Source organism: Sciurus vulgaris, assembly GCF_902686455.1.
Source record: "Sciurus vulgaris genome assembly, chromosome: 17".
Taxonomy (NCBI): Eukaryota; Metazoa; Chordata; class Mammalia; order Rodentia; family Sciuridae; genus Sciurus; species Sciurus vulgaris.
In genome coordinates this window covers 43,941,638-44,002,585 of record NC_136478.1, presented here as the reverse complement: position 1 = coordinate 44,002,585, position 60,948 = coordinate 43,941,638, and the positions used below count along the sequence as shown (strand labels likewise).

The 60,948-nt window shown below is 43.5% G+C and overlaps 1 protein-coding gene and 2 long non-coding RNA genes across 6 annotated transcripts; 1 reads left to right on the top strand and 2 right to left on the bottom strand.

The window, feature by feature from the left end:
- Positions 1 to 2,373: 2,373 nt before the first annotated feature.
- On the bottom strand, positions 2,374 to 12,262 carry HAUS5 (HAUS augmin like complex subunit 5). 3 transcript variants are annotated; one of them, XM_079119917.1, is made up of 20 exons: positions 12,108 to 12,262; positions 11,690 to 12,004; positions 11,121 to 11,183; positions 11,004 to 11,036; positions 10,844 to 10,868; positions 10,140 to 10,245; positions 9,906 to 10,065; positions 8,817 to 8,886; positions 8,648 to 8,730; positions 8,104 to 8,161; positions 7,827 to 7,951; positions 7,577 to 7,640; positions 7,363 to 7,493; positions 6,989 to 7,151; positions 6,747 to 6,827; positions 6,500 to 6,645; positions 6,047 to 6,158; positions 5,836 to 5,968; positions 3,296 to 3,428; positions 2,375 to 3,166 (listed from the first exon to the last, which is right to left on the bottom strand). In XM_079119917.1, exons 2-20 carry the CDS (start codon positions 11,785 to 11,787, stop codon positions 3,049 to 3,051), a joined length of 1,902 nt encoding a protein of 633 aa, XP_078976043.1. In that variant the 5' UTR covers positions 11,788 to 12,004; positions 12,108 to 12,262; the 3' UTR covers positions 2,375 to 3,048. The 3 variants fall into 3 exon arrangements, with proteins under 3 accessions (XP_078976044.1, XP_078976043.1, XP_078976045.1); XM_079119918.1 differs by lacking the exons at positions 10,140 to 10,245; positions 10,844 to 10,868; positions 12,108 to 12,262 and adding an exon at positions 11,441 to 11,494 and having other exon boundaries at positions 2,374 to 3,166; positions 11,690 to 11,797; XM_079119919.1 differs by lacking the exons at positions 10,140 to 10,245; positions 10,844 to 10,868; positions 12,108 to 12,262 and having other exon boundaries at positions 11,690 to 11,808.
- Positions 12,263 to 16,591: 4,329 nt separating this feature from the next.
- LOC306648010 lies at positions 16,592 to 20,699 on the bottom strand. The gene is made up of 3 exons (XR_013760246.1): positions 20,548 to 20,699; positions 20,147 to 20,374; positions 16,592 to 19,003 (listed from the first exon to the last, which is right to left on the bottom strand). It is a non-coding gene; the product is annotated as an uncharacterized lncRNA (long non-coding RNA).
- A 70-nt stretch (positions 20,700 to 20,769) lies between these two features.
- Positions 20,770 to 30,049, top strand: LOC306648011. 2 transcript variants are annotated; one of them, XR_013760247.1, is made up of 3 exons: positions 20,770 to 21,066; positions 27,554 to 27,683; positions 28,223 to 30,049. It is a non-coding gene; the product is annotated as an uncharacterized lncRNA (long non-coding RNA). The 2 variants fall into 2 exon arrangements; XR_013760248.1 differs by having other exon boundaries at positions 20,776 to 20,975.
- The last annotated feature ends 30,899 nt before the right edge of the window (positions 30,050 to 60,948 follow it).

Sequence of the window (60,948 nt, the reverse complement as noted above, 5' to 3'; positions counted from 1 at the left end):
ATTTGACCCAGCTATCCCACTCCTCAGTTTGTACCCAAAGGACTTAAAATCAGCATACTACAGTAATGCAGCCACATCAATGTTCATAGCAGCTCAATTCACCATAGCTAAACTATGGAACCAACCTAGATGCTCTTCAGATGAATGGATAAAGAAAATGTGGTGTGTGTATATATATATATATACACATACACAATGTATGTAAATATGTATATATATACACATACATACACAATGGACTATTACACAGGTAAAAGAGGAATGAAATTATGGCATTTCCTGATAAAATAGAACTGGAGACTACCATATTCAGCGAAATAAGCCAATTCCAAAGAAATAAACACTGAATGCTCTCTCTGATATGTGGATGCTACCTCACAATAAGGGAGGGGAGAGGGAGGAAAAGAAGTTCATTAGATTAGACAAAGGGGAATGAAGGGGAAGGAGCAGGGATGGTAATAGGAAAACAGTAGACAATCGGACATAACTTTCCTATGTTCATATATGAATATACAACCAGTGTAACTTCACATCATGTACAAGAATGGGAAGGGGCGAGGGATATAGCTTGGTTGGTAGAGTGCTTGCCTTGCAAGCACAAGGCCTTGGATTCAATACCCAGCACAGCAAAAAAAAAAAAAAAAAAAAAAGGAAGTTATACTCCATGTATGTACAATATGTCAAAATACATTTTATTCTCATGTATAACTAACAAGAATAAATAACAAATTTTAAAAAATTGGGGTTGTCTTTTTGCTAACTTGGTTTCAATTTGCTTTTCCCTTATTACAAATGACTTTAGATATCTTCCGAGAAATATTCATTCATATATTTCGTCCATTTTTCTACAGACTTGGAATTTTCCTCCCTAGTCTGATACCACACACACGTTTATGGTGTAAGTCACAAATATTTTTGTCCAAATTGCCTTTTCTTTATTTTGCTCTTTTTTTTTTTCTTGCCATGGAAAAGTTTATTATTTATTTTTTTTTGGGGGGGGTACAGGAAATTGAACCCAGGACACTCTGTCCCTGAACTACATCCCCAGTCCTTTTTATTTTTGAGACGGGCTACCCAAGTTGCCCAGGCTAGCCTTGAACTTGCAATTCTCCTGTCTCAGCTTCCCAAGTCTCTGGGACTACAGGTGTGCACCATTGTACCTAGTGCAAGTTTATTTTTATGCAATCGATTTTGTTAATATTTTCCTTGATGGTGTATGGATTTTAAGTCATAGTTAGGAAAGTTTTGTCAACTTCTAGTTTATACCTTCATGGAGCTCACATTTCTATCTGAGGGAAAAAATTACATTGTATATTAGAAGATGTACTATGGAAAAAAATTAAGTAGGTTGAGTGAATAAAGACGCTAGTGTTTAGAGTTCATTAGGGAGGTGGGGGTTGGGAACTGTGATTAGGAAGGTGTGGGCCAAGACCCAGTAGTGGAAGGGATATATTAAGGATTGTGCTTAGGAAAGCAAATGTGCAATGACCAGGAAACAGCTATGAAAAGGAGGAAAGTTGGGACAGGGGGCTCTGGAGAGGATTTGTGAGGAAGAAGGTGAGTAGCAAGGTTCAAGATCATAAAGATGTCAAATCTCCCTAATTTGTAAAATTAGAGTGCACCACCAATGAAACTACCATTTGTATTTGTTTTCCTTCTGGAACCAGGCATGTTAAGTATAAAGCTTGTTTTATTTGGAAGAAAAAATTAGCAAGAAGAGACAGGGAAACCTAGAAAAATAAAAGCCCAAGAGGACAACTTCTTGTTTCAGAGGCTAAAATGTATTACAAAGCCTTCATAATGAAAACCCTGTAGCAGTGGCACAAGAGGGGTTAGATCACAGTAGGTCTGGAAAGGACCCAGTCACAATTTGACTAAGTATGGGAGTTTAGGGTATGGAAAGGTTTCAGACCAGTGGCAAGAGTTTTACTTTATAAATGGAAGAATAATTCACACAGTGAAATGCACAGGCTTTAAGAGTATAGATGACAGATCTCCACTTGTGTGGCTCCCATTGCTTTTGATATATGAGAGCACCCATCCTGTTACCCTGGGAAATTTCCTCATCTCCTCATTTGATCCCTGCCATCCACCCCTTCTTCAGAGGCACCTGCTGCTCTGACTGGGATTTTTTATTAAGTGATATTGGGATACCTGCAAAATAAGACACTATTGAATCTGTTTGCCAGGATAAATTCCAAATGGCTCAGATTCCAATGTGAAACAAACAAACAAACTCCCAACAAAACCCAAAACTATAAACACTTAGAGGGCTGGGGTTGTGGCTCAGTGGCAGGGCACCTGCCTAGCACGTGTAAGGCACTGGGTTCCATCCTCAGCACCACATAAAAATAAACAAAAGTATTGGGTTCATCTAGAACTACAAAAAAATTTTTTTTAAATTAAAAATAAAAACTTTACACAATCTTATCTCCTGACCCCACTCCCCACTCCCACTGCACTGGGTTCCTCAGCAGCTTCCACACCAGCACATTCCAGTGCACACTGCAGCCTCCACCTGGGGACCCCACCTGGGGACCCTTCCTGAGGCCCATGTGACTTTTGCATACTAGTGTAGCTCTCCATTAAAAAAACACACCTCCTAACCACTTTGTTTTTCTCTGTAGTGCTTATTTTCCAACGTATTATATGTTTTTATTTACTTATCTTGTCAATTGTCTGTCACCCTACCCTAATATGTCAACTCCTGAAGGCAGGGACTTTGGCCCATTTTATTCAGTCTTGTATCCCCAGCACCTAGAGAAGGTGCTCAGTTACATTTGCTGAGGTGAAAGTGGTGGAGGGACTTGAAAGGGTACCTGGAGTGTGCTCCAGAGTGTGCGTTTTCCTTAGCTTTGGTGGGATGAAAGGGCAGGGATAAGGGAATTGGGAGGAGCAGCAGAACAGCTTGAGGGGGATGACAGGCGTGGCTAGAGACAGGGGCTACAGGTTCTCCTTTCAATGCTTTCCTTTCAATGTTTTATTGGGGGAGGTGAGGTGTTGGGGTGAACAGATGTGAAATTCTTGACTCTGGTTTGAGGCCCCTCTTCATCTGCACAACTGCTGCAAAGCTCCCTGGGCCTGAACCCAGCGCAGCTGCCACTGGGGCAGGGACAGACCCTGGCAGAGCTCCCCGGAGAGGGTGGCTTGGCCTGGCTGCTCCCACCTGGGAAACAGCATGGTGTCAGGAGGAAGGCTCAGCCTTCTGGACCCACACTGGCCTTCTATCACCATGACCTGAGTCTTCACTTTCCACCCAGCCCGGTTCCCTCCCTCTCCTGTGCCCGCCTCTCACCAGTCTACCACGACTCCCTGCAGTTCAGGGATTCGTTCCAATGCCTGTTTCAGCAAGTTCTCCAGCCTCTTCAGAGCCTGCCCCAGGTTCTCCTTCTGTTCCTTTTCCTGGGATGCCTGGATCTGTAGCAGCTCTGAAAATTAGAAACCCGGGAGGCAGCTTTGAGGCCTCTGGCTTGCTGAAGCCTTGCAGCCAATAGGTCACCAAGCCTCCAGTCACCTAGTCTTGACTTCGGCATTTCTCCCAAACCCATCCCTCCTCCTGGGTCCTCATGTCAAAGGCAATACCACTCACCTCCACCAGGTCTCATCTTGGATGACTTCTTCCCTAGCTCTGTCAGCTCATGGCCCACCCATTCAGCTTCCAAAGTTAGTTAATGTCTTCTTCTGTCTCGTTCCTTTCACATTTGTTTTTGTAGTACTGGGGATGGAACCTGGGGCCTTGTGCCTACTAGGCAAGTGCTCTGCCACTAAACTACAACCTCAGTCCCCGTTTTCTGAGTTTCTTTCTCTTGTTTCCCTTCTCCCCTCTCAGCCTCCCTCATATTCCAGGTCTCAGTCTCTTACTCTGGTCACACTTCAGAGCAGTGACCTGGCACCCACTACCTGGCAGTCAATAGCGATCTTTCTGAAGCCCAAACCTCATCTTCTCCTTGTTCTGCTTAGAACCAAGGTTTCCCCAGTGTGCCACCACCCCAACCCTGCCCCAGCCAAGACAGAGGCCAAATGTTCAGTCTGGTATTTGAGTATGTATTATGTGGCTCCTGCTCACTATTACTGGGAAAAAGTCTGACCTAATCTCAGGGCCCATGTGAGATACCATTTTTTTTTTAGGAAGCCCTTTCCAGCATCCCTCATTGCAAGGCTTTCTCCCCAGTCTTAACTTTTGTGGTATTTCTTCCTAGGACTATGACTGGACCTAGTCCCTCTTCATGTGCCCAGTTCAGAGCAGGTATATTTAGTAGCATGAGTAGATCCCTGGTGCCTGAATCCTGACTCCATCCCATCTTGCCCTGTGACCTTGATCATGACCTTTGTCCTTTCTTTAGCTATATCTGTTGGCAAGTGGACTTAACTGAGTGGTAGGCTAGTAGGGCAGGGAGCAGACTGAAGAACTCTGGAGATTGAACCCACAGGGTGTGACAGGTGTGAGAGCAGGTTGGGATCTGGGAGGAATTCAGGACAACAGCTGTGTTTCTAGCTGAAGCACCTGAATGAGGAGGCTTGGATAATATACTGAGGAGAGGAAACTGGGAAGAAGACAAACAAAATTGTTCTTTGGAGTAGAGGGAAGTTATAGATCCATTAAAGTTCAAGACGCCTATGCAGCTGGGCATGGTGGCGCGTGTCTGCAATTCCAGTGGCTTGGGAAGCTGAGGCAGGAGGATCACAAGTTCAAAGCCAGCCTCAGAAACTTAGCAAGGCCCTAAGCAATTTAATGAGACCCTGTCTCAAAAATAAAAAATAAAAAGGGGTGGTGATGTGGCTCAGTGGTAAAGCATCCTTGGATTAAATCCCTGGTATCCAAAACAAACAAACAAACAAAATCCCCCCAAAACAAAACAAAACAAAAAAAACCCCAAAACTAAAACAACAACAAAATGATGCTCATGAAGTAGGGGCATACTGTGATATGTCTTGGACTGTTCTTAATTTTCCTACACATTATTCCTTTTCCTTGGGGGTGAGATGGAAGGCAGGGAGCCCCAAACTCAAAGGTCTGAAAATGGTTTCTTCCTACCTGCCTGATGGTGTCCCCAATTCATCTCTCATCAATTCACCTCTTCCATTTATTCATCTTTTGATTTCTTGCTCTGTGCTTCTACCATAGGTTCCTTGGGGCTGGACAGCTGTCTCCTCACTCCTTATCAAACTACTTGGGCTGGCATCTTGTACATTTATGAGTTTCTGTTTCCTTATGTGCAAACTGAGGTTCTAAATAATCCCATCCCTCACAGTGAGGAGTCAAAGAGAACATGTGAATGCAGAGACAGTTACAATCACACTAGACACACAAAGTGCTTACTGCCTGCCATGTACTGTTCAATGCCCTATTTGGGTCAGCTGACTGAATCTTCCCAGCAACTCTGTATGATACTGTTACTTTGCTTACCCCACTGAGGAGGAAACTAAGGCATGGGGAGATCACATGGCAAGGAAGGGAAAGGGTTGAGAAGAGAATCCAGGTAGTTTAACTCCACAGCTTAGCTTTTAACCACTCAAGCACACTATTTGGGGGTCATGAGTGAGTACTTAGCAAGCGGATGGCAGTGTGGTCTAGTGGTTAGGAGCTCATGTCAGACTACCTAGGTTCAATCCCTACTCTACCATGTGGGCAAACTACTAAGCCCTGTACCTTAGTTTCCTTCTGTAAAATGTAGCACTTACTACACGGGCTTGCCATGCAGATCAAACAACTGGATATATTTCGAGCACACAGGAAGCACTGAGTGAGCAGTGGGTCTTGTTTGTCATTACTAAGGAGGCCGACAGTGCTGAGAATGCACAGGGATGCTGGATGTGGGAAGCAGCGCAGCCTACCCTGGGTGGATGGTCCCAGTGGCAGACTGGTCTTCATGTGGAGTAGATCCCCACAACGGAGACTCTGCTGGTCCTGGAAGAACAGAAGGTCCTGGCGAAGAGAGGCAGCCTTTGGGAGAAGCAGCTCTGGTGCCTGGAGAGAGGGGGAAGGACAGTCACCTTAGGGTGAAGATGGAGGAGGGCAGACAAGTCATAGAGGACAGGCACTTACCTTCCCTGTGGGCAGCCCCAGTATGTGGCTCAGTGCTATGAGGCTGGAGCCTCTTGGGGACGCAGGGTGCAGCTGGTGGATGGATGGTAGGGTTGTGGGCAGGGGCTTCAACCTGGTGTGGGGGAAAGTTCAGATTGGATAGAACACTGAGAGGAGGGTTTGAGTTCTAGAAGCTCTGGTGGACCAGATTGGCGCTGGTGACCTGAGGGTGAGGTCTGGCAGCCTGGAAACATTGCAGCTACATTTTTTTAAAAAATAATTTTTAGTTGTCAATGGACCTTTACTTAATTTATTTATATGCAGTGCTGAGAATCGAACCCAGTGCCTCACACATGCTAGGTAAGCACTCTGCCACTGAGCTATAACCCCAGCCCCTGGAGCTACAGTATTTGAGGAGGTGAAGGGAGTGACAGTCACCCATGGCAGGGAGATGGGGTCTGGCCCCAGTCTTACTCTTCAGGGCTATGCCGCAGCAGGGTGCCTAGCAGAATGTGGGGCAGGTGCTGGGCTTCCTCCTCCAGACAGCGAAGGAGCTCCTGGCTCTGTGGTGCCACTGCCTCAGAGGTGGGGACTATCTTTCGTTGAACCAGAGCCAGTACCTGTTGGGAGGGAGAAAGTGGGTGGCAGCCTGCCTCCACCCAGCCTCATCCCTAGCAGATTTAGTCCCCTGTTCCACACCTTACCCCAACACCCATCTCACCTCTCCAGGACTCCGGCACAGGCGTGTCTTGCTGGCTGAGTTTCCCTTGATGAGCAGGCGGATCTGTTCCTGAGTTTCCTCCTGGGGAACCAAGAAGCCACTGAGACTAGCTGCATGTCCTTTCCCTCCTCGTACCCTGTGCAAAGGGTCCTGCTTCCTCCCCACTGGAAGGCCCAGTTCCTGGTCACAAGGCTCTAATCCTCCACTCTGGTCCTCCGACAGCCTGAGGCCCTGCCTCTCACCACCAGCTGGCGCCAGTGCAGGATCCGCTGCTGCTTGGTCTGCAGCTCCCTTAGCAGAAGCTGCCTTTGCCCAGCTGCATCTTCTAGTTCCTGAATTTGGGCCCGCAGAGCCTTGAGTTCTGCCCACAGTCCACAGCACCGAAGTCCCAGCTTTAGTGCTTTCCTGGGGGGCAAGCAGAGACAGCAAAGGAGAGAAAAGGAAGTGAGACCCACACTGGGGAGGAAGAGATCTGCACAAGGAACCACAAACACTGGGAGACAAAGTGTGAGGAAAGGGAGGCAGAGAGGCAACCACAGAGGCAGGAAATATCCCAGGACTGGAGATGCCTGGGACAGAGATGGTCTAGAGGCCTCTGCTGAGGGAGCCCCCTTACCTCTCACTGGATCCCAGGGTACGTCTCTGTACTTCCTCCACCAGATGCTGGAGATGGCCAGTCAGTTTTTGACGCTCCTTCAGGAGAGCACCCCGCTGGGTGACTAGTGCACCTACAGCCTGCCAGCCCTCCTGGGGTGGGTACAAAGTTTCTGTGGGCATGACCCATGGGGATGAGGGGATTGAGTAGGTCTTGGGAAGGTGCCTGTGGTTACCTGGATGAGATGCCCCATGGATGGCAAGGCCTGGCTGGAATCTGACTGGTCCGGTGCCTGGGGCCTGGGGTAGGGGCAAAGCTACTGAGAGAACAGCTATATCCTTGCCTTGGTACTTGGAGGTAGCCAGTTATCACCCACCTGCCACAATGGCACTGGGATGTAATTCTACCCCATGCCTGTTCCTAACCCCGTCCCAACTCACCCACCCACCTGCCTGCCCTGAATGCAGGAACATTCCACTCCATACCTGGACAGCTCCGTATCTCTGAGACCATCTCCACTGCACAAGGATCGAATCTCTGCTTCCCGCTCTGCAGCCAGGTGCTCCAAGGCAGCCAGGATGTGGCCCGGAGGGTGGTTTGTCAGCAGTGTCTGGTGGGACATAAGGGTGAAGTCAGGGCCAGGTGGGGGCAGGGTTGCAGAATGGGACCCCGTGGGAATGAGGAAGGGAAGTCTATGAGCAGCCACTACAGTTTTCATGGGGCTGGAAGGTGTGGCCTTTCCTGACAGCCCTGCCTTCTCACCTCCACTGAGCCAAGCCACTGCTGGTATGAAGTTCCAAAGTGGTCATCAGAAGGGCTTCTATTGGGATGGGTAAGGGGATAAAGAATATTATAAGACAAATCAAATATCCCTGTAATTATAACCACTCCACACTAATGTGGGGATTGTCATTGTCCCCATTTTACACATGAGGAAACTGAGCCCATCTTGGCATGCTAGACTGGAGATCCTTACTCACATAGTTTACGAGGCTTAGGACCTTTACATGCACACTATACCTGGGATGCCCTCTTGACTCTAGCTAAGCCAGAAAATACTTCACCTCCCTGCTTCCTTAGTGGGAAAGGTCTCTTCTGGTTGAACTGAGCCTCCCAGGCTTCCCCAAGCCCAACAGATGTGAATATCACTTTCTATAATGGGTCACTGCTTGGGAACTGTGTCAGGGCAGGTCTGGCAGGACCTGATACAGCTCATTCTCAGCAACCAAAGAATTAATACACAAGTGACCTTCTGGCCTCAAAGTAAAAGTTCTCTGTAGAGTTCCTGGGTCTTGGGAACACTTACAGGATGCTGCCACCCCTGGCTTGGAGAATCAGGAGGTTCTGCAGGAACTGGGCCCGGAGGGTACAGGCTGTTCGGACATCACGCTTGGGAGAGAACAGGACATAATTGGGATCCAGATGTCAGTCTGAACCCAGTCGCCTTACCCCTTCCTCCATGGTCCAAGACTCACCAAGACCACAGGCTCCAGGGCCATAGCTGCTGATGTCAGGGGTCCAAAGGTCACATCCACTTTGGCCTTCCTGGAGGAAGACTGCATTGGGTCAGGTTGTACCTGGGAGGACAGATGTTTGGGCCCCATCCCCTCCCACTGCCAGACTGCCTAGTCACAGGTTTTGCTGAGCCTGGGTCTTAGGGCCACCTCCAAGATTAGGCCACTATTATCTTAATAGTGTTGCATTAGCTCCCTTCACTGGTCTCTCTGCTCTTCACCCCTGTAGTCTGTTCTCCACCCATTGGTCAGAAATCAGGTTTCGTACAACCTGGGAAGATCAAGTCACTGCTCAAAACCCTCCACAACAATGGGACATCTCCCTGACATGCTCAAAATAAAAACAGTGGATAACAGGCAGTCCTGATCACATATAACTATCATATCTAGCATAAGAGGGTTATATGAATATTACCCATTTCACAGATCTTAGAAATTGAAGTACAAAGAAGTTAAGGACCTTGCTCAAGCACAAATAGTTATAAATGACCAAGGCAGGTCATGAACTCCATCTACTAATAAAATCCCAATGCCTCTGGGGCCCTGGGTTCACTTCTTCAACTTCACCTCTTCACCTTGTCCCTCTTCCTTTCGAATGTTGAGCTGTACTGCCTCTTGGCTGTTCTTCTGGAAAATGAACTCTGGTGCTCTGGCTATTCCCCTCCACATGAATATTCGTGCCCCAACCCAAGTTACCTCCTCAGAGAGGTCTGTCCTGAGCACCCTAGCTAAGGTATCAAACACCTCTCCCTCTGTCACACAGCTTCTTCTTCATTGAACATATTTCTGCCCAAAAGGACAGGGTCTGTTTCCTAGTTTGCAGTCTGCCTTCTCTGTATCACAGCATAAGCTCCAGGAGGGCAGGGGCTTGTCCTATGTCTACTATTGTTACCCAAGAGATGGTGACAAAACTCACTGGCCAAATGGACTTTAAATCCTATGAGTGGGAGAATTCTGGAATCCAGTAGGGATCAGGGAAAATCCTAGCTCTCTAAGGCGAATGAGTAGCCAGCATGGTGAAGGGTGGTATCTTGGGAGGATGAGGCCCACCTCTCTGTGTCCTGTAGGTGCCTGACTTGATTCTGCAGCTGCTGTACTGGGACTCGAAGTCCATGCTGCTGTCTTCGCAGGGCTCCAGTTTGGGCCCGGAGGAGGAGAGCTCGACATTGGGTGTCCCATGTGCTGTGCAGCATCTGCTCCACGGCCATGTCTGTGGAAGAAACAGGGGTCAGTACTTTCTCCACCCAGCATTACAGTGCCCATCTTCATGGCCCCATGGGTCACCCTGAGCCTCAGTCTCTTGCTCCATCAGCTCTAGGCTCTGGTCTAACTCTTGGATCTCTGTCCGCAGGCGAGCCGCAGTTGCTTCCAGCTCCAACTTCCGACGGACCTGGCGGGATCAGGTATAGGGTCAGATGCTTGCTTTGACTGTGGCTTAGCCTGGCCTGACTACCTTTGGGGAGGCAACAGGCCCCTCAACTGCCAGGGAGTGATCAAGGAGTTTTCCTGTGCGATTTCCTTGTCTGACACAGAAGCACTGGAACACTCTCTGCCTCCCTCTTTTTTCCTAGAATTGTTTCATTCATTCTCCTAGCAGGTATTTTTGTCCAGGCTAGTGACACATTTCCGTCTCAGTGCTAATCTCGTCCCTGAGCCTCATATGGAGGAGTACTGAGGCCTCCTGGAAGCCTCCCCCTGGATGTCATCTGTGCTCCTTACACAAATGGATCCCACACTGGCCTCTGCATCTCTCCCAAACCTGTCCCATCCCCTTCTCCCCTCACCAGGTTTGATGGGGCATACCCCCAACTGTGCCATTGCACCAGTTGCGTTCTGGCTCCCCTGGACTGTAGGCCTAGTAATGCAGGCATCAGGGCTGTTTTGTGACCCCATGACCCCAGCATATCCAGCACCCAGCAGGGCCTAGAGCAGAAGATGTACAAGTTTTTTCCTGGGTGAAAGGGAATCTTACAGCATAAGCCTCTCACCTCTGGACTGTCCTGGTGGCCATACCTGAAGAAACCATGCCAGAGTTAGGATACATACAAGGCTTGCAAGGGGAAGGGCAGGAAGTGTGAAGCTGTGGGTGGGGACAAGACCAGGTGGGACTGGAGAAGATAGGATGGCATGGCAATGAGAAGCACTTACCAGAGCAAGTTTCCCCGGATTTTCTTGACATTGCTATAGTGGAGAGGTAGAAGAAGAGTTACTGTGAGCCTTCCCGGTGTCCTTCCCGGCACCCTCCCCTGACCCCACTTGGCTCACCTCTGACTATGCACATGCTGCAAGATGTAGGCCCAGATGTCAGCCCCCTGTCCCAGACACAGCCTGTGGGGACAGTGTGTAAGGTTATGTCGGGGGCGTCACACAGGTGAAGGATGCTCATTCCTAGGTGATGATGGTGGTGGGGAAAGTCTTTGCTAAGGAGTTCTCACTTCTCGGCGGAAGGAAGTCCCTTCTCAGTCACAGAGAGGATGAGTTTCTCACTAAGTACAGGGGCATCCTCCTTCCATGTGGGGTGCTCCTTTCTCCCGTTACTTCCAGAGGTGGGGTGAGAGGTGGTCTGCCCGGAAGTGCTCTCTTACCAGCAGACAGGGTCAACATTCCTACAGGTTCAGTCTCCACCGTGGTGGTAATTGCTAAGGGGCGGGGGTGGGGAGTGTGGGGGTCACTATCAGGGCTTGTCCCTCAAATCCAGGATGGTCTTCTTGAGGTTAATCGCGCCAAGGTGCGGAGGCGTCCGTAACGCGGGAGCGGCGGCCTCAGTGAGCTGTGGGGTCCTCTGTCGGCTACTCTCTACAGAACGGGGGGACCCTACTGCCCGCCCGGCTCACCTGCGCAGCGTGGCCTCCGGGGCCCGGGACCCCGCGGGCACCCGCATCTCTTCGGCCGCCCAGCAACCCAGTTCCCGCGCTTCCCGCCCTAGCTCCATGACCGCGTCCGCCGCGGCCGCGCCTCCCGCACCCTCTTTCAAGTGTGGCGCCTGTCTCTGACGTCACGAGCGCGCCAGAGGCGAGGCGACCGGTCCCCGGGCGGACTGCCAGAGCCCAGCCATTGGTCGGGGGCGGTTCTGCTGGGTCCTGCAGGGTCCTGCGGCGCTCACTGCTCCCGCGTGGGTCGCCTTCCGAGGTCCTCCCGCCCGCCACCAGCTGTGCGTGAAGAGGCAAAGCGTCCTTAATGCCGTCTTTATATTCTGGAGAATGGGGCGGCATCCTCAGAGGACCAGAACCCGGAGAGGAGACGCGCACTCACTGCTCGTAGGTTTCAGACACACGGTGTCCCATGTCTGAGCGGAGCTGGTGAGCAGAGAGCGTGACCCGAACATCTCCCTGCTACGCAGCCTCCCAGGTCTTCACTCTTGCTCCCCGTGTCATTAGAGTTCATGGAACTGAGCCTGTGCTCCGAGGTGTCCAAGGCCGCCCCGGACCCCAGCATCGGGAGCTCTCAGTTCCGTCGGAGGTGGACGCTTCACTAGGTCGGGATGGTAGAAACTAAGCACCAGGGCTGGGTCATTTGGGGACGGACAGAGCTCTGAGCGTTCTGGAGAGCTGAGAGGCTGGAGTAGATGAGGAAGTACTGTGGGAGTGGACTGAGGCCCAGAGTGGAGCGCAGCACAGCCTCAAACAGGATTCTGGGAAGTGGTAACATGTTAGGTGCCTCTCATCCAGTATGCTTACCTAGGTCACCACCGTGTGCTCAATGTCCAGGACGGAGGCTGCCTCTCTAGGTGTTGACTAAAGAAATCCCGGGAAGGTGGTGGCTTCAGACTAGAGCTGGGTACCCAGGTGGGAGGTTAAGGTAGGATGAGAGGTGTGGGACAGGATGAGAGGTGTTGGCGAGGGCAGGGCTGGAACAGAGTGGCACTGAGAGGCAGGGCAGAGGACACTGCCTGGATGGGTCATGAGGTTGCCCTGTGGTTGTGGGGCCATCAGGGAGAGGTTCAGAGGTTCAGGGGTCCTGGAGGGTGTGGACCTTGAAATGGAGACCTGAGAGCAAGAGCAGCTTTGGGTGAAGCAGGGGTCAATGTGGAACCCTGTGGGTTTTGGGAATCACAGAGACATCCAAGGGGAGGCTTGGGCCTCTTGCACCCAAGCACCTTGGTCACTACTGAGATAGATTTGGAGGAGAAGCCTAAGATTCCTTTAAACCCTTCTCAAAGAGGGAGAAGTAGAAAAGTGTCAAAGGTTGATGTAATTTGTTGGACTTCCAGGAGGAAAGATTGGCAGTATTGACTCCTCATGTCTCCCTTCTCAACAGCTGTCAATCCCCACTTCCATTGCCACCCTAAGACCTCTGTAGTGTCGACTACTTAAAATTCAATCAATTAGACCCCATGTCTGCCATGGGTTTATGAGCTTTTCTGTGGGCTTTGAAGATTATTAAAACCTTTTAAAAATGTATTGGCTGTTACACAATGAAAGGGCAAGTCACAGTCTTGGAAAAAATAGTTGCAAAACACATACCTGATAAAGGACTTATACAATGAATATGAAAGAACTTTAAAACTCAAAAATAAGAAAAGAAACAACCAATAAAACAACTGGGCAAAAGATATAAACAGATACCTCACCAAAGAACATATACTTTTGACTCTAAACATATGACAAAATTCTCAATATAATTTCATTGGGAAATTGTTAATTAAAACAATAATGGGATACCACTAGGTATCTACTAGAATAGCTGAAATCTAAAATGCTGACAACACTAAATGCTGGTGAGGTCTTAAGCACCTCAGCAACACCCTGTCTCTAACTAAAATGTAAAAAAGTGCTGGGGATGTAGCCCTGTGGTTAAGTAACCCTGGGTTCAACCCCTGATCAAAAAAAAAGTGCATGCATATATATACATACATACACATCTACATATATATCAAGACTTAGAAGAATGAAGTTATTTCTTAACTGAATTCCTGAAAGAAGTTTCAAGAATATTTATAGAAATGCATAGATTCCAGAACCCAACAATATGAAATTAACATTATTGTCAGCAGAGGTGGGGTTGTGGCTCAAGTGCCTAGCATGTGGAAGGTCCTGGGTTCAGTCCCCAGAACTGTTAAAAAAAAAAAATGATAAGGAAAATCAGTAAATTAAAACCGAGCCAGAATGTACATAGATGATAGAATTGGTAGGCAAAGATATTAAAATAACTATTATAATTCCATATGAAGTAAGTGCTAGAGGATATAAAACATTTAAGTATAGGCATGAAAGAAAAAATACATGTATCTCCACTTTAACTTCTGGCAATGAAAACAACATCTGAAATGAAAAGTGCATAGGAGTAATAACAGATTATTGCAGAAGAAAATGTTAATGAACTTGAAGACATATGCGTTATTCATCTTTTCATCCCTGAGATCAAAATACCTGATTAGAAAACTTGGAGGAGGAAATGTTTATTTTGTCTCCTGGTTTCAGAGGTCTCAGTCTATTGGCAGTTAGAACCATTCACCTGGGCCTGAGGTGAGGATGAACATCATGACACAAGGGCATAGCAAGGAGAGAGGGAGAGGGAGAGGGAGAAGGAGAGGGAGAGAGATGGAAGAGAGAGGGAGAGAGAGAGAAAAGGAACAAGTTGCACCAAGACAGGGGCACACCCCCAGTGACATACCTCCTCCAGTGATACCCACCTGTCTACAGTTATCACCCAGATTTCCACTGAAATTATGAATATACAAGTGTATTAACAAACGAGGAGTTTATAGCTCTCATAATTCTTTCACCACTGAATACTGAATTTTGCCTAACACATGAGTATTTCGGCAGATATTCCTAAATCCAAATTATAACAACACACAGAAGGAAAAACTACTGCAATTTAAACATTAAAAGATTGAAAAAGCCCAGGGCCTGGGGATATAGCTCAGTTAGTAGAGTGTTTGCCTAGCATGCACTAGGTCCTGGGTTCAATCCCCAGCACAACCAAAAAAAAAAAAAAAAAAGATTGAAAAAAGTGTCATTGAAGTGTGAGGGAACTTCCAACATATGAAGAACTATTCCAAGTAAGATGAAAATTATAAAATCCCAAGTCCAAGTTCCCAATGAATCCCATGCCCAAGAGAAATAGTCCACTATATGTGGTGATCAAATTCTCAAAATTAGTGATAATAAGAAAATCTTAAAAGCAGCAGAGGGAAAAGGCCCTTTACAAGAGACAATTCCAGCACATTTTTAATTGGAAGCAAGACAAATAAAACAGTGGAGCACATCTTCAAGGTACTGGAAGAACTAAAAAGTCAACTTGGCAAACATATCTTTCAGAAATGAGGAAAAAAAGAAAAGACACTTTCAAATATACAAACCCTGAAAGAATTCATTGTCAGCAGATCTGCATTACAAAAAAAAGTTTCAAAATCTCTCCAAGTAGCAGGATAAAGATGTCAGATTTGAATCTATGAAAGGGAATGAAGAGCACTGGAATGGGAATAAGTATATCCACATTTAAATTTATTACAATATCTTTAAAAAGATTCTCATTCAATTTAAAGCAGAAGATTGTGGTACGGCATGTAATATACATGGACAAAAATGTATGAAACGAAAGCACAAAGGTTGGGAGTGGAAAACGGAAATATATTCTCCAAGGTTCCTACACTGTTGGACAGGGCCATATGACAGGTTTCTGAGAAGCCTGGTTCTGATGCAGTCTCTCCCTTTCTAGCCTTTCATTCTCTGGAATAACTGTAGCATGTGTTGGGACTGCAGCATCCTAAGAGGACCACCTAACCAGAAGAGCCTGTGCTTCTGTCTAGGCCCAGGGAGCAGGATGTCCTTCAGTGCTTGGTCCCCTTGAGTCATGTGCCTCCTGGTATGAAACCTGGAGGGAGGGGCTTTCTGGGCTTCCTCTTCTGTGGTGCAATTGGGGCACACAGAGACAAGGCTGTGTCCACCCAGGCCAGCTCTCCTGAGCCCCGGGAGACTGGCAATGACTCCTAGGCTCCTCTTGTTCCTACTGTGAGCACTTCATGTAACCTGTGTGTGGCAGTGTTGTGTCTCATCAGACACAGACAAGTTTAACCAGTGCACGGTGAATGTGCCTTCCAACTCTACATGAAGTGTCTCAGTATTACTTGAAAGACAACTGATAATTTCAAGAGTTATAAACACTACAACAGCCTCAAAAATGATGAAACAAAGATGCACAGTCAATAAGCTAACAGAGGAGGAAGAAAATGAAATAAGATAATATTCAATTGAAAGGGAGATTGAAAAAAGGAAAGAGAACTAAAGATACACGCATTGAACAGAACAGAGGAAAATGGTATATTTGATTTGAACCATATCATTAATTGCATATGAGGCATGTGGCCTAAACACCCTAATTGAAAGATAAAAGTATTAAAAAAGTAAAGATTAAGAAGTAAAGCCCAAGTATATGCTATCCATAACCAATACATGTTAAATAATGGCCACATGTGGAGTTTAAAAATCAAAATGATGGGGCCAGATGTGATGGTCCATGCCCGTAATCCCGGTGATGTGGAAGGTTGAAAAAGTTTGAGGCTACTCAGAAATGCGGAGATGCCAAAGTAACTTAGTGAGACCCTGTCTCAAAATAAAAAGTAAAAAGGACTGAGGATGTAGCTCAGTGGATTCAATCCCTGATATGGAAAAAAATGAAAAAGGTTAACTATACCTTCGTTAGAAGAGAATTATATATGATCAAGCAATCCTACTTCTAAATATATAATTAAAAATAGGATGTCTAAGAGATATTTCCACATCCATGTTCATGTTTGTTGAAGCATTATTCATGGTAGCCAAAAGGTAGGAGGAACTACGTGTCTATTAATGCATGAATGGATAAACAAAATGTGATATATACATACAAGGGAATATTATCCAGTCTTAATAATAAGAAAATTCTGATATATGTCACAACATGGATGAATCTCCAGGACAGGATACTAAGTGAAAATAAGCCAGTCACAAAAAAGACAAATACTGTGTGTTTCCAATTTTATAAGGTACCAGGAGTAGTCAGATTCCTTAACACTGCAGGGGCAGCTGCCCAAACGTGCGTGAAAGACTTCACTGATTCTCAGTGAGGACACGTGTTTCCCATGACACAACCCAAGACCCTCCCTAACACCTGCAGTGACCTCTTGTTCCATCCACACAGCCTTGACTTGGACCATTGTTTACAAGTCTGCAATTACTTTTTTTATGCCTTTATTTCATTTATTCATATGTGGTGCTGACATCAAACTCAGGGCCTCACATGTGCTAGGCAAGCTATCATTGAGCTACACCTCCCACCCCCTAAGCAATTACTTTTGGACTGGTTCCTGTGGTTCTCCATACTGTCCTGGCCACCCAGGATACCCTCAGTGGTCCACTCTGACAACCCCAGCTGTTCCTATCTGGTCTGCACTTTACCTTAAAAAAGGTCACTGACAGCCCTTAGTGAATCATTTAACAGCCCATCTGCCCTGAGGTAGCCAATCTTTCCCAACATGGCTTTGTACTGATATGGCTCCTCTGTCTCAGTATGATCCCTTAACCCACTACAAGCTCACCATAATAAACCCCCAATGTTCTGGTATTCCCCATCACATCCTTCCTTGCCCTCCTCAGTGTGAGGCAATAAACTTTTCACGATGTTGTCAGAATGCCCGTCTGCTCTGGTTAAGTGTTATTCCTTCCCTTGTACTGTGGTTGTCCCAGAACTCTCTGATCAACAGAGCCAATTATCTCTGTACCCCCTTTACCCATGACTCCTGGTCTCTCCATTGTGCCCTCATCTCTATCCCTTTCTTTTTGACCAGTGATGGTACACAGCAGGGGATAAAACTCATCTCCCAAGGGAGCTCCTGTCCTCCCAACTCCTGGACCAGGTCTCCACCCAGTGTCCATATTAGTTGTACACTGCTGGGACACATGGCTCTTTACTGCAAAGCCTTAGCTTTAATCTTGGTCTCCATCATGAATATCCAGGGTCCAGGAAGAAGTGTGCTTTCCAAATAGTCAGATTTGAATTGAATTTAGGCACCCAATTATTGTGTTGGAGAATCAGCTGTCAGAATTGCTTGGTTGTTGTGTGGAGAAGCCTCTCCATATTTTCTGGTGTCAGACTGTTGTTTGAGTAGTGAGGAAAAGTAGGAAGAATGTATATATATATTTTTCTGATCTCAAATGATTTGCCTGTCCAGACACTGAGGAGCAGGTGTCCCATTCATGATAAATAGTAAATAGTATTCACTGCCAGGTCGTTATGGTATAGATAGATATGCGGAGTCTCCCCAAACTCACGTGAGGCAATGCAAGGGTGTTGAGAGGTGAAACGATCGGCTTATGAGAGCCTTGACCTATTCAGTGTGCTGCTCCACTGGAGTGGATTAAGTGGCTGGTAGGTGCAGGCAGGCAGGGTGTGTCTCCACGAGGTACATCTCTGGGGTCCCTGGTGAACAGAGCCCTCTCTCTGCTTCCTCCCTGCCACACATTCCTCTGTCATACTCTTCCATCTCACCATGAGCCCAGAGCAACAGATTTGGCCATCTATAGACTGAGACCTGTGAAACCACGGACCCCAGATAAACTTTTCCTCGTCTATGTTGTTCTTGTTGGGTCTTTAGCTCACAGTGACCAAAAAGCTGACTAAAACACAGGGTTTAGTTACATTGTTGCATGTATTTGATGGTTTGTTCATGTGGCAAGAAGGAGGTCACCTTATCATCAATGATATGAGGACTACAATGAGGACCGGCAACAGGGCCAAAATAATGCCTGTGATGGCCAAGCAGTAGGCTATATCAGAGGTCCTGGCTGCCTTGTCATATTGTTTGGCTTGATTGTAGCGTATCGTCTGAGTTTCAGGGGAGAGGAAACAGGAAAAGATGAGCATGAAATGAGTTCTCAAAGGGGGTGAGCTATGGGACTGTAAGGACCCAATGTGGGCATCTCAACCATAGCTCAGGCTCCCAGCACAAGAGGGAGGAAAAAAGCTGAGTCAGGGTCAGGGTCAAGAGGGAGAGGGAGGATGAGGATTGGCATCACGCAGGTTCCCACCCAGTAAGAACAGAGTATGGATGGAAGGCCTAGTGGGCAGCAGCATAAGAGGGCCACGAGTGCTATGACAAAGTGGTCGCTGGACGCATCATTTTCTGTGTCGTCATCACTGCTCTCATGAGTCATTTATTCAACCACCTGGGGGCAGAGAGCAGGTTAGGTGAGTGTGGCTGTGGACTGTGCCATTCCTTCCCACTCCCTCCCTGTTACCTGGAGCCCTTCTCCTTGGCTGCTGTAAAACCTTCACTGACTCCCGTTCAAATTGTCATGGACTCCTGTAACTCCCACTGTGTCCTCTCTACCCTCTATGCTTGTTTAAATCCCTCCAGTCCATTAGAGCGCCCCACCTTCTGGGCCTGTAATCTGTCTCTCTCCCTGTAACCTATTTCCCTGGGTCCTAACACTTTCTCCAAGTCCTCTACAAGCATTTTGAAGCTTCTCTCCATTGTTTCTATTTGGCGCCTTCTACTTACCCCCACCCCAAATCCCTGCCTCTGATGAGCCTTACTCCCCAAACCTCAACTGATCCCTTATAGCATTTTGTTCCTCTAATGCTGCCATTGTCCTCAAAGGAGCCTTTTCTTTTCCCTTATAAAATTATCACACTGTGAATAATATCCTCACATTATCACTTTTTATCTTACAAATCTTCATTGTAAATTGTTTCCTTCTAAACTTCTGCTATAATGCTCTCACTGACCCTTTTACAATCTCCCCCACTTTTCCATGTGAATCCTTCAGTGGTCCTGCTCTAACCCTTTACTGTTCATCCATAAACTACTTGTTTGCCCCATCCAAATAATCAGGTGGCTCCTCTAAGATTTTTTTGATTACCTGTAAACTGACCCCCAACCCTGGCTTCTTTATTTTTTTCCGTACTGGGAATCAAATCCAGGGGCAGTTACCTATGGAGTCGCCTCCCCAGTTGTTTATATTTTTCATTTTAAAAAAGGGTTTCACTAAGTTGCTTAATGCCTCACCTAAGTGGCTAAGGTTAGCTTTAAACTCGCCATCTTCCTGCCTCAACCTCCCAAGTCGCTGGGATTACAAGGAGCCCAGCTTCCCTTTTCTCAACAGATTTTCTTTGTTCCCTTACGAATTCGTACCATGTGTTCCTCTAACACCTCCTTCCTACCCCCACCAGCTTCCTGATCTTTTCTTCTCCAACTATTTAGAGCAGCTTCCTTGTTCTCCTAAACTGTGACTCTCCAAATACTTTTATATCCACTTGTAACGAACACCTGTTCCCTTCATCCTCCTTTCCTCCTCCCCTTTGCTCACCTTAAACATGACCAGTAGGGCAGCTGGATCTGGCATTACTAGGACTCCACAGAAGATCGCAGGCGTCACCAGGGATTGTTGTGAGGCCAGGCAGGCCCCACCTCCTATCCCGTTGTTCTACTCCTATTGGCTGCTTCGAGGCGCAAAGACACTCAAACATAGACGCTGATTGGTGTAATCGCGTTGTGCACTCATGTGATTGGTCAATTAAGGATTCTGGGCTTTCCTCTTCAAAACGAATAAATAGGCTTCATGTTCTTGACCTGAGCTAAACCTTCTCACCAGAGAACCCCTTCCCTACTTGCTTCCTTAGTGTAAGGGTTTCTTCTGGATGCTCAGAGCTTGTCTTCCCCAGACTCAATGGCCGTGACCACCTGGCTATCACTGTCTACAGTGCGTACCTGCTTGGGAGCCCTGTCATGGCAAGGCCTGGACCTCATGTAGCCCAGAATTCTTCATGCGAATAAGTAATAAACGAGTGAATTTTGCATCAAATTCAAATTTTTTTCAGGGCTCTTGGTTCTTGGGAACATTCACAGGTTGCTCCCTTCCCTGGTCCCGCCGCGGCCGAGCCTCCCGCACCCTCTTTCAAGTGTGGCGCCCGCCTCTGACGTCACGAGTGCGCCAGCGGCGAGGCGACCGGTCCCGGGTCCTGCAGGGTCCTGCGGCGCTCACTGCTCCCGCGTGGGTCGCCTTCCGAGGTCCTCCCGCCCACCACCAGCTGTGCGTGAAGAGGCAAAGCGTCCTTAATGCCGTCTTTATATTCTGGAGAATGGGGCGGCATCCTCAGAGGACCAGAACCCGGAGAGGAGACGCGCACTCACTGCTCGTAGGTTTCAGACACACGGTGTCCCATGTCTGAGCGGAGCTGGTGAGCAGAGAGCGTGACCCGAACATCTCCCTGCTACGCAGCCTCCCAGGTCTTCACTCTTGCTCCCCGTGTCATTAGAGTTCATGGAACTGAGCCTGTGCTCCGAGGTGTCCAAGGCCGCCCCGGACCCCAGCATCGGGAGCTCTCAGTTCCGTCGGAGGTGGACGCTTCACTAGGTCGGGATGGTAGAAACTAAGCACCAGGGCTGGGTCATTTGGGGACGGGCCAGAGCTCTGAGCGTTCTGGAGAGCTGAGAGGCTGGAGTAGATGAGGAAGTACTGTGGGAGTGGGCTGAGGCCCAGAGTGGAGCGCAGCACAGCCTCAAACAGGATTCTGGGAAGTGGTAACATGTTAGGTGCCTCACATCCAGTATGCTTACCTAGGTCACCACCGTGTGCTCAATGTCCAGGACGGAGGCTGCCTCTCTAGGTATTGACTAAAGAAATCCCGGGAAGGTGGTGGCTTCAGACTAGAGCTGGGTACCCAGGTGGGAGGTTAAGGTAGGATGAGAGGTGTGGGACAGGATGAGAGGTGTTGGCGAGGGCAGGGCTGGAACAGAGTGGCACTGAGAGGCAGGGCAGAGGACACTGCCTGGATGGGTCATGAGGTTGCCCTGTGGTTGTGGGGCCATCAGGGAGAGGTTCAGGGTTCAGGGGTCCTGGAGGGTGTGGACCTTGAAATGGAGACCTGAGAGCAAGAGCAGCTTTGGGTGAAACAGGGGTCAATGTGGGACCCTGTGGGTTTTAGGAGTCATGGGGACATCCAAGGGGAGGCTTGGGCCTGTTGGACCCAAGGTCTAGGGACCTTACTTACCACTAAGATACATGTTTGGAGAAGATGAAGATTCCTTCAAAACCCTTCTCAAAGAGGGAGCAGCACAAGAGAGTGCCAAAGGTTGATGTGATTTGTTTGGCTTCCAGGAGGAAAGATGGGCGGTGTGGACTCCTCCACGTCTGCTTTCTCCACGGCTGTCATTCCCCACTTCCATCGCCACCCTCAGTCCTGTGTGTGTTGACCACTTAAAAATCCATCAGTTAAATACCATATCTGCATGGGTTTATGAGCTTTTATGGGGGCTTTGAAGATGACTGAGACCTTTAAAATGTATTGGCCATTAAAGAATGAAAGACACAGATTTGGAAAAATATTTGCAAAACACATACTTGGTAAAGGCTTTGTATCTTGAATATCCAAGAATTCTTAATATTCAATAATAAGAAACAACCAATAAAACAAATGGGTAAAAGATATGAACAGATACCTCAGCAAAAATGACATATATGGCACATAAATATATGGCAAGATATCAATATAATTTCATCAGGGAGTTGTTAATTAAAACAATAATGGGATACCACTAGTTTTCTTTTAGAATAGCTGAAATCTAAAACACTGACAATTCCTGATGTAGAACAACAAATTCTCATGCAGTGTTAGTGGCATGCCAATTGACACAGCTACTTTGAATGAGGGTTTCAAAATTCATTCCAGAACTGAATAGTTTTACCACACAACCCAACACTTTACTCTTTATCCAATTAAGTACCTATTTGAAAAAAAAAAAAATTCAACTCTCCAAGCAAGCATTCTGCTTTCAAAGGCTATTAGTCACATACATTATGAACGGGCATACTTGTGTTCCCTTTTTGGTTCATTGCCCACATGTTAGTGAGCTTTGAAGAAGCATAACACCAATTTCTAGAGGAAACTTTTTTTTATTATTTATTCTTTTGTGAGGCTGGGAATTAAACCAGCATGCTAGGCAAGTGCTCACCACTTAGCTACACTCCAAGGTCAACAAAATATACATTTTTAACATTCTGGCTACATACATTGTATTTTATGTGTGATATGACTGCATGTTAAATATACCTGATGGTCAGAGAATGTGGTCGTGGTAGACTCTTGTTATTCTTGGGTGGCCTAGTATCTGACTTTACCCCCTATGCCTGAGAGGCCTTCATCTCCTAAGAGAAAACCCACCACATACTGTGAAAGGAGAATGTAGTTAGATGCTCTTTCAGGTTCCCATGTACCTAGGGCTATAGCCCAGCCTATCTACTCTAGCCTGGTTGTTCCTAAATCTGATTAATTTACATCTTTTTCTTATACTTGCACCCATTTTATAATAAGATCTTAGACGTCTCTTAAATTGTAAAAAGTATTGCAGAAAAGAGAATGATAAAAATTGTTTAATAAAAACCGATTAAAAATGTATGGCCACTTACACTTCTGCTTAAAATGGAATAATAGGGATCAAATACATGGTCTGAATGAGTTTGAAAAATGGGCTATAATGTATAAAACAGTCTTGAAAACTATGCATATCCAGCAAATAAGGATTGTGACCCTCTGTAGGCCATGCAGACCACATCTTTCTTAAATTGAGAAGCAGGAGTTAGGAGTACATAGAAGCCAGGCCAGTTTTGTAGTCCTGGAGAGGAAAGAACAGGACTGGAAGAAAACTTCACAGGTTCAGAGGGTTCCCCACCAGCATTCAGCAGAGTATGTAATGATATATGTATGTGTGGGAGGAAACAGCCTGAGTGTAGAGGAGGGGACATTTGAAAATAGTAAGGGGAACAGTCTTCAGAGCCCACAGATGGCCGAGGAACATGGATAATCCCACCTACCAACCTGGAAAACCTTATAATTCAGTGGGCATCAGAGGAGATTCTTACTTCAGTAACAAGGAGAGATTAACCCTAGACTAAATCTTTTTCTGAAACTGACTAAAAAAAGATTAAAAGCACCAGGTGTGGTGGTGCAGGCCTGTAATTCTAGAAGCTTGGGAGTATGAGGTCAGGGGATCAGAAACTTGGTGAGGTCTTAAGCACCTCAGCAACACCCTGTCTCTAACTAAAATGTAAAAAAGTGCTGGGGATGTAGCTGTGGTTAAGTCCTCCTGGGTTCAGTTCCCTGTACAAGAATATTGAAAAAATATATATATAGAGAGAGAAGGAAGAGAAAGAGATTGGAAGAATTAAGCTATTAGATGCGTTCAAGAAAGAATTTTCAAGAATATGTCTAGAAATGCATAGATTCCAGAACCCAAGAATATGAAATTAACATTATCTGTCAGCAGAGCTTGGGATGTGGTTCAGTATTGAAATACTTGCTTAGCGTGTGGGAAGTCCTGGGTTCAATCCCCAGCACTGTTAAAAAAAAAAAAAAGAAAAAAGAAAACGGTATCAGTAAAATATCACAAGGCATGTAAAGAAACGGGAATATGACTCATAATGATGAGGATAGTCAGCAAGTTCTCAATAAGCCTGAATGTACATAGATGATAGAATTGGAGGCAAAGATATTAAAACAGCTGTTATATCTATATTCCATATGAACCAATTGCTAGAGAATATTAAACATTTATGTGGAAGAATGAAAGAAAAAAATACATGTATCTCCACCTTAACTTCTGGCAGTGAAAACTCAACATATGAAGTGAAAAGAAGGATGGATAGGAATGATAACGATTCTTGCAGACGTTAATGAAGGCATTATGTGTTATTCATCTTTTTATCCGTGTGCTCAAAATACCTGATGAGAACAACTTGGAGGAGGAAACATGTATTCAAAGCTGTCAGTCCATGGTAAACTAGCACCATGACCTGGTTCTGAGGTGAGGTTGAAAGTCATGGCAGGAGGGTATTAAGAAGAAAGCTGCTCAGCTGAGGCAGGTCAGGAAGGAGAGAGGGAGTAAGCACATTTGACAACAGGTGCCAGACAAGATAGAATCCCCAGGGATACACCCCCTCCAGTCATGCGAACCTCCTCTAGTCATGCCCCCTTGTCTACAGTTACCATCCAGTAGTCCATTGAAATTATGAATCTATCAAGTGGATTAATCCACTGAGGAGGTTACAACTCTCATCATCCTATCTTTCACCTCTGAACATTGCAGCTTTGCATAACCATGAGCATTTCAGCAGATATCCCTAAATCCAACTCATAACAACACATAGAAATAAAAACTACTCTAATTGAAACATTGAGAGGAAATTTTTGAAAAAGAATAATGAAAGGAAAAGACTGAAAATAGTATCAGTGAACTGTGGGAGAACTTCCACCTGCCTAATACACATGTAATAGGAATCCCCAAAGGAAAAGGGAAATACAGAAAGATATTTGAAGAAATATTGACAAAATATTCCAATGAAGATGAAAATTATATCCCCTCCAAGTCTAATAACCCAATGAATCCCATGCCTGAGAGTCCACTATATGTGGTGATCAAATTCTCAAAATTAGTGATAATAAGAAAATCTTAAAAGCAGCAGAGGGAAAAGGCCCTTTACAAGAGACAATTCCAGCACATTTTTAATTGGAAGCAAGACAAATAAGAAAACAGTGGAGCACATCTTCAAGGTACTGGAAGAACTAAAAAGTCAACTTGGCAAACATATCTTTCAGAAATGAGGAAAAAAAGAAAAGACACTTTCAAATATACAAACCCTGAAAGAATTCATTGTCAGCAGATCTGCATTACAAAAAAAAAGTTTCAAAATCTCTCCAAGTAGCAGGATAAAGATGTCAGATTTGAATCTATGAAAGGGAATGAAGAGCACTGGAATGGGAATAAGTATATCCACATTTAAATTTATTACAATATCTTTAAAAAGATTCTCATTCAATTTAAAGCAGAAGATTGTGGTACGGCATGTAATATACATGGACAAAATGTATGAAACGAAAGCACAAAGGTTGGGAGTGGAAAACGGAAATATATTCTCCAAGGTTCCTACACTGTTGGACAGGGCCATATGACAGGTTTCTGAGAAGCCTGGTTCTGATGCAGTCTCTCCCTTTCTAGCCTTTCATTCTCTGGAATAACTGTAGCATGTGTTGGGACTGCAGCGTCCTGAGAGGACCACCTAACCAGAAGAGCCTGTGCTTCTCTTCTGTCTAGCGCCCCCAGGAGCAGGATGTCCTTCAATGCTTGGTCCCCTTGAGTCATGTGCCTCCTGGTATGAAACCTGGAGGGAGGGGCTTTCTGGGCTTCCTCCTCTGTGATGCAATTGGGGCACACAGAGACAAGGCTGTGTCCACCCAGGCCAGCTCTCCTGAGCCCCGGGAGACTGTTTGGCAATGACTCTTAGGCTCCTGTTGTTCCTTGCTGCCTACTTGTGAGCACTTCATGTAACCTGTGTGTGGCAGTGTTGTGTCTCACCAGACACAGACAAGTTTAACCAGTGCACGGTGAATGTGCCTTCCAACTCTACATGAAGTGTCTCAATATTACTTGAAAGACAACTGATAATTTCAAGAGTTATAAACACTACACAGCCTCAAAAATGATGAAACAAAGATGCACAGTCAATAAGCTAACAGAGGAGGAAGAAAATGAAATAAGATAATATTCAATTGAAAGGGAGATTGAAAAAAAGGAAAGAGAGAACTAAGATACACGCATTGAACAGAACAGAGGAAAATGGTATATTTAATTTGGACCTTATCATTGAATTACATATGAGGCATACACTAGTTAAAAGATAAAAGTATTAAAAAGTAAAGATTAAAAAGTAAAGCCCGAATATATGCTATCTATAACCAACACATGTTACTAATGGCCACGTGTGGAGTTTAAAAATCAAAATGATGGGGCCAGATGTGATGGTCCATGCCTGTAATCCCGGTGATGTGGAAGGCTGAAAAAGTTTGAGGCTACTCAGCAATGCGGAGATGCCGAAGTAACTTAGAACCTATCTCAAAATAAAAAAAGTACTGAGGATATGGCTCAGTGGATTCAATCCGTGGTACAAAAATATGTAAAAAGATGGAAAAATATAAGCTATTTCTTTGTAGAAGAGAATAATTATATGATTAAGCAATCCTACATACACACACACACATATATATGTAATTAAAAATAGGGTATCAGAGATACTTCCACATCCATGTTCATGTTTATTGCAGCATTATTTGTGGTAGCCAAAAGGTAGGAGGAACTACGTGTCTATTAATGCATGAATGGATACACAAAATGTGATATATACATGCATGGGAATATTATACAGTCTTAAGGAAATTATGATATATGTCACAGCATGGATGAATCTCCAGGGCAGAAATAAGCCATTCACAAAAAAGATAAATATTGTGTGTTTCCAATTTTGTGAGGTACTAGGAGTAGTCAGATTCCTAGAGATAGAATGTAGAATGGTGTCTCTCAGGATTTCAGGGATGGGGGACACAGGGGCTTGTTGTTTACTAGGTACAGAATTTCAGTTTGAAAAGATGAAAATGGTTCTGGAAACTGGTTGCATAATAATATTAATGTATTTAACACTATGCAGAAAACATGACTGCTCCTAGTCTATAGAACCTATTTCTAATTCTGGGAACATGTCCCCAGGTGTAAAAAGAATGCACTGGGATGAGTTATGCTCTCCCCAAATGAGTTTGTTGAAGCACTAAGTCCCAGTACCTCAGACTATTGTCTGTATTGTAGGTAGGGCCTTTAAAGAGGTAATTGAATTAGAATTTTGTAGGGTGGGCTTTAATCCAATAAGAATTGTATTCTTATAAAATTTTAGGACACAGATAAAACAGGGATGACTGCATGGGGACACAGCAAGATGGTATCCATCTCAAGCCAAGGAGATGGGCCTTAGAAGAAATCAAACCTGCTGACACCTTGATCTTAGACTGCCAGTCTCCATTATGGTAAGAAATTTCAGTTCTGTTGGTTAAGCCCAACTAGTCTCTGATATTTGCAATGGGAACCCTAGCAAATGAGTAGTGTACCTATTCCTGAATGATATCTGAACACCACTCCAGCTGCTGCCAAGCCCTCAGGGTGAACTTGAGCAGAGAATCACCAGTCGCACAGCAGGGAAATGAGACACAGTCAAAACAGTGACCCAAACTTGACCAGCCTCCTAGCCAGACAGTCCTCTGAGACGGTCTTCTGCTATTAAGCATGGGAATTTTCTTACTAACTTTTGATGATAAACACTTGATTAGCCTTTACAAAATCCCAACAGACCTGCCAGGAATCATCACAAAGAGCCATTACATGCCTCACTAACATTCAAGGATAACCTGAACGGTTCCCCATCACCCCCAAGTGACCTCATGCAAGACTTTCCCTTTTTGACAATATGTCCACCAAGGTCAACTAACCTCCCTCTATACCACTAACACTCTTCACATTAATACCCCTGACTTGCTAAACCAAATGCAATGTCTCTTTAACACTGCAGGGGCAGCTGAAAGCATCCTCCTCAACGTGAAGGAGAGCCTTTGAACACATGTGCCCCATGACACAACCCAAGACCCTCCCTAATACCTGCAGTGACCTCTTGTTCCATCCACACTGCCATTTATAAGATCTCCTTGTCAGGGGCAAGTGTTTAAAAATCTGCAATTACTTTTGGACTTGTTCCTGTGATCCTCCATACTCCACTGGCCCAGAATACCCCTCAGTGATCCACTCTGACAACCCCAGCTGTTCCTATCTGGTCTGCACTTTACCTTAAAAAAGGTCACTGACAGCCCTTAGTGAATCATTTAACAGCCCATCTGCCCTGAGGTAGCCAATCTTTCCCATCATGGCTTTGTACTGATATGGCTCCTCTGTCTCAGTATGATCCCTTAACCCACTACAAGCTCACCATAATAAACCCCCAATGTTCTGATATTCCCCATCACATCCTTCCTTGCCCTCCTCAGTGTGAGGCAATAAACTTTTCACGATGTTGTCAGAATGCCCGTCTGCTCTGGTTAAGTGTTATTCCTTCCCTTGTACTGTGGTTGTCCCAGAACTCTCTGATCAACAGAGCCAATTATCTCTGTACCCCCTTTACCCATGACTCCTGGTCTCTCCATTGTGCCCTCATCTCTATCCCTTTCTTTTTGACCAGTGATGGTACACAGCAGGGGATAAAACTCATCTCCCAAGGGAGCTCCTGTCCTCCCAACTCCTGGACCAGGTCTCCACCCAGTGTCCATATTAGTTGTACACTGCTGGGACACATGGCTCTTTACTGCAAAGCCTTAGCTTTAATCTTGGTCTCCATCATGAATATCCAGGGTCCAGGAAGAAGTGTGCTTTCCAAATAGTCAGATTTGAATTGAATTTAGGCACCCAATTATTGTGTTGGAGAATCAGCTGTCAGAATTGCTTGGTTGTTGTGTGGAGAAGCCTCTCCATATTTTCTGGTGTCAGACTGTTGTTTGAGTAGTGAGGAAAAGTAGGAAGAATGTATATATATATTTTTCTGATCTCAAATGATTTGCCTGTCCAGACACTGAGGAGCAGGTGTCCCATTCATGATAAATAGTAAATAGTATTCACTGCCAGGTCGTTATGGTATAGATAGATATGCGGAGTCTCCCCAAACTCACGTGAGGCAATGCAAGGGTGTTGAGAGGTGAAACGATCGGCTTATGAGAGCCTTGACCTATTCAGTGTGCTGCTCCACTGGAGTGGATTAAGTGGCTGGTAGGTGCAGGCAGGCAGGGTGTGTCTCCACGAGGTACATCTCTGGGGTCCCTGGTGAACAGAGCCCTCTCTCTGCTTCCTCCCTGCCACACATTCCTCTGTCATACTCTTCCATCTCACCATGAGCCCAGAGCAACAGATTTGGCCATCTATAGACTGAGACCTGTGAAACCACGGACCCCAGATAAACTTTTCCTCGTCTATGTTGTTCTTGTTGGGTCTTTAGCTCACAGTGACCAAAAAGCTGACTAAAACACAGGGTTTAGTTACATTGTTGCATGTATTTGATGGTTTGTTCATGTGGCAAGAATGAGTTCACCTTATTATTGACAGGAGGGCTATAATGAAGACTGGCAGCACCGCCAAAACAATGGCTGCGATGCTCAAGTAGAAGGTTATTTCAGAGGTCTTGTCTGCTTGATCATATTGTCTTGATTGATTGTGGCGTGCCGTCTGAGTTTCAGGGGAGAGGAAACAGGAAAAGATGAGCATGAAATGAGTTCTCAAAGAGGGTGAGCTATGGGACTGTAAGGACCCAGTGTGGGCATCTCAACCATAGCTCAGGCTCCCAGCACAAGAGGGAGGACAGGGAAGAAGCTGAGTCAGGGTCAAGGTCAAGAGGGATAGGGAGGATCTGAATTGGCATCATGGGGATTCCCACCTTGTATGAAAAGACTAAGGCTGGAATTCCTAGGGGCCAGAATAAAATGAGGGCCAGGATCGATAAGCAAAAATAGTCATCGGGCTCATTTTTTCCTGTGTTTCCTGCCATCCTTGAGATTACTGGTCATTTATTCAACCACCTGGGGGCAGAGAGCAGGTTAGGTGAGTGTGGCTGTGGACTGTGCCATTCCTTCCAACTCCCTCCCTGTTACCTGGTGCCTTTCTCCTTGGCTGCTGTAAAACCTTCATTGACTCCCTTTCAAATTGTCATGGACTCCTGTAACTCCCACTATGTCCTCTCTATCCTCTATGCTTATTTAAATCCCTCCAGTCCATTAGAGCGCCCCACCTTCTGGGCCTATAATCTGTCTCTCTCCCTGTAACCTATTTCCCTGGGTCCTAACACTTCCTCCAAGTCCTCTACAATCACTTTGAAGTTTCTCTCCTTTGTTTCTGTTTGGCACCTTCTACTTTCCCCCACCCCAAACACCTACCTCTAATGAGCCTTACTCCCCCAAACCTCAACTGATCCTTTATAGCATTTTGTTCCTCTAATGCTGCCATTGTCCTGAAAGCAGCCTAATTTCCCCCTGTAAAACACATTGTGAATAATATCCTCACATCATCACTTTTAATCTGTAAAACCTTCATTATAAATTAAATTTCCCCCCTTTAAACCTCTCCTGCTATAAAATAAGGCTCTCACTGATCCTTATATAGTCTCCCCCATTTTTCCCCTATGAATCCTTTATTGGACCTGCACTAACCCTTTACTACTCAACCATAAACTCTTTGGTTGCCCCATCCAAACCTCCAGGTGGCTCCTCTAAGACCTTCTTTGACCACCTGTAAACCCTAACTCCTTTTCCCATATTATCTATAGTCTCGTCTCTGTCCCCTTACAAATTTATGCCCTGTGTCCCCCTAACACTTCTTCCTATCTCCACCAGCTTCCTGGTCCTTTCAACTTCCCCATCCACTTCGAAGAGTTTCCCTGTTCTCCTAAATCTGTGCCCCCTCCATATACTTCTCTGTCCCCATCTTCCCCTCCCCTCCTGCTCTCTGCTCACCTTAAACATGACCAGTAGGGCAGCTGGATCTGGCATCACTAGCACTTCACAGATGTTCCGAAGAGTCACCAGGGATTGCCATGGAGACCCAGGCAGGCCCCTCCTCCTATACCATTTTTCTACTTCTAAGAACTGATTGGAGGTACAGTGACACTCAAACATAGATGCTGATTGGTGTAATGGTCTTGTGTGCTCACGTGATTGGTCAGTTCAGGAATGTGTGGTTTCACTTTGAGAAGTGGTTTGTAAAAAGGCTACTTCTTAAATCCTAGCTAAGCCTCCTCATAGAAAACCGCAATCTTCTCGGCTTCATTAACTGGGTCAGGGCCTCTTCTGGCTGTTCTGAACCTCTCAGGCTTCTCCGACCCCAACAGCACTGATACCTGGCTGTCACTGGCTATAAGGAATCCCAGTTGGGGAGCCCTGTCATGGCAGGGGAGTGGTCCTACTGTGTCCTGCTGTGTCCTGCAGGGTCCTGTGGCGCTCACTGCTCCTGCGTGGTCCCACTGAGGGAGATGCTGGAGCCTGCTCGCCTTCCATCGTCGTCCCCCTGCCTACCACCAGCTGTGCGTGAAGAGGCAAAGCGTCCTTAATGCCCTCTTTATATTCTGGAGAATAGGGCGGCATCCTCAGAGGACCAGAACCCGGAGAGGAGACGCGCACTCACTGCTCATAGGTTTCAGACACACGGTGTCCCATGTGTGAGCGAAGCTGGTGAGCAGAGAGCGTGACCCGAACATCTCCCTGCTACGCAGCCTCCCAGGTCTTCACTCTTGCTCCCCATGTCATTAGAGTTCATGGAACTGAGCCTGTGCTCCGAGGTGTCCAAGGCCGCCCCGGTCCCCAGCATCGGGAGCTCTCAGTTCCGTCGGGAGGTGGACGCTTCACTAGGTCGGGATGGTAGAAACTAAGCAGCAGGGGTGGGTCATTTGGGGACGGACAGAGCTCTGAGCGTTCTAGAGAGCTGAGAGGCTGGAGTAGATCAGGAAGTACTGTGGGAGTGGGCTGAGGCCCAGAGCGGAGCGCAGCACAGCCTCAAACAGGATTCTGGGAAGTGGTAACATGTTAGGTGCCTCACATCCAGTATGCTTACCTAGGTCACCACCGTGTGCTCAATGTCCAGGACGGAGGCTGCCTCTCTAGGTGTTGACTAAAGAAATCCTGGGAAGGTGGTGGCTTCAGACTAGAGCTGGGTACCCAGGATGAGAGGTGTCAGGCAAGGGCAGGGCTGGAGCAGAGTGGGGCTGAGAGGCAGGGCAGAGGACACTGCCTGGATGGGTCATGAGGTTGCCCTGTGGTTGTGGGGCCATCAGGGAGAGGTTCAGGGTTCAGGGCTCCTGGAGGGTGTGGACCTTGAAGTGGAGACCTGAGAGCAAGAGCAGCTTTGGGTGAAGCAGGGGTCAATGTGGGACCCTGTGGGTTTTAGGAGTCATGGGGACATCCAAGGGGAGGCTTGGGCCTGTTAAACCCAAGGACAAGGGACCTTGCACACCACTGAGATACAGGTTTGGAGAAGATGAAGATTCCTTCAAACCCTTCTCAGAGAGGGAGCAGCAGAAGAGAGTGCCAAAGGTTGATGTGATTTGTTTGGCTTCCAGGAGGAAAGATGGGCGGTGTGGACTCCTCCACGTCTGCTTTCTCCACGGCTGTCATTCCCCACTTCCATCGCCACCCTCAGACCTGTGTGTGTTGACCACTTAAAAATCCATCCATTAGATGCCATGTCTGTGTGGGTCTATGAGATTTCCTGGGCTTTGAAGATGATGGAGACCTTTAAAGTTTATTGGCCGTTAAAAGATTAAAAGTTGCAGACTTGGAAAAAATATTTGCAGAACACATACCTGATAAAGGACTTGTATCCTGAGTATCAAAGAACTTTTAAACATTCAACCATAAGCAAACAAACAACCCAATAAACATGAGCAAAAGATATGAACATATACTTTACCAAAGCAGATGTACATATGGCAAGTGAATTTATGAAAATACTCTCAATACTATGTCACATGTGAATTACTAATTAAGACAGCAATGTGGTATCACTAATTATCAGTTAGAAAAGCTAAAATCTAAAATACGGAAAACACCAAATGGTGGGGACGTGGAATAACATTCAGTGTTAGTGGGAATGCCAAATGACATGGCTGCTTTGAATGAGGGTTTGGAAATGAATTGCAAAACTCCACAGATTTTCCACACAATCCAAGATCTCACTCATTTTCCAGTTAAGTACTTTATTTGAAAAGAACCCCAACTCTCTGGGTAAACATTCTACTTTTGAAGGATATTAGCCATATGTTATGAACTGGCATGCTTGAGTTCCTTTTCTGGGTCATTACTAGCATGTTAGTGAGCTATGACAGAATCATAACGATTTCCAAACTTTGGATTGTTTATTCTTTTGTCATGCCAGGAATTAATCCAGTGTGCTAGACAAGTGCTCATCCTGTGAGCTTTTTACATCCTAAGCTTGTAGCTTACCAAAATATTTTTTTAACATACTGGCTATACACATGACATTTCAAATGTGATATGACTGCATGTTAAATTTACCTGATGGTCAGAGAATGTGCTCATGGTAGATTCTTGACATTCTTGGGTGGCCTAGTATCTGATTTCCCCCTATGCCTGGGAGGCCTTCATCTCCTAAGAGAAAGCCCTTCCCATACCGTGAAAGGAGATGGTAGTTAGATGCCCTTTCAGGTTCCCATGTGCCTAGGGCCCTAGGCCAGCCTATCTGCTCTAGCCTGGTTGTTTTGACATCTGATTCACTTACATGCTTTTCTGGTAACTGCACTGATTTTATAGTGAGATTGTTAAACATCTCTTAAATAGCCAAAATATAATTGCAGGAAGAAAACAATAAGGGTTGTATAATAAAAACTCCACACTGATTTAAAAAATCAACTGTCACTTCCACATCTGGTTAGAATGGAGTAACAGGGATCAAATTAAATTGTCTGAACAAATTTGAAAAATGGGCTAAAATGTATGAAATAACAGTCTTGCAGACTATGGGTAGCAGGGAAGAAAGGACAGTGACTCCTGAGAAGGGAAATGGAGAAAGTGTGGGTTTCCAGACTTCAGTGCAAGGAGCAGGGACTGAGTAGAGCCCAAATCTTCCTCAAACTGAGGAGATGGAGCTAGGAGTGCAGAGAAGTCAGGACAGCTTCAGTTCACAGGGTGTAGTCCTGGAGAGGAGAGAGGCCAGGAAGAGGCCTTCAGAGGCCTTCAGAGGGTTTCCCACAGTAATCAGCGGAGTATGTAATGATACATGCATGTGTGAGAGGAAACTGCCTGAGGGTAGCGGAGGAGACGTCTAAAAATACTCAAGGAAACAATCTTCCAAGCTCACAGGGCGTCAAGGAACATGGATGATTTCATCTTCCAAACTGGAACACCTTATATTTCAGTGGGCATTGGGAGGAGATTCTTGCATCAGTAGTAGAGAAAGATTAATCCTAGACTAAATCTGTCTCTGACACTGACTGAAGAATCTTAAAAGTAAGACCTGGAAGGGTGATGCTATTATTTAACTGCATTCTAGAAAAAATTTCAAGAATATTTATAGAGCTGTGAATATTCCAGAACCCAACAATGTAAAATTCACAGTATCTGCCATCAGAACTGGGGATGTGGCTCAGTGGTAGAACACCTAGCATGTGGGAAGCTCTGATGAAGTCCTAGGACCTCAAAGAAAATGGTATCAGTAAAAAACCATAAGTCACATAAAGAAGCAGGGAAGTATGGCTCATAATGATGAGAAAAAACAATAAATGAAAACTGAGCCAGAATGAACACAGATGATACAATTGGTAGGCAATATCATTAAAACAGCTCTTATAACTACTCCAAGTGAACAAAGTGCCGGAGAATATCAAACATTTATGTAGAGGCATGAAAAAAATATGTATCTCACAATTGGACTTCCAGAGGTGAAAATTCAAGGTCTGAAATGAAAAAGAGAATGGATAGGAATAAGGTTCTTGCAGAAGAAAACATTATTGAACTTGAACACATACCTGTTATTCATCTTTTCATCACTGTGATAAAATTACCTAATAAGAACAACTTGAAGGAGAAAAAGTTTTTTTTTATCTCATGATTTCAGAGATCTCAGTCGATGGGTAGCTGGCTCCATTGCTCTAGGCCTGAGGTGAGGGTGAACATCGTAGCAGAAGGGTGTTGTAGAAGAAAGCTGCCCAGCTGAGGTAGGTCAGGAAGGAGAGAGAGAGCAAGTGCATGTGCCAAAAGAGCCAGACAAGATAGAGTCCCCAGGGGCACACCCCCCAGTGATATCCCTCCTCTAGCCATGCCCACCTGTCTACAGTTACTACCCAGTATCCATTCAAATGATTATCCACCAAATGGATTAATTCACCGAGGGAGGTTACAGCTCTCATAATCCTTTCACCTCTGAACGCTGCAGCTTTACCTTACACATGAGCATTTCAGTGCTCCATTCATAGATCCAAACCATAGCAACACATAAAAATAATAAAAACAACTCTACTTGAAACATTGAGAGGAAAAAACTGCGAAAGACCATGAGAAGAAAAGATTAAAAAAAAGTATCAGTGAACTGTGGGAGAACTTCCACCTGCCTAATATACATGTAATTTGAATCCCAAAGGAGAAGAGAAATACAGAGAGATATTTGAAGAAATATTGACTGAAAATATTCCAAAGAAGATGAAAATGACAAACCCCAAGTCCAAGTATCCCAATGTCCAGTGTCCAAGAGAAATAGTTCACTATATGTGGTGATCAAATTCTCAAAACTAGTGATAATAAGAAAATCTTAAAAGCAGCAGAGGGAAAAGGTCCTTTACAAGAGACAATGCCAGCACATTTTTAATTGGAAGCAAGGCAAAGAAGAAAACAGTGAGCGCATCTTCAAGGTACTGGAAGAACTAAAAAGTCAACTTGGCAAATGTATCTTTCAGAAATGAGGAAAAAAAGAGAAGATTCTTTCAGATATACAAACCCTGAAAGAATTGTCAGCAGCACTGCATTATAAAAAAAAATGTTTCAAAAAACTCTCCAGGTTGGAGGACAAGATGTCAGATATGAATCTATGAAAGGGAATGAAGAGCACTGGAATGGGAATAAGTATATCCACATTTAAATTTATTACAATATCATTAAAAAGATTCTCAATCAATTGAAAGCAGAGAATTGTAGTACACCATGTAATATACATAGACAAAAATGTGTGAAACGATAGCATAAAGGCTGGGAGTGGAAAACGGAAATATATTCCCCAAGGTTCCTACACTGTTGGACAGGGCCATATGACAGGTTTCTGAGAGGCCTGGGTCTGATCCAGTCTCTCCCTTTCTAGCCTTTCAATCTCTGGAATAACTGTAGCATGTGTTGGGACTGCAGCGTCCTGAGAGGAGGACCTAACCAGAAGAGCCTGTGCTTCTGTCTAGCCCCCGGGAGCAGGATGTCCTTCAATGCTTGGTCCCCTTGAGTCATGTGCCTCCTGGTATGAAACCTGGAGGGAGGGGCTTTCTGGGCTTCCTCCTCTGTGGTGCAATTGGGGCACACAGAGACAAGGCTGTGTCCACCCAGGCCAGCTCTCCTGAGCCCCGGGAGACTGTTTGGCAATGACTCTTAGGCTCCTCTTGTTCCTTGCTGCCTACTTGTGAGCCCTTCATGTAACCTGTGTGTGGCAGTGTTGTGTCTCACCTGACAGACAAGTTTAACCAGTGCACGGTGAATGTGCCTTCCAAATCTACATGAAGTGTCACAAAATTACTTGAAAGACAACTTATAATTTTCAAAGTTAAAAATAAACACTACAACATCCATGATGAAACAAAGATGCACAGTCAATAATCCAACAGAGGAGGAAGAAAATGAAATAAAAATATTTAATTGAAAAGGATATAGAAAATGAGATAAAAGAGGAATAAAAATACATTAAATTAGTAGAAAATAGGAAGAGAGTATATTTATATTGGAGCATAACATGTATTTACATTAAATGTATTTGGCCTAAAACTGTAATTAGAAGGCGTAAGTATTCTGAAGAGATGACAAAGTAAAAACCCAAGTATATTCTATACATGAGTAACCTGTGTTAAATGATAGAAACACACGGAGATTAAAAGTAGAAAGATGGAAAAAGATGTATGATTTCTCTGGTAGAACAGAATTGTCACCTGATCCAGCAATCCTACTTACAGAGATATATATACATACACACACACACACACACACACACACACATATATACACACATGCATATACATATGTATTTATTTATTTATATTAGAATTAAATGTAGGGTTTCTAAGAGATCTTTAGACAGACATATTTATTGCAGCTTATTTTATGGCCAGTAGGTAGAAGCAACCATGTGAGTATGTGTGTATGAATGGATAAACAACATGTGAGATGCACAAAATAGGGAATATAAATTGAGCCTTTTAAGGAAATTGTGATTCATATTACAACATGAATGCATCTCAAGAATTTTGAGCCAGTCACAAATAAACTGTGTGCTTCCATATATGAGGCATGGAGTGTTGTCAGATTCATAGTAGAATGTTGCCTGTCAGGACCTGGGGCATGTAGGGCATAGGGGCTTTTTTTTTTTTTTTTTTTTCATTTTTTAATTAAAAATCATAAATTTACATAGGGCAATGTTGTTTGATTCATTCTGTTATTTTTTCCCTTCCCCCACCCCTCCCACCCCTCTTTTCCCTCTATACAGTCCTTCCTTCCTCCATTCTTACCACCCTCCTTATCCCTAACCCTAAACCTAACCCTAGTCCTAACGCTAACCCCTCCTACCCTCCATTATATGTCCTCATCCGCTTATCAGCGAGATCATTCATCCTTTAGTTTTTTGAGATTGGTTTATCTCACTTAGCATGATATTCTCCAGTTTCACCCATTTGCCTGCAAATGCCATAATTTTTTCATTCTTTATGGCAGAGTAATATTCCATTGTATATATATGCCACAGTTTCTTTATCCATTCATCAACTGAAGGGCATCTAGGTTGGTTCCACAATCTGGCTATGGTAAATTGAGCATCTATGAACATTGATGTGGCTGTATCTCTGTAGTATGCTGATTTTAAGTCCTTTGGGTAAAGGCCAAGGAGTGGGATAGCTGGGTCAAATGGTGGTTCCATTCCAAGCTTTCTGAGGAATCTCCATACTGCTTTCCAGAGTAGCTGCACTAATTGGCAACCCCACCAGCAATGTATGAGTGTACCTTTTTCCCCACATCCTCGCCAACACCTATTGTTGCTTATGTTCTTGATAATCGCCATTCTAATTGGGGTGAGATGAAATCTTAGGGTAGTTTTGATTTGCATTTCTCTTATTACTAGAGATGTTGAACATTTTTTCATATATCTGTTGATTGCTTGTACATCTTCTTCTGTGAAGTGTCTGTTCATTTCCTTAGTCCATTTGTTGATTGGATTATTTCTATTCTTAGTGTAGAGTATTTTTGAGTTCTTTATATATTCTGGAAATTAGCGCTCTATCTGAAGTATGAGTGGCAAAGATTTTCTCCCACTCTGTAGGCTCTCTCTTCGCATTACTGATAGTTACCTTTGCTGAGAGAAAGCTTTTTGATTCTTGCTTTTATTTCTTGTGCTATGGGAGTCCTGTTAAGGAAGTCTGATCCTAAGCCAACAAGTTGAAGGTTTGGACCTACTTTTTCTTCTATAAGATGCAGGGTCTCTGGTCTGATTCCGAGGTCCTTGATCCATTGTGAGTTGAGTTTTGTGCAGGGTGAGAGATAGGGGTTTAGTTTCATTCTGTTGCATATGGATTTCCAGTTTTCCCAGCACCATTTGTTGAAGAGGCTATCTTTCCTCCATTGCATATTTTTGGCCCCTTTGTCTAGTATGAGAAAATTGTATTTATTTGGGTTTGTGTCCATGTCCTCTATTCTGTACCATTGATCTACCTGTCTATTTTGGTACCAATACCATGCCGTTTTTGTTACTATTGCTTTGTAGTAGAGTTGAAGATCTGGTATTGCAATACCCCCTGCTTCACTCTTCCTGCTAAGGATTGCTTTAGCTATTCTGGGTTTCTTATTCTTCCAGATGAATTTCATGATTGCTTGCTCTATTTCTGTAAGGTACGTCATTGGGGTTTTAATTGGAATTGCATTGAATCTGTATAGCACTTTAGGTAGTATGGCCATTTTGACAATATGAGTTCTGCCTATCCAAGAACATGGGAGATCTTTCCATCTTCTAAGGTTTTCTTTAATTTCTTTCTTTAGTGTTCTGTAGTTCTCATTGTAGAGGTCTTTCACCTCTTTTGTGAGATTGATTCCCAAGTATTTTATTTTTTTGATGTTATTGTGAATGGGGTAGTTTTCCTAATTTCTCTTTCTGAAGATTCATCATTTACGTATAAAAATGCATTGGATTTATGAGCATTGATCTTGTAACCTGCTACTTTACTGAATTCACTTATGAGTTCTAAGAGTTTTCTGGTGGAATTTCCAGGTTCCTCTAAATATATAATCATGTCATCAGCGAACAGGGATAGTTTGAGTTCCTCTTTTCCAATTCGTATCCCTTTGGTTTGTCTAATTGCTCTGGCTAGAGTCTCAAGAACAATATTGAATAGAATTGGTGAAAGAGGGCATCCCTGCCTTGTTCCAGTTTGTAGGGGGAATGCTTTCAGTTTTTCACCATTTAGAATGATATTGGCCATGGGCTTAGCATAGATGGCCTTTATAATGTTAAGGAATGTTCCCACTACCCCAATTTTTTGTAGTGTTTTGAGCATGAAGGGGTGCTGTATTTTATCAAATGCTTTTTCTGCATCTATTGAAATAATCATGTGATTCTTAACTTTTAGTCTGTTGATATGGTGAATGACATTTATTGATTTCCGGATGTTGAACCAACCTTGCATCCCTGGGATAAAACCCACTTGTTCGTGGTGCACTATCTTTTTAATATATTTTTGTATGCGATTTGCTAAAATTTTGTTGAGAATTTTTGCGTCAATGTTCATTAAGGATATTGGTCTGAAATTTTCTTTCCTCAATGTGTCTCTGTCTGGTTTAGGTATCAGGGTGATATTGGCTTCATAGAATGAGTTTGGGAGGGTTCCCTCCTCTTCTATTTCATGGAATACTTTGAGAAGTATTGAAATGAGCTCTTCTTTAAAGGTTTTATAGAACTCGGCTGAGAACCCATCTGGTCCCGGACTTTTCTTTGTTGGTAGGCTTTTGATGACCTCTTCTATTTCATCGCTTGAAATTGATTTATTTAAGTTGTGTATGTCCTCCTCGTTCAGTTTAGGTAATTCATATGTCTCTAGAAACTTGTTGATGTCTTTGAGGTTTTCTGTTTTGTTGGAGTATAGATTTTCAAAATAGCTTCTAGGAGCTGAAGAAATAGCTCCTTTTGGAGAGCGTTCGCCTACTATGCGGAAGGACCGTGGTTCGAATCCCAGGCCTCTCAAATGAGAGGAAAAAAAAAAAAAAAGTCCGCAAAATACCTTCTAATTATGTTTTGTATTTCACTCGTGTCTGTTGTGATATTTCCTTGTTCATTCCGAATTTTAGTAATTTGAGTTTTCTCCCTCTTTCTCTTTGTTAGTGTGGCTAAGGGTTTATCAATTTTGTTTATTTTTTCAAAGAACCAACTATTTAGTTAATTTTTCCGATCTTTTCTTTTGTTTCAATTTCGTTGATTTTGGCCCTGATTTTAACTATTTCCTGTCTTCTACTACTTTTGGTGTTGGTCTGCTCTTCTTTTTCTAGGGCTTTGAGCTGTAATGTTAAGTCGTTTATTTGTTGATTTCTACTTCTTTTGTTGAATGCGCCCCATGAAATAAATCTTCCTCTAAGTACTGCTTTCATAGTGTCCCAGAGATTTTGATATGATGTGTCTTTGTTCTCGTTTATTTCTAAGAATTTTAAAATTTCCCTCCTGATGTCTTCTGTTATCCATTCATCATATAATAGTGTATTATTTAATCTCCAGGTATTGGAGAAGTTTCTGTTTTTTATTCTGTCATTTATTTCTAATTTCAATCCATTATGATCTGATAGAGTACAAAGTGGTATCTCTATCTTCTTGTATTTGCTAACAGTAGCTTTGTGGCATAAAATATGGTCTATTTTAGAGAAGGATCCATGTGCTGCTGAGAAGAAAGTGTATTCGTTCTTTGTTGGATGGTATAATCTATATATGTCCGTTAAGTCTAAATTGTTGATTGTGTTATTGAGATCTATGGTTTCTTTCTTCAATTTGTGTTTGGAAGATCTATCCAGGGTGAGAGAGGTGTGTTAAAGTCACCTAGTATTATTGTGTTGTGGTCTATTTGATTTCTGGAATTGAGAAGGATTTGTTTGACATACATGGATGACCCATCCATCCATGTATCTATCGGGGCATAGATATTTATGATTATTATGTCTTTCTGATTTATGCTTCCCTTAAGCAGTATGTAATGTCCTTCTTTATCCCTTCTGACTAGTTTTGGCTTGAAGTCCACATTATCTGAAGTGAGGATGGATACTCCAGCTTTTTTGCTGTGTCTGTGTGCATGGTATGTTTTTTCCCATCCTTTCACCTTTGGTCTATGGGTATCTCTTTCTATGAGGTGAGTCTCTTTCAGGCAGCATATTGTTGGATTTTTCTTTTTAATCCAATCTGACAGTCTATGTCTTTTGATTGATGAGTTCAGGCCATTAACATTCAGGGTTATTATTGTGATATGATTTGTATTCCTCGTCATTGGACTCATTTTTGTTTTTTGACATGATTTGGTTTCTCCTTCATTTGGCTATTCCTTTAGTTCCTCCCGTTGCTGATTTGCATCGTTGTTTTTCATCTCTTCCTCATGGAATATTTTGCTGAGAATGTTCTGTAATGCCAGCTTTCTTTTTGTAAATTCCTTTAGCTTTTGTTTATCATGGAAGGATCTTATTTCATCGTCAAATCTGAAAGTAAGTTTTGCTGGGTATAAGATTCTTGGTTGGCAACCGTTTTCTTTTAGGGCTTGGTAAATGTTGTTCCAGGACCTTCTAGCTTTTAGGGTCTTGATTGAAAAATCTGCTGATATTCTTATTGGTTTCCCCCTGAATGTAATCTGATTCTTTTCTCTCGCGGCCTTTAAAATTCTGTCTTTATTTTGTATGTTAGGTATTTTCATAATAATGTGCCTTGGTGTGGGTCTGTTGTAATTTTGTATATTTGGAGTCCTATAAGCCTCTGGTACTTGGATTTCCATTTGATTCTTCAGATTTGGGAAATTTTCTGATATTATTTCATTGAATAGATTGTTCATTCCTTTGGTTTGTTTCTCTAAGCCTTCCTCAATCCCAATAATTCTTAAATTTGGCCTTTTCATGATATCCCATAATTCTTGTAGATTCTGTTCATAATTTCTTACCATCTTTTCTGTTTGGTCAACTTTGTTTTCAAGATTAAATATTTTATCTTCAATGTCTGAGGTTCTGTCTTCCAGGTGTTCTATCCTATTGGTTATGCTTTCTATGGAGTTTTAAACTTGGTTTATTGTTTCCTTCATTTCAAGGATTTCTGTTTGTTTTTTTTTCAGTATCTCTAACTCTTTATTGAAATGCTCTCTTGCTTCCCATATTTGCTCTTTTAACTGTTGATTGGTGCAATCATTTAATGCCTGCATTTGCTCTTTCATCTCCTCCTTCAATGCCTGCATTTGCTCTTTCATGTCCTCGTTTGCTTCCCTGATTGTTTTAATTATGTACATTCTGAACTCCCTTTCTGACATTTCTTCTGCTGTGCTGTCATTGGGTTTTATTGATATAGTATCTAGGTTTGTTTGGGACATTTTCTTCCCTTGTTTTCTCATATTTGTCAGATGTCAGTGGGACTCTGAGATATTGCAGATTTCCTCTATTGGTTTATAGTGTCCCTGTAGATTTCCAGTGTATCACCTCCCAGCCTTCAGTAGCCTGAAGTCTTGGAGGAACTTGATAATGCAGTGCTTCTGAAGAAAGCTGCCCCTAGCCCACTACTGGTTCTAGGGCTTGGAGCTGGCTCTGTGCGGAAAGGCTCTCACTGGGCAGTCTGCTTCGAGAAGCTGGCCGTGAAAGGAGCCTGCTGCTGGAGGGAGCAGGGCTGCTTGGGGAAGTCCCTGGTTGCCCTGTCCTGGTCCCTGAAACTGCCTGCGGGCCGGAGGTCACCGCTGGCGGGACTTGGAGCTGGTTCTGTGCAGAAAGGCTCTCACTGGGGGGCCTGCTCCTAGAAGCTGGCCATGTTGGAGGAGCCGGAGTAAGCAGGGCTACCTGGGGAAGACTCTAGCTGCCCTGCCCTGCTCTGATAAGCTGCCCCCATCTGGACCTGCCGCCCAGGCCAAGCTTCACCTGGTGGGGGAGACTCACCCCGTGGCTCTATTTTAGTCTGAGTCTCTCAATGCCTCCCCTTCTTGAATCCTGGGTTCTGGAGCGACTGAAGATGCAGTCACCCTCTAGTCTGCCATCTTGGATCGCCCCATCTATTACAATATCTTTAAAAAGATTCTCAATCAATTTAAAGGAGAAAATTGTGGTACAACATGTAATATACATAGACAAAAATGTGTGAAGTAAAAGCAAAAGGCTGGGAGTGGAGAACAGAAATGTATTCTACAAGGTTCCTACAGTGTTGGGCAGGGCCATATGACAGGTTTCTGAGAAGCCTGGGTCTGATCCAGTCTCTCCCTTTCTAGCCTTTCAATCTCTGGAATAACTGTAGCATGTGTTGGGACTGCAGTGTCCTGAGAAGAGGACCTAACCAGAAGAGCCTGTGCTTCCATCTAGTCCCAGGGAGCAGGATGTCCTTCAGTGCTTGGTCCCCTTGAGTCATGTGCCTCCTGGTATGAAACCTGGAGGGAGGGGCTTTCTGGGCTTCCTCCTCTGTGGTGCAATTGGGGCACACAGAGACAAGGCTCTGTCCACCGAGGCCAGCTCTCCTGAGCCCCGGGAGACTGTTTGGCAATGACTCTTAGGCTCCTCTTGTTCCTTGCTGCCTACTTGTGAGCCCTTCATGTAACCTGTGTGTGGCAGTGTTGTGTCTCACCAGACAGACAAGTTTAACCAGTGCACGGTGAATGTGCCTTCCAAATCTACATGAAGTGTCACAAAATTACTTGAAAGACAACTTATAATTTTCAAAGTTAAAAATAAACACTACAACATCCATGATGAAACAAAGATGCACAGTCAATAATCCAACAGAGGAGGAAGAAAATGAAATAAAAATATTTAATTGAAAAGGAGATAGAAAATGAGATAAAAGAGGAATAAAAATACATTAAATTAGTAGAAAATAGGAAGAGAGTATATTTATATTGGAGCATAACATGTATTTACATTAAATGTATTTGGCCTAAAACTGTAATTAGAAGGCGTAAGTATTCTGAAGAGATGACAAAGTAAAAACCCAAGTATATTCTATACATGAGTAACCTGTGTTAAATGATAGAAACACACGGAGATTAAAAGTAGAAAGATGGAAAAAGATGTATGATTTCTCTGGTAGAACAGAATTGTCACCTGATCCAGCAATCCTACTTACAGAGATATATATATACATACACACACACACACACACACACACATATATACACACATGCATATACATATGTATTTATTTATTTATATTAGAATTAAATGTAGGGTTTCTAAGAGATCTTTAGACAGACATATTTATTGCAGCTTATTTTATGGCCAGTAGGTAGAAGCAACCATGTGAGTATGTGTGTATGAATGGATAAACAACATGTGAGATGCACAAAAAAGGGAATATAATTGAGCCTTTTAAGGAAATTGTGATTCATATTACAGCATGAATACATCTCAAGGATTTTGAGTCAGTCACAAATAAACTGTGTGCTTCCGTATATGAGGCATGGAGTGTTGTCAGATTCATAGTAGAATGTTGCCTGTCAGGACCTGGGGCATGTAGGGCATAGGGACTTTTCTAATAGGTACAGAATTTCAGTTTCCAAAGATGAAAATGGATCTGGAAACTGATTGCATAACAGTATCAATGTATTTAATACTATGCAGACAACATGGCTGCTCCTAGTCCATAGAACCTATTTGTAATTCTGGAGACGTGTCCCAAGTTTTAAAAGAGTGCACTGGGATGAGTTATATGCTCCCCAACTGGGAATATTGAAGCATGAAGTCTGAGTACCTCAGACTATTATCTTTCTTGGAGGTGGGGCCTTTAAAGAGGCAATTCAGCTAAAGTAGTGTTTCCAGGGTCGGCTTTAATGCAACATGACTTGTGTCCTTACAGAAACATTAGAAAGATAAAACAGACAGAGGGAGGTCTGTGTGGAGACACAGCAAGATGATAGCCATCTGCAAGCCAAGGAGATGGGACTTAGAAGAAACCAAACCTGTTGACACTTTGATCTTGGCCTGTCAGTTGCCATAATGGCAAGAAATTAAACTTTTGTTGCGTAAGCAACATAGTTGATGATGTTTTGTGGTGGCAGGATGAGCAAAGCGAGCAGTGTACTTCTTCCTCAATGATTCCTGGACACTACACCAGCTGCTGCAAAGCCCTCGGGGTGAACTTGAGCTAAAACACCAGTCACACACCAGGGAAATAAGCCACATTCAATGAAAGTGACCAGTGAAACTCCTAGTCATACAGTCCTGAGAGACAGTCCTGAGATGGGTCTTCCTGATACTAAGTTTGGGGAATTTCTTATTAACGTTTTTTTGAAAACATTTTCATTGAACTGGAATGCATATGCCACAAGCCAATCCATTTAAAGGGTACAATTCAATGACTTTTGTAGTGTATTCACAGAATTGTGTACTCGTCATCAAGATCTAAGTTGAGAGATAAATCCAAGATGATGGACCAGAGGAAGGCTGCATTCCTTGTCTCTCCATAACTCGGGATTCAAGCAGAGGAAATAGGGTTTCTCTGCGAGGCAGTCATTGCTGCCCACCGATGCCCTGCTATTTACGCCATTTGTCCTTCCAAATCACTTGCAGTCTTCCAATGTATGGCCTGCCTTTTGAATATGGGTTGCTCCCTGACTGCTACGTATCATCCATCATTTTCCTGTTTGCCCATCTCTTGCCAGCCAATAGCCTGCCTTTTTCGTACCTGTTGCCCACCACCTGACATCCACCTGTCGATCGTCCACCATTAGCCTGCAGACCACCCCCAGACCACTAGCAGATTGCCTGCTCCCCACTGCGGCCTGGAAGTCCATTGTCATTACCCACAGGTGTGGTTACACGTGGCTGCCACCATTTTGGGACAACAGCCAAGGTCTACAGGTTTGCCGCCACCATCTCGGGGCATGTCCACCTTGGTCTGGGGACTCAGGCCGTGGCCTGGATATGTATTGAGGTACCTGCAGGTCTGGTTGCTCCTGTGTGTTTCTGCTCCATGTGGTAGTGGCTGCCATCTAGCTGCCTCTTTGCAGGGTCGCCCCTCTGTGTGAGCCCAGCCCTGGTGGCCTCTCTGCAAGTTGAAAGGGCATTGAGATCTTGGAACTGCAGCAAGACAGAGCCTAGGGAAGCTGAAGGCCAGGTCCATCAGATAGCAGCTGGGTTGTGTGAGTCAGTCTGGGTCTGGCAAGCCTGTGGGAAGCTGAGTCTAGGGGCAGTTCCCTGAGGGGAGCACAGGTTGAAGAAACTGGGGAACACTGGGCTCTCTCCAGGTGAATGAGCAATGAAGTGTGCAGGGACGGAAGGGGGCCAGTACAACGGGTGAGAAAAGTGTAATGGTGTGAGGGCATCTTGCTATCAGCTTGCCCACTCAACTGGTCCAGCACACAACTGGACTGGAGCTAACATCAAACTTCAGAAAACCCCATCTATGAACAAAGAAGGGAAGCTGAGAAAATTTTTGAAAGCCAATTTAAGCAATCATTCAATTTTCCATTGATATTTTCTCCTTTTTTTTCTGTCTTTTCCACTCTCTCTCTCATAGCTCTACCATCTTTGAATCCAAATATTTTCATGCATTGATTTATTGAGGAATGGGATGTCTGAATAGGATATGATAGTTTTAGTGTGTATTCTTATATTTTTACTTTTAAAAAAATACGTATGTATTTTTTTTTTTTTTTGCTTTCACCTATCTGTCTCCCTGGATTCTCTTTCTCACTTTTTCATACTAACAGCCAATGTGTATTAATTCCTCCCTTGCTCTTACTATAAATTTTTACCTCTATCTTCTCTCCCTCTATCTCATGAACATCACATCTTACACTACTTCTGTTCCCTCACTGTCCATCATGTGAAATGGTAAACCCCTGTAGCAAATGTACTGTTTATATTGTAGACTATAATTGAACACTTCATTTCTATCTATTGTGACAAAACTGTAAATGCCTTAATGGGAGCCTTTAGGTTTAAGGTGGTAGATTGCTTGTGTTGGGTGCTGTTAATATTGGTTTCCCCCTTAAAGTTAAAGTACTGGAATCTTCAGGGTCACTGTAAGACTACAGAGTAGAATCTGTACTGCCTCAGCGCCATACTGCCAGATGAGAAGACACCCGAACAATACGAAAAACCAAGGAAACAAAGTACCTCAAGCAAACCAAGAAGTTCCAACAATAGACGCCATAGACAACATCGTAGAATTATCAGAGAAGGAGTTTAGTAAATACATAGTTAGACTGATCTTCAAATTAAAAGATGGTACAGGAGAGAAAATACAGGAAGTGAAAGATCACTTCAATAAAGAGGCAGAGATTATAAAAAGGAATCAAGCAGAAATCCTTGAAATGAAGGAAACAATAAACCAAAGTAAAAATTCAATGGAATGTATCTCCAACAGACTAGACCATTTGGAAGACAGAACCTCAGACAATGAAGACAAAATATATACTCTTGAAAATAAAAGTCAACCACAGAGAGAAGATGGTAAGAAACCATGAACAGAACTTCCAAGAAATATGGGGTATCAAGAAAAGACCAAATTTAAGATTTATCAGAATAGATGAAGGTTTGGAGACACAAACGAAAGGAATGCACAATCTTTTCAATGACATGAGAAAACTTCCGAGATCTAAAGAATGAAATGGAAAATCAATTACAAGAGGTGTCCAGGACCCCAAATGTACAACATTACAGCAGAGCCACACAAAGGCACGTTATAATGAGAATGACTAACATACAGAATGAAGATACAATTTTAAAGGCTATGAGAGGAAAAAAAAAAATCAAATTACATACATGGGAAACCAAATCAGATCTCTGCTGATTTCTTAACCCAGACTCTCAATGCCAGGAGGTCCTGGAATAACATATATCAAGCTCTGAAAGAAAATGGCTGCCATCCAAGAATTTTATATCCAACAAAATTAAGCTTCAGATTTGAAGATGAAATGAAAACCTTCCATGATAAACAAGAGTTAAAGAATTTACCAATAGAAAGCCTGCACTACAGAACAATCTCAGCAAAACATTTCAAGAGGAGGAAACGAAAAAATAAAATGAAATGAAAACCAGCAAAGTGAGGAACTACACTAAAGGAAAGTTCAATCAAAGAAGAAACTAAGTCAAGTTAAAGACCCAAGTGACTGGAAATACAAATCATATGTCAATAACAACCCTGAATAATTTTTTTCCTAGATATTGGGGGTTAAACTGAGGGCCTTGTGCTTGTGAGTCAAGCACTATACCAACTGAGCTACGTCCTGAGCCCAACAACCCTGAATATTAATGGCCTACACTCATCAATCAAACGACATAGACTGGCAGATCGGATTACAAAAATACCCAACATATGCTGTCCTCAGGAGACTCACCTCCTAGGTAAAGATATCCACAGACTGAAGGTGAAATGTTGGGGAAAACATATTACTCACATGGACTGTGTAAACAACCAGGGGTTTCCATCCTCTTATCAGTCAAAGTGGACAGCAAACCAAAGTTAGAAAAGATAAAGGACATTTCATACTGCTGAAGGGAATCATACACCAAGATGACATAACAATCAGAAATACACATGCCCCAAACATTGGAGCATCTACGTACATCAAACAAACTCTTCTCAATTTCAAGAATGAAATAGACCACAACACGGCAATACTGGGTGACTTTAAGACATCTCTCTCACCTCTGGATTTATCTTCCAAACATAAAGTAAACAAAGAAACAATAGAATCAAATAATACAATCAATGATTTGGACTTAAGGGACACATACAGAGTATTTTATCCATCATCAAGCAAATACACTTTCTATTCAGCAGCACATGGATCCTTCTCTAAAATAGACCATATGTTATGCCACAAACTAACTCTGCAAATACAAAAATTAGAAACACTACCCGGCATTCTCAGATCCTAATGAAATGAAAGTAGAAATGAATGATAAAATAAAAAATAGAAGCTATTCTAACACCTGGAAACTAAAAAGCATGCTCTTGAATGATGAATGCATAAAAGAAGAAATCAAGGAGGAAATAAAAAAAACTACTTAGAGGTAAATGAGATCACCAATACAATTTATCACAATCTCTGGAACACTATGAAGGCAGTGGTGAGAGGAAAGTTCATTGCATTGAGCTCATACATTAAAGGAATAAAACGTCAACCAATAAATGACCTAACATTACATCTCAAAGCCCTAGAAAAAGAAAAGCAAATCAACACCAAAAGCAGCAGAAGATAGGAAATAATTAAAATCACAGCTGAAATCAATGAAATTAAATAAAAGGAACAATTCAAAATATTGATAAAAGAAAATGCTGGTTGTTTGAAAAAATAAATAAAATTGATAAACTCTTAGGCACACTAAGAAGGAGAAAGAGAGAGAAAACTCAAATTACTCAAATTCGTGATAAAAAGGAAATATCACTGAAATACTACTGAAATACAGAAGATCATTAAAAGTATTTGAAAATTTATACTCAAATAAAATAGGAAATTTGAAGACATTGAGAAATTTCCAGAGACATATGATCTACCCAATCTAATACAGGAGGACATATGCTATGTAAACAGATCAATTTCAAGCAATGAATAGATGATGCCATCAATAGCCTACCAACCAAGAAAAGCCTAGGACCAGACGGATTCTCAGTCGAGTTCTACAAGACATTCAAAGAAGAATTAACAGCAATACTCCTCACATTATTCCGTGCAATAGAAAAGGAGGGAACCCTCCGAAACACATTCTATGAGGCTAGTATCACCCTTGTACCAAAACCAGACACATAAAGGAAAGAAAACTTCAGACCAATATTCCTCATGAACATCGACGCAAAAATTCTCAATAAAATTCTGGCAAATTGCATGCAAAAACATATTAAAAATGTAGTGCACCGTGATCAAGTGGAGTTCAAACCTGCAATGCAAGGTTGGTTCAACATATAGAAATCAGTAAGTGTAATACATCCCATCAATAGACTTAAGACAACAATCATATGATTATCGCAATAGACACAGAAAAAGCATTTGACAAAATACAGCATCTTTTCATGTCCAAAACACTAGAAAAACTAGGGATAGTAGGAACATACCTCAATATCATAAAGGCTATGCTAAACCCATGGCCAGCATCATTCTCATGGAGTAAAATTGAAAGCATTCCCTCCAAGAATGGGAACAAGACGGGGATGTCCTCTTTCACCACTTTTATTCAACATCATCCTAGAAACTCTAGTCAGATGAAAGAAATTAAAGGGAAAAGAAGAACTCAAACCATCACTATTTGCCAATGACATGATTCTACGTTTATAAGATCCAAAAATTCCACCTGAAAACTTCTAGAACTCTTAAATGAATTTGGCAAAGTGGCAGGATATAAAATCAATACCATAAATCAAATAAATTTCTATACACAAGCAACAAATCCACTGCAAGAGAAATTAGGAAAAATATCCCATTCACAATAGCCTCAAAAAATAAAAATAAAAAAAAAAAACAGGAAACAAACAAACAAACTTGAGAATCAATCTAGCAAAAGATGTGAAAGATCTCTACAATGAAAACTACAGAACACTAAAGAGAGAAGTTGAAGAAGACCTTAAAAAATAGAAAGATCTCCCATGCTCTTGGGTAGGCAGAATTAATATGTCAAATGGCTATGCTACCAAAAGTATTACACAGATTCAATATTCCTATTAAAATCCTATTAAAATTCCAATGACATTCTTCACAGAAGTAGAAAAAGCAATCATGAAATTCATTTGGAAAAATAAGAGACCCAGAATAGCCAAGGCAAACCTTAGCAAGAAGAGTGAAGCAGGAGGCATCACACTACCAGAACTTAAACTATACTACAGAGCGATAGGAACAAAAACACCACGATATTGGCACCAAAATAGCCATGTAGATCAACGGTTCCAAAGAGAACACACAGAGACAATCCCACATAAATATGGTTAACTCATACTAGACAAAGCTGTCCAAAACATACTTTGGAGAAAAGATAGCCTATTCACCAAATGATGCTGGGAAAACTGGAAATCCATATGTAACAAAATGAAATTAAACCTCTATCTCTCACCCTGCACAAAAATCAACTCAATGTGGATCAAAAAGTTAGGCACTAGAACAGAGGCCCTGTGGCTAATAGAAGAAAAAGTAGGCCCAAATCTTCCTGTTGGCTGAGGACCTGACTTCCTTAACAAGACTCTTAAAGTGCAAGAAGTAAAATTAAGAATCAATAAATGGGATGGATTTAAACTAAAAAGCTTCTTCTCAGCACAGGAAACAATCAGTAACAGGAAGAGAGAGCCTACAGAATGGGAAAAATTGTTTGCCACAAGCACCTCAGATAGAACAGTAATCTCTAGGATATATAAAAGAACTCAAAAACTTAACACCAAAAAGCCAAATAACCTAGTTAACAAATGGGCTAAGGAACTAAACAGACTCTTCACAGAAGAAGAAGTACAATTGATCAACAAAATTAAAGAGTGTTCATCATCTCTTGCCATTAGAGAATGCAAATCAAAAGTACTCTAACATTTCATCTCACTCCAGTCAGAATGGCAATTATCAAGAATACAAGCAACAAGAAGTGCTGGCAAGGATGTGGGTTTACTCACAGATTGTTGGTGGGACTGCAGATTGGTGCAACCACTTTGGAAAGCAGTGTGGAGATTCCCCAGAAAACTTGGACTGCAACCACCATTTGACCCAGCTATCCCACTCCTCAGTTTACACCCAAAGGGCTTGAAATCAGTATCCTACAGTGCCACTGCCACGTCAATGTTTATAGCAGCTCAATTCACTATAGCTAAACTATGGAACCAACCCAGATGCCCTTCAACAGATGAATGGATAAAGAAAATGTGGTACCTATACACAAAGGAAAATTACTCAGCCTTAAAGAAGACTGAAATTATGGCATTTGTAGGAAAATGGATGGAATTGGAGAATATCATACTAAGCGAAATAAGTCAATCCCCCAAACCAAAGGCAGAATGTTTTCTCTAATAAGCAGACGCTGATGTACAGTGGGGGGTGGGTAGGGAAGAATGAAGGAACTTTGGATTATGCAGAAGGGATTGAGGGGAGGGGTGGGGTCATAGGGATGGGAAGGACTGTAGAATAAGACAGACATTTCAATCCTATCCTATATACATATGTGAAAAATTAAAAAAATATTTTATCACTCTCAGAAAAAAGGTAATAAAAAATTTCAATACATAATATGACTTTCCTAAGTTAACTCTGAATGTTCACATTTTTCCTGATCCCAAATGAAACTGATGTGTGCTTACTAAGAATCAAAACAAATAGTTGAAAAAGAAAAGCTCTAAGTGTAGGGGCCTGGGGTTGTGGCTCAGTGGTAGGGTGCTCACCTAGAGCATGTGAGGCACTGGGTTTGATCCTCAGCACCACATAAAGATAAAATGAATAAAATAAAGGTACTGTGTCCACCTACAACTAAAAAATATATTTAAAAATTCTAAGTGTAGCTGGGCATGACAGTGCACACCTGTTGTCCAAGCAACTTGGGAAGTAGAGGCAGGAAGGTCGAATGTTCAAAGCCAGCCTCAAAAATTCAGTGAGGTCCTAATCAACTGAGCATGACCCTGTCTCAAAAAAAAAAAAAAAAAAAAAAAAAAGTCAAAAAGGACTGGGGGTGTGGCTGAATGGGTTCAATTCCTGTTACTCAAACATGAATAAATAAGTAAAAAGAAAAATGATCTCATTACAAAATTTTCTGAAAAATATACTGAACCCATTACCGGTCACTTTTTACTCTCTCCTCCCACCCAAGCTGTAGACTTATTAATTTTGATGTTAGACTCTTACTTAGCCTTTACAAAATCCAAACACCAGCCAGCAATTTTCACAAAGAGACATTTCCTGCCTCACTGACTTTCAGGCATACCGAGAACGGTTCCCCATCACCCGCAAGTGACCTCATGCAAAACTTTCCCTTTATGACCATATGTCCATCAAGGCCTACTAACCTCCCCGTGTCCCACTAACACTTCACACTAACAACCCTGACTTGCTAAACCAAATGTGGTGTCTCCTTAACACTGTAGGGGCAGCTGGAAGCATCCTCTCCAAACGTGCATGAGAGCCTTTACAGCTTCCCAGTGAGGACACGTGTGTCCCATGACACAAACCAAGACCTTCCGTGACAACTGCAGTGACCTCTAATTCCATCCACACTGCCATTTATACGATCTCTTGTCAGGGACAAGTGTTTACAAGACTGTAATTACTTTTATAAAATACATTTATTTATTCATATGTGGTGCTGAGGATCAAACCCAGTGCCTCACATGTACTAGGCAAGCTCTCTATCACTGAGCTACACCTCCTGCCCCCTAAGCAATTACTTTTGGACTGGTTCCTGTGATCCTCCGTACTCTCCTGGCCAGTATACCCTCAGTGGTCCACTCTGACAACCCCAGCTGGTCCTATCCGGTCTGCACTTTGCCTTAAAAAAGGTCACTGACAGCCCTCACAGTGAGCCATGTAAAAGCCCATGAGCCCTGAGGTTGCCAGTCTTTCCGGACATGGCTTTGTCTGTCCTGATATGGCTCTTCTGTCTCAATATGACCCCTCACTCACTACATCCTCACCATTCTTCATAAGAACCCCCTATGTTCTGATATTCCCCATCACATTCTTCCTTGCCCTCCTCAGTGTGGGGGAATAAACTCTTCACCATGTTATCAGAATGCCTGTCTGCTCTGGTCAAGTGTTATTCCTTCTCTTGAACTGTGGTTGTCCCAGAACTCTCTGATCAACAGAGTCAATTATCTCTGTACCCCCTTTACCCATGACACCCGGTCTCTCTAATGGGGCCTCACCTCTGTCCCTTTCTTTTTGTCCAGTGATGGTGCACAGCAGGGGATAAAACTCATCTCCCAGGGGAGCTGTTGCCCGCCCAACTCGGAGCAGGTGTCCACCCAGCATCCTTACTGATTGAACACTGCTGGGGTGTGTGGCTCTTTGCTGCAAAGCCTTAGCTTTGTTCTTGGTCTCCATAAGGAATATCCAGAATCCAGGAGGAACTGTGGGTTCCAGGTAGATAGTCTCAGAATTAAGTCAAAATTTAGGACACCCATTTGGTGTGTGTGCTCAAGAATCTGATGTCGAAATTTGCTGGTTGATACATGGAACAAACTCCCCACATATCTGGAGTCAGACTGTTATTTGAGTAGTGAGCAAGAGGAGGAAGACCCTTTTGTTTTCCTGACCCTAAATCATTTGCCTCTGCAGACATTGAGGAGCAAGTGTCCTTTTGAGCCCAAGTAGATCACTACAGCCAAGGTTCTATAGTTTAGATATGAGGTGTTCCCCAAAAGCTCATGTGTGAAACGTTGCAAGAATGTTTTGAGGTGAAATAACGGGTTATGAGAGCCTTAACCTAATCAGTGCAGTGCTCCTCTTGAAAGGATTAACTGGGTGGTAACTGTAAGGAAGGTAGGTCTCTGGGGTTCCTGGTGAACAGGGCCTCTCTCTGCTTCCTTAATGCCACATCCTGAGCTGCTTTCCTCAGTCACCCTCTTCCACTGTGGTGTTCTGCCCCCTCTTGGACCCAAGCAATAGAATCTGCCTTCTGTGGATAGAGATCTCTGAAACTGTGAACCCCAGATAAACTTTTCCTGCACTATATTGTTCTTGTCAGTACTTTTGTTCACGATGATAAAAAAAAATGGACTAAAACACAAGGTTAAGTTGCACTGTTGTATGTATTTGCTGGCTTGTTCATGAGGAGAGAAGGTTCACTTTAGAAATAATAGGAAGACTATGAAGGGGACTGGGAACAGGCCGAAAATAATGCCAATGATGGCCAAACAGAAGGCTTTTTCAGAGGTCTTGGCTGCCTTGTCATACTGTTGCGATTGATTGTAGTTCATTGTCTGAGTTCAGGGGAGAGGAAACAGGAAAAGATGAGCTTCATGGGTTATTTGAGGGCGGTGAACTATGGGAGTGTAAGGACCAGTATGGGGGCTCTGCACCTACAGCGGGGGCCATAACTTGGGCTCCCAGGACAAGAGGAAGGAGGAGGAAGAAGCCACTCAGGATCAGGGCCAGGCGTCGGGGGAAGATGAGTATTGGCAGCATGCAGATTCCCACCTTGTGAGAGTAGATTAGGGATGGAAGGCCTAGAGGGCAGAATAAAATGACGGACAGGAGGGCCATGAAATAGTATTCATGAGAAGGATCGTTTTCTGGTTCCTCACCACCGGTCTCATCATCAATCATTTATTCAACCACCTGGGGGCAGAGAGCGGGTTAGGTGAGTGTGGCTGTGCACTGTGCCGTTCCTTCCCACTCCGTCCCTGTTACCTGGAGCCCTTCTCCTTGGCTGCTGTAAAACCCTCATTGACTCCCTTTCAAATTGTCATGGACTCCTGTAACTCCCACTGTGTCCCCTCTACCCTCTCTCTATGCTTGTTTAAATCCCTCCAGTCCATTAGAGCGCCCCACCTTCTGGGCCCTATTATTCTCTCTCCCTGTAACCTTTTTTCTGGGTCCTACACTTCCTCCAAGTCCTCAACCATCGCTTTGAAGATTCCCTCCTTCGTTTCTCATTTGGCACCTCCTGTTGCCCACCCCAAATTCCTGCCTCTGATGAGCCTTACTCCCCCAAACCTCAAGTGACCCCTTAAGCCATTTTGTTCCTGTAATGCTGCCGTGTTCCCCAAAGCAGCCTCATTTTCCCCATGTAAAACACATTGTGAATAACATCCTCACATTATCACTTTCAAACTGTAAATTGTCCCCTTCTAAACCTCTCACTCTATAAAACTTCTCGTGTCCACAACTCTCTCTCACTGACCCTTTTACAACATCCGCCACTTTCCCCTATGAATCCTTCATGATCCTAGTCTAACCCTTTACTGTTCCCCCATAAGATTTTCCGTTTCTCCACCCAACCTTTACGTGGCTCCTGGAAGATTTTCACTGACCATCTGTAAACTCTAACTGCTTTTCCTTTTTGATCTGTAGTCTCCTCTCTGTCCCCTTACACATTAGTGCCCTGTCCCTCTAACACCTTCTTCCTACCCGCACCAGCTTCCTGAGTCTTTCAACTGCTGCATCCACTTCGATGAGCCTCCGTGTTCTCCTAAATCTGTGCCCCCTCCGTGTACTTTCCTCTCCACTTGTAACCAACACCTGTGCCCATCATTCCGCCTCTACCCCTCCTCCCCCTCCTCTCTGCTCACCTTAAACATGACCAGTAGGGCAGCTGGATCTGGCATCACTAGGACTCCACAGAAGCTCCCAGTAGTCACCAGGGATTGCCATGGAGACAGGCAGGCCCCGCCTCCTTTCCCGTTTTTTCTACTTCTACTGGTTGATTGGAGGTGCGCAGTTCCTGGTGCTGAGTAGTGTAATGCTAATCTCTCAGGTGATTGGTTGATTCGGTCATCTGTGGTATCACCTTGAAAGAACCTTAAATAGACTCCATCATCTTGAAGTTTTTCTTTTTTGCGGGGCTTGGGGCAGGTTCCCAGGAATTGAACTCAGGGCACTGGACCACTGAGCTGCATCCTCAGCCCTATTTTGTATTTTATTCAGTGTCAGCATCTCCTTGAATTGCGTAGTGCCTCGCCTTTGCCGAGACTGGCTTTGAACTCGCCATCCTCCTACCTCAGCCTCCTGAGCCCCTGGGATTACAGGCATGCTCCACCGCGCCCAGCCTTTTAAAAAATGTTGTAGATGTTCTTTTGGTATTTTATCTAGGAACCGTTCTTAACCCAGGATCAGAAAGATTTTCTCCTGTTTTCATCTAAACATTTAGTAATTTTATATGTTATTTTTAAGCCTATGTTTCGGTAGAGAGAAAGTGTGTGTTAAGTGTGATGTTTAGGCTGACATTATTATTATTCTTGCCTATCAGTGTTCAGTCACTCCAATACCAATTAAAAGATGATGCTTTCCTTGATAAACTGTCATTGTATTTGCCTTGAAACTAAATTGACTCTCTTTATCTGTTTCTCACTCCTTATTTTGGTTTGTTGATTGGTGTTTTTATGTTTTTATCAGTATCCACTGTCTTATTAGTAGCTCTGTAGTTAACTCTTTTTTTTTTTTTTACAAATGTTATCGTATTTTTATAGCTCTATTTTATTTATTCATCTTATGTGGTGCTGAGAATCGAACCCAGTGCTTGCTTCACACATGCTAGGCAAGCGCTCTACCACTGAGCCACAACTGCAGCCCCTGTAATTCTTAAATATGGGTATTGTGAGTCCTCCAGCTTTATTCTTCTTTTTCAGAAATGTTTTGACAATACTTATCTAAATGTATACATCTTTTTAGGATTTTAATATGAATTGCATTAGACTATTTGGGGAGATATTGAGGCTTCAACTATATGAACATGGTGAGTCATTCCATTTATTTAAGTATTTTAAAATTTCTTTAATCAGCAGTAGTAGTTTTAAACATACATAATATTCACATGATTTTTTTTGGCACATACACAGCTACTAGATTTGGGGGGAGCAAATGAAAATATCATTTAAAAATTTGGGGTTGGGCTGGGGAGACAGGTAGTTGGTAGAGTGCTTGCCTCACAAGCAAAAGGCCCTGGGTTCAATCCCCAGCATGGAAAAAAAAAAAAAAAAAATTGGGGTTTTTCCCTTGGGAGAAAGAGGAAAAATACCAACAATTTTCTTCTAACATAACAAAGAGAATTTAAAACCATGTCTGCCTTCCAGAAAACAAGCTTGTCAACCTATGTTTTTTCAAAATAAGGGTGATACCTCAAAAGTAAGACATCTCATCATAATTGAAGACTTGTAAGAGGTTGGGAGTCACAATCACCAGACATGGTAACAATGCATGTTTTAAAGCTTAGGATTTCTGGAGTTAGAAATAAAACTCGCTAGAATAGTTTCTGATGTGGGACAGAATCTGTCTTTAGTGGCTGCTTATCCTGTTCAGATTCTTCCTCTTATCCCACTCAGATTTCTTTCTACAGGAGGAAGGTCCCATAGGTTCATGGCCTGGTACTGGATCCCTTGGGTCATCACCTAGGGAGAGAGGTGGGTCTGAGAAACTAGGAATCTACCCTGTGGATCAGCAAAGAACAGAAGATTATTCAGAAATAGAATACAGGACATTTGGGTTGAAGATCTCCAGGACTAATGGGGAAAGATCTTCAAGACTTAGTTGTAAGCAGAAAGAAAGTACAATAACCAAATGAATGAACACCCATGCACCTGGATATGCATGGGGAGGTAACCAGAAAGAGGCACAACAAAATATTGACAGTATCCAGGCATGGTGGTGCACGCCTGTAATCCCAGCTACTCAGGAGACTGAGGCAAGAGGATCACAAGTTCAAGGCCAGTGCAGGCAACTTATTGAGGCTTTGCCTCAAAATAAAATGAAAAGGATCGGGATGTAGCTGAATGGTAGAGCGCTTGCCAGGTATGCTCGAGGTCTTGGTTTCTTTCTCCCACATGGAAAAACAAACAATAAATAACAGCAATTGCTTTTGAGAGGAGATAGTAGTACAAGGAGCAAGCCATGAAGTGAGCACCTCTCCTCTTCCACACCCTTGTACTGCATGAATCTTTATGAGTGCATTGGTGTGAAAGTTGTGCAAGTCAAAAAAATCATAATTTAAACAGGTATAAAGACCCAAGGGAAGGAGAGAAAGAATACCTGAACTGATTGTCCACATGGCAAATTCTGTAAAGAGTGACCATACAGTTCTGGGTGGCTTCAAACCAATTGGCTAAGGGACACATCGATAATGGGGCAAAGAAAACAAACAGAAGAAGAGGAAGAACAAGGAGGAGGAGGTGGAGGAGGAGAGGAAGCAGGAAAAGGATCCAAAGGAGAAAAGAAGAAAAAAATCTGAGTGAGCCAGTAGATGGCTTGCTTGTGTGTTGAGTTAAAAAATTAGAAAGAGCATGTGACCATTGTAAACCCCTGTGCTCAGTCATAATGAAATGTAAATTCTGCAAATTGAGTTAAAAACCCATCTTGGGTTGGGGTTGTGGCTGAGTGCAAGAGCACTTGCCTAGCATGTGTGAGGCACTGGGTTCAATTCTCAGCACTACGTAAAAACAAATAAAGGCATTGTGTCCATGTACAGCTGAAAAATATATTAAAACCTGTGACATTGCTGGGTGTGGTGGTGCACATGTGTAATTCCCGTGGCTAGGGAGGCTGAGGTAGGAGGATCACAAGTTCAGAGCCAGTCTCAGCAACTCAGTGAGACACTGTCTGGAATTAAAAAAACAAATCTATTTCTATATCTATATCTATATCTATATCTATTTGCCTATGTCTATATATATTTCCTTATATGTATGTAGATTGGTAGTTAGGTTGGGGATGTGGCTTGGGAGTTAAGAACCCTGGGTTCAATCCCCAGTACCCAAAACAAAACAAAATAAAACAAAACTGACCTTATTCTGTGGTAAGCAGTCGTGAGCGAGATGGTAGGAGGAGTGCTAAACCTTCATGTTGCTTTCCAGCAATTCCATTGACCATGTCTCAAGAGACAGGAGTATAAATTGTGGCTTTGTATTTACATGATGCTAAACAGCAGGGAAATGTCTGAGCTTGGCACACAGGTTGGCGAGAGTCCAGCAGATGGAGCGGAGAAGACTAGTTGGCTTTCCAGGTCTTGTGGTGCCATGGGACTTTTTTCTTTTTTACTGTTTAGGCTCACATGGGCCACCCTAACTCTGTCTTTTCAGGTGATGGTGATAGGCCCCAACTTGGCTGATCTGAGGAGGGACGGGAATGGTTGACCCTCTAGATGCATTAACACAATAATACCCTCTCCAGACACACCCCTAATACAGAGCATTGTCCCAGGAATCCTTGGAGACACCTGGGACCCCAGAAGAAACAGACACAGCATCATAAAACCCACAGTTAAGGTGGAGTCGGACCTTCGATGTTCTTTCTCGTAGTATTGCCTCTAAACCTACCAACAATTAAGTGTCTTGTGTTGGGTCTAAGTTTCAAGCTGTAACCCCTAAAGTGCAAGAACTGTTGTAACTGTTTTTCTGCATGTGCACTGATTAGGGTGGATGGGGTTGTGGAAACAGGCCAAACTCGTCTTGGCTCAGCAGGATAGTTTATTTTCTGCTTAACTGCTCCAGCTGTCTGGAGCAAGAGCAACTGCTCGTAGAATAAGTCAGGAACCTAAGCCAGTGAGGTCTCTGCCACCTCTAACAATCACCCTATGTATCACCTGCCCAGCTGACCAGGGGAGGAAGAGAGTAGAGGGGTGTTCATGGGGGAGGTATTTAAAGGACAGTCTTATTCGTGGCACTAGTTGCTTCTGCTCACATTCCACAGGACCAAAGACAGCCTCGTGGGCTCACAGGAGA

What these genes read in the sequence shown, in the direction of transcription:
- HAUS5 (XM_079119917.1), bottom strand. Translation starts at nt 11,787, where the DNA reads ATGGAGCTAGGGCGGGAAGCGCGGGAACTGGGTTGCTGGGCGGCCGAA. An exon ending in CCGGAGGCCACGCTGCGCAG is followed by an intron (nt 11,184 to 11,689) that starts GTGAGCCGGGCG and finishes CTGTCCCCACAG; the next exon opens with GCTGTGTCTGGGACAGGGGG. An exon ending in TGTGCCGGAGTCCTGGAGAG is followed by an intron (nt 6,646 to 6,746) that starts GTGAGATGGGTG and finishes CCCTCCCAACAG; the next exon opens with GTACTGGCTCTGGTTCAACG.